The sequence below is a fragment of the Prinia subflava genome, chromosome 1 (assembly GCF_021018805.1).
Source record: "Prinia subflava isolate CZ2003 ecotype Zambia chromosome 1, Cam_Psub_1.2, whole genome shotgun sequence".
Classification (NCBI taxonomy): domain Eukaryota; kingdom Metazoa; phylum Chordata; class Aves; order Passeriformes; family Cisticolidae; genus Prinia; species Prinia subflava.
The window spans coordinates 58,400,061-58,462,373 of NC_086247.1; the positions used below are offsets into that span (position 1 = coordinate 58,400,061).

Below are 62,313 nucleotides of genomic sequence, written 5' to 3' on the forward strand. Positions count from 1 at the left end.
CAAAAGTAATTCTACCTATCAACAGATGATCAGTGTGTGACTCAGAAGCGCATTTCCCTTCAGTAGGTTCATGTCTCTTCAACTTAAACCCAGAAAGAATAACTCCCATTTTCGTTTTCTTCAATACATTTAGAAGCTTTACAGTTTTAAACTTCATTAGAAAGCCTTCTACAATGGAAGCGGCATTAACACAAAGCATCGTTAGTCCTTTTTCACTAACATTTTTAGAGACACGGCATGAGAAAAAATTTTAAGCCATTTAAGAGTCTGAGAAAGCATAGAATAAGCAGTGCTTTGACATTCAGAATGATGAATTCCTCACCACACTCAACTTCCTAGTTATCCTTGTTGCCACCATTTCCCCCTCTGATTTATGATGGATACAAGAGACAGGATTTAACTTTTCATACTAATGTCCTTCCAACTCACTACACAGAGATTAAAACCCATCACTTGTTCTCATTTTAACTTTAAACACTATTTTTTCTGTCGAGTTTCTAATGCAATTACATTTGAGCTCAGATTCAGTTATCACAACATAGTTAGACACAGCACATCAGCTGAGCCACAGTAATATGCAACAAAGGCAGCAGAGCAAATGCTTTTACCTAAATCTTCGAATTGTTTGAGTACTTTGAACAGTGTGGCAAATACAAGGTAGGCTACTACATAACTGTTGCCTGGCAGTAAATCATTCAGAGACACCTAACACATAAAACTTGATAACTTGCCTAGATTCTTAATCTGAAACAGAATTAATCCATTTCAGCTGACAGTATCCTGTTCCTGTATTTCTGCTAAGCACTCAATCCCTAGTATCAGGTAGCCATGTACCTGGGGGAAAAAAAAGGAAAGGAAAAAAAAAAGAAGGAAGATAGTCTTTGTCTCAAAAAGCAAGTACATGATAATGAGAACAGTTTCAATAAAATCAAGACCATACGTAAACACCTAGTGAATGAATGTAAATCAAAACATACTTGCTAAACAGTGAAAGAGGCCAGGCAGGGAAAAGTCAGTGAGACTATCCACCATACAACTGCTTTCCATATTAAATCACAGGTACCAAAAAGCACATTGGCACTGAAATGTTTTATAAAAGCAATTGCAAAAACAAGGGAAGAAAAACCACGGCAAGTGAAGGGCCAGTTGGAAGAAAAATACTGCAATTACTTGCCTATGCTACAAAGACTTCAGAATATATAGCTGCTATTAGCCTCCCACTATAGTAAGCTAACTGCAGTAAAGAGCAGGGATTCCAGAGTGGCACTGTTAAAATTGAAGACAATTGTTCAGATCATACAAGCCAACAGTTCCAGCTTGTATCAACGGAAGATCATATTAAATGCCCAAAAATACTAACGAATTGAGGACATTTTCCCTTTAGAAATACCTCCTAAAAGTAATTTTTAAAAAATAAATAACACAGAATACAAAAACATTTAGGTACACGGCAGACATCTGGCAAAAGAAGGATAAATGGCAGGATTAACATTTAGATGTAGTCCTATTAAATGACAACTCCTCTACAGTTACAATAATCTCATGAAAGCCCTTTCACTAAGTCACTCTGTCACACTGATTCCTTTTCAATGCAATTTAAACTCATTCTGTTAAATAAGCACTATTATATTTGCACTAAAATAAACATAAGTACTGTTTTTATGCTTGCCTACCATGTAAATGACCCTCTAAAAATATCACAGTTCTGTCCGTTGCAGAGTACTTGAACTAACAACATTTACAAGTTGGTAGGGGCTGCTCTGTTTTTAATTGGATGAGTTGTTACCTGAAGTGCACAAATACAAGTAAAATCTTTAATTTACAAGTGTTTATACTTCCTCTCACAGAAATTGTCTTTCTATTGTATAAAGGATAAAACTATAACAAATACATTGTTCTATCTTCAGTACATAATACAAAATTATTAAAAGCAGCTGCAAGAAATCCTGACACATTAAGGGAAAAATGTGCTGTAAGGCTTATTGTCACGACCAGTTCTGACATGACCACATTTCAACTGGTGCTTCCATCTTTCCTGGTTTTTTTAGTAATCGTTTTTCATACAACAAGACTCTTTTACTGTAGAGTGGTACCTGCAAGTCACTCTACCACCTTTTGCACAAGGTATATGAAAGGGGACTTAGAAGACTAGATGATGATTTTCTCAAAGCATCAGTTTTTGGAACAGATGCTTTCTTTCATGAAATGGGCCAGTACAGTCACCTGATGAAAACCTTTACCTTTGTGGAGGTTCAGTGTATGGAAGATGCAAGTTGAAGAAATGGAAGCTTAAGTTAAGGCATAAGTAACTTACCAGGTTTGATCATACCATTCGGTAGCTACTGAATTTGTGCAAGTTAAAACCAACTGTTCAGGAGAAATTAAAGGAGTGGCATAAATAAATATGAAATCAAGTTTAGGTCCATTTGAGGCCTGTTTCAGGACTCATCCTTCATAGCTTCAGAAAGGAGACAACTATAGCCAGTGAAGATACAGGAGAACAGCTCTGCAACATTTGGATCCATTTTTAAAGATCTTGGAACAGTTTGCTTGGGTTTGCTGAACACACATGTTGTTCATGAACAGCAGAAGTAAGCCAGGAATAACCTGAGGAAACTGCTCTGCCTTGTATCCCCTTTTAGGCTGACAGTGCTGCTAAAGACTTACTCTCATCCTAACCAATTCGGTTAGTAAACTTTCAGGCTACTAGGTTAGCCTGTTAGGGATAGGGACAGCATATTCTCTAGTTTCACTTCCAGCAGTGATGCCAGAATTTTCTATTAAACATTCAATTGTTTAAAATAATCAAATACTTTAGAAATTGAAATTCCTTATTAAGGAAGTACTTTACTCTTATTAAAAAACCCTAAACCCAGAAGCATTGGAAATACAATAAAATTCAGCTAGAATGAACAGTGACAGACCTTCCACCATTTGATGGCTGCTGGGTGCCCATTGACTTTGATAGCTTCACAGCAGGGAACAGAACATACTTGCACATTTTGAAGGAACAATGTAGCCAGAATTCTACATTTTTGTTTACAAGCTCAGAGGTAAAGCCAATGACCAAGAAAACTTTGGGACTGAGCTACCATTTCCTTGCTAAAGCTGGCATCTTAAAGACTAAATTTGGGCAAAAACACACATCTAGACTGACCACTTCTCTGCACAGATCACTTTCAGTGTCAGTTCTGGCATTCATCACACCCACTTCACATGTTAAAACCTCTATCCACTTCAAGGGATACTTGAACCCATCAGTAGTCAGTAAGAAAGAAGACAAAATGCAGTTGATCATTTTTGTTATTCTGGCTAACGACCAAATGCAGAAACATTTCCATTGCTTCTTTAGGTAAGGTTAACAAGGTGAACTAGAACTGTATCAGCCTCAGCTTATTGTCTTTGAAAGCTAAATTAAAAAACAACTCTCTGGCTGTAATATCTATCTACTTCTGTAGCATGTAAGACAAGTGCTTACCATATGAACATTGTTTGCACAAACCAATTAATGTATGTAAACAAATAAAGAGAATTTAAGGAAATCGCTACCATAATAAAGTCAGAGCAGTCAACAACATAATTGTCCTTGATAGACGATCACACTCATTATCATGTAATTTTTTATTTTTTTTATACAGGAAGTAGAAAAATTGATCCTAAAGTTACTCCAAGGAACTGGAAAGCTCAGGCACACATATTCAATTTTTAATTGGATTCATATTGTTAGATTTACATTGTTTCCAAAACAACTGAATGTTACCATACATTCATAAGAACAAGTATCAGCTCAGGTTGGCTGATAATTGGGACACTTACTCATAGACCAGTATGTGAGGCAAATACCTAGGCTCAAATCAGACAAGGTTAGAACATGGGAAAACAGAACAAACAGGCATTTAAAGAAATGTCATAAATAGGTTTTGCACATGACTTTCTTAACAAATACCTATTTTTTCAGATCTGCCTCCCCATCTACCCTTTTAATCTTTTACTAAAATATATTTAAGTGAAGTTTTTCTGGGAAAAGCGTTTAATAAAATGTGTTTAACAAAACCTGTCATTTACCAATAACACTCCAACAAACCTGGAGCAAATAACACACATGCTGTTTTATTACTAAGCATAAAAGTCAATGTTCTCAAAACCAGTGCAACTTATGAAAGGTAAGGCTTCTTCACAGTACGGCTCTCAAAAGAAGCAATTCCTTAACCATAATAACAAGTGTCTATAAACAAAAATCTTCCTAAAAATAATTTCACTATAGCCAGTGAGAAACAGACTAATGTTCAACAGAGAAGAAAGCCTATCAGTTATATCAATATGTCTGTTTGATCCCTTAACTGCCTATTAAAAACATTAGGCAATTGCACCTGTTACTGGAAAACTTGCAGGAGGAGTCTTGCTTGTTGGTGTCAATGTTAAGCATCAACAGTTTGTGGGTTTTTGTTGTGGGAGTGTTGTTTGTTTGGTTTGCTTTTTCAGGCAAACAGGAAATTAGCAAGCAGGAAATTAGCGACCTAATTAAGTCAGTAGTTTGTTCCATACCAGCTATTTACCTTTTTGGTGCTCACATAAAGCACCAAACTGACTATAACATATTCCTCGGTTTCCTCCAACCATACAAACTTAACACAGACTTTACCCTCTGAATCTGCATAATCTGCAGTATAGATATGACCCATATAGTCATAAAGGCCAGATGACTTGGTAGACAATTCCATGTGGAGGGGAGCACTAAAACACCAGAAGGGCTTTCCAGTTTCATCCAAGAGAGTCAGATCCATCACAAAGCAGTCCTACAAACACAAGCACAAGAGATTATTTCTCCATGGCCCACAAAGTAGATCTGTCCCTGATTCTAGAAGAAATATAAAGGGTTCAGAGAGTTTTCTACGAACGCTAAAACCTCAAAATAAACTTTATGGTGTTCACTGACCTATGGCAACAAATACTTACTTAGAGGTTTCCTACAGAAATCAAAATTGTAACCTACAGACATCAAATGCTGCACTACAGAGGATAATCCTGCCAAACCAAATCAGACATTATTTCTTGAGCATTTTTCAGCCCTTAACATCTTTTTATCCCAATTATTAGTTACTTTACCATTCAAATAATGATAATTTCTTCAATATGAGAAAGCAACTTAAGTTTAATGTCAGCTGCTACACTTGTGTGAATACATCAATGTTTGCAAAGATTCTCAGGGACCACTCAAGACAGTGCACACAAAATTACCCGTCCAAACCAGCTGTATACAGTACTTTTTGAAAGGCTCCCAGCTTCAGTTCCCAAAAAGGTAACAGTAATAATTTTGATGTAACTCCTCCTCTTACAAATTCTTGAAAATATTTCTTTACAAGATTACACAACTAAATAATTTTAAAATGTTAATGCCAATTCTTTGGTATTTGCAAACTGATAGTTCCACATACCCCTTAGAAGCATAGGAGTTGTGTGTCATTGTTAGTATCAGCTGTTCCTTATTCTCCAGTTCTGAATCACTAAAGGAATCAAATTATCTTAATTATGTTGTATCTGTGGTCCAAAAGCATAAACAAACCAACACCATATATTCCATGCCAAAAAAATTCATTTGGAATGCTTTATTTCTCTGTACTACATAGTTGTGCTTCTGTTGCTCTAGCATTGCTTGAATTCACTATCACTTTACTTCAATCGAACAACACAAGGGCAGATGGCACAAACATGAGGCAGTATGAAACACACAGTTTCCCTAAGCTTTTTACTGTAGACTACGCTGAAAAATTCAAACCAAACCTAATGATGGTGTAATAAACTTATATGAGCTACAGAATCACCAGAAACAAGAAAGAATTACTATTTTCTGGTCTGACAACTTGCATATAAAATGCCAATTATGAAAGGTAAAGTGGGGTGGTGCTGGTGGTGGGTCTTTCCATGCATTTCTGTCCTGGTTCTGGTCAGGATCAGGTTAATTCTTGCAGTAGCCAGGAGGGAGCATGGCTAACACAGGAGGTTGTTCTATACCACCTCACCTCATTTCCAGGGGCAAGGAAAGGGTTTTCTTCTCGGTCGGGGTATTGTGGCACAGTCAGGTCGCGCTCCACGGTGAACATTTGCACGTGAATCACTCGCCTCTCTTGTACAATCTTATTATTAATTTTGTTGCTCCTACTCTCCATTTTCTTATCTCATTGCAGTTTCCAGCAAACTGCTCTTATCTCAACTTTGATCTTTACCTTTTCTGCCTCCAGTTCTCCTCTCCGGCCCAACATGGGAGAGGAAGGGGAAAGAAAGCCAGTAGAGTATGATTTGGAGTGGTTAGAGTGAGAACATTAAATTGGAGAATGCCATTCCAAAGCCATGACAATTTTCAATGATCTGTACTTCAGCAATTAATTTTTTTATTAAAAAACCCAGAAGTGCCAAGAAAGCTTTTGGGTTCTTTGGTTTTCCTTAAGAGTATTAAACAAAATTCAAATAAATTCTATGTAGAGGAATGTCCTACTTCTGTGGCTGATGTTATTTGGCCTTCACACATTTTAAGAATTTTAGGGTTTATAGTGAAGAGTACACTGAATTCAAGTGCCAAAATTGCAATCAAATGTTGAGCTACACGATTTTTCAGTAGTGCTTAAATTACATTTATCAGAATTTTCACAACTTCTGAAACATTCATGCTGATAAAGTACATTTAAAAATATGTGCCTTCACCACTATTGCAAAAGCTACAGAAATACCCTGAAACTTTGTTTGAAATAACTCTTCTAGGAATTTTATCCAACAGAATGTGTGAGCTTTCCTCTAAAAAATAAAGAGTTAATCCAGCTGACTGGTGTACCTGACTGGAGCTAGGTGCTGACTGTGTGGATGTGGTCTGCAGTTTCTGCCTGTGCCCACTGGCATTTTAACTCTCCCCAGCAGTTCCTGACTTGCACTGCATATACAGCACAGAACTGCAGAGTATTTCCCCAGAGGTTCAAGGCTTATTGCTCGCAAAAAAACCCAACCAACCAAGCCAAAACAAACAAAAACCACAGAGCAAAAAAACCCACCCTCACACCAAACCAAAAAAAGTGCTCACAAAAAGTACATCTGCAGTACATTCTTTTCTGTCCAGCATTTCCAAGCAAGGCTGGTCGGTCACAGCACCTTTGCAGAGTGGAAAGTACTGGAGTGATAACACACACATAAAGAGTCTATCATGCAATCCAGACACTATGAGAGAAAGGAAAAAAACGTTTTTCCTCAGAATTCACATATTTTTTGGAATATTGGAATAGAGGTTTTTGTCTAGCAACAGACACCTTCTACAAATAAAAAAATTATTTAAAAAATAGCATATTTAGGATGCACAAACGTAATTCTGTTTTGAGGTAAGCATTTCCAGAAACAAAAAATATTTCTGACCTTTACTTTGCCTTTAAGCACATCTGTTTCCCAGCATATGCCAAGTGTCCCAGTAATAGGCAAGTGCTTCCTATTATCCTTTAAGTTTACAACTCTGAGCCTCAGGTATCCATTTTCAATGTCACCTGGAAATACAAACAATATACAACATTATGGCAGTATAAATCAAACAGCCCAAGTACACTATGAATGTTCTCTTATCTTCTTTTCATGTCTTTTTCTTCCCACTCACCAATAAGAAACCCTGCCATACACCAACAGCTAAATATCAAGCGCATTATAGAAGAATCAAGTTGCAGTTTGGAGCTTTGATTCTGTGATCCACAGCAGAAATAGCGGCTAAAAATTCTTTTGTATTTTTTAGTATAAAAATAGGAATGCCACCTAAAGAACTTACTCAAGGATACAAGGAGTAAATTTCACATTCAACATTTCAATTTCATGCCTCCATCACTGCCCACTCCCCAGAAGTCAAGCTCAACACTAACACTCAAAATAAAATTATGAGATACTTCCCCCAACCTTTTAAGTTATTTAAATCTCTCGGCTCTAACTAGAAACTGAAATAACCCAATACAAAGGGTATACAGATAACTATTCCTCCTTAGAAAGGATATTGCATAATTTATATTGACATGTAGTATGATTTGATTTGAATCAAGTTTTTAAATTATGGATTTTACAATTATTTAAATAGCTTTCCAAGGCTCCTGGGTTGGTTTTTTTTGGTTTTTTTTTCAGAATTACTATGATTTGTGACTTTTTTATTAATATATATGACCATATTTCTTTGGTATCTCCTCCTCTCCTCTCAGAAGAGACTGACTTCTTTTTTTGGAGTTTTTTTCCCTTTGCTAGCAGAGAAGGAAAGTTAACCAAGGAGTCCAACAGTCTAATTATAACTTCAGGAACATCATAGTGAACTCTATCTGACTACAAAGAAAAGTGAGAATAAAAGCATCACATGACACAAGCAGATTTCTTGGTAGGGCATGCCTTAGACAAGTTTCTTTGAACAAGAGATACACTCTTAAAAGAGCAAAACAAAAGTACTAGAGACCTCAGTGCAAAAAAGAAAGTTTCTAGTGCTTGCAGGAGACAGATGGGAAGGGAGAGAAAGAATTCCCAGGAACATAATACTTGTCAGGATCCAGGAGCAGGTCCTGGATGGTAAGGTGACAAGTGAAGGGGCTTGCAGAGGTTTGAGATGCAGGTCTCAGAGTGAAAAAAGAAGTGTTTTGCCTGTGATTCTCCTTCAATCAAGCCCAAGGAGCAGCATGAGGCTACAGACAGAAGCAGCAACATCAGAAAGGCTGGCTGTGAGTTAAATTGCTGCATCCAGCATGCAGTGGCAGCAAAACCTCTGCTTGGTGGCTGCTTGAAGCAGATCATTAGAGGCAGTGATGGAGAAAGAAAGCCCACACTTTAACAGAGGCCAAAACTCTTCTGAATTGGTACTGCAGAGCCAAGCCACAAACCAGTGCTGGCAAGGCATCACTCACTAGCAGGGAGTCCAGAGAATACCTGCTCTGGGGAGGAAGCAGCCCAGCACATGACAGAGAACAGCAGCTGCAGTTTTTCCATACAGACACTGTTTGGAACAGGAGTGCAAATACAGTGAAACCAACATGACCATGCCCAGGAAGTATTTTGTAGGAAATACTTTGTATGATTGAAGGAAAATGCAATCATCTAGACTGGGATACCCACTTGTCCTTGCAGTGAAGTACAAAAGAAATCAGTGAGGAAAACGTAAGCAGAATTCATTTCCAGGGCCCAGCTCAAAGTAGAAAAAGGCCATTAAGTTGGTACCTGTCCATATGGTTCAGTTCCAAAACCTCAGTAAATCAAATTCAATGACAAAATTTCATTCAAGGTAAAAATATATTATTTAAATAGTTTACTGACTAACCACTGAAAGACCACATTTAAAGTTGAGCTTTTGAACAAGAGACTTGAAAATATCAGTCAACAAGCATTTTTTTTTTCCAAAAGGACCATTTGTGTATCCACAATTCCAATCTGAAGGGAAGTGACTATTTCTCTTACTCATTCAAATCAAATGAAGTTTGAATGGAATAAAAATGGATTGAAAAAAGCATTCTGTTAATAAACTCATGAAGCCCAGGACACCACTACTATTGCATGGCATTAATACACTAATAGACAGATCAGCTGGCTAAGGTGTGTTGCAGTTACCTCTTAACTTTAGCCACAATGGAAATAGGGAACAGATCAGGAATCTGAAGACTAATTATTCATGGGCTGGTTAATCCAGTCTTTATATATATTTTTTTTTAATATAAAAGCTCCATTGCAGTCCTCACATTCAGGAGGAAGGAAAATCTGCCTAGAAACAAGCAAGAAACTGAAGGCTAAATACTGAAATCTTCCCTTTCTCACCCCAGTCAGGTAAGAAAATGAAATTAAAGGGCAGAACAAGCTAAGTTAAACATATGAAGAGAAATGCAGAGGAAGCAAATTGTACAGGCTTTCTTCAGCCTGATCCAGACTTTGTTTCATGGTCCCCTTACATCCCTAGTCCTTCGTTTATGCAAGACACGCATAGCAGCAAAGCAGCAGAGTAAGTTATAGGGAACAAATATTTCCAAATAAAGGTAATAAAGAACATGTATCACGTAGACAAACTTCAGGGGAAAGAAACTAATAGAACAATAGTTCCAAAGCATTTATTTTAGCTAAAAGCCAAGGAAGTTTGTTTTGCTAACCAAGCCTTTGTTGCAAGTTGTCATTTGATTGGTATTTTCAGAAGAAAAGCTGTGCTTAACACTAATTCTGGTACCAACAACTAGCCTTAACACACTGAAATGGTTATTTAAACTTGCAAATCAATCTTCAAGGTCAAGCAAAACATTTCAAATGCCTGATATGAAATTTTACAAACAAATCTTAAAAGCTCTCTAAGTACACAAGAATCAACTCTTACATTTTGAAAGCACAACAAATCAGTTTACATCAACAAGAAATGATATTGAAAAGCCAAAGTTTAAACTACCACGTGGCTACAAAGTTGTGCTTTAAAGCTGCAAACCTAGGTAAATACATTTCAAAAATATTTATTAAGAAGCTGGATTCATAGCTTCTGGGAGTCGTATGAAGAGCCTGTCATATCTTCTTGAAAACAAGAAAAGTTTTCCAAATATTTTCAATTCAGTTACAAAGTATTTAGCATATTCATCCTATGGTATCTGTCAATGAGACCATATTACCAATTCTGTTTACATGAAAGGGAGCATAAAATAAAGTGTTAAACTCCAACCAAAACAGTGGCAAAACAGCTAGTTACTGCAATGTAAGTATTAATAACAGAAAAAAAATCTGAATCCATATACACTCCATCTGCTTGGTTCAATTAAGTGTGACATAACTTTTTAATTTAATATTAAGAATTCTGCAAAAGTAATTGAAAATAGACTAGCAAAATGAAGCCCAATACTAACAGACACAAACAAAAACCAAAAATTAATACTGAACAAATAAATCACTTATTCTGCAAAATACAAATGAGCATTCTCTGGTAACCTAGGAATGTCTAGAGCTTCCTAATGAAAACCAAAAAAAAAAAGAAAAACAACTATAGCTGACAACTGATCTCAAGTTGTGGAAACTGCCATGGGCATGTCACACCTGTAATTTAAAATAAAACTGGACTGGGTAGAGAATTTTCAGAAATCGCAAGACTTCTAAGTATGTTGCAGACTTCCATGCTTCAGAGTCCTCCCAGAGGATAGGAGAAAGAGTATTATTAGAATGGAGCCTAAAAACAAAACATAAACCATCAAACAAAACCAGTTTGGACAAACCTGGCCACTCCAGCATCGCCATGTTCACCAGAATGAGAAAAATGAACAATAAGCGACAATGAAAAACGTGACAGCAGACAGCCAGATGCTGCCTCACTACACCATTTTAGGAGGAAGTCAAGCATTTCCCAAAGGAGTTATTGTGCAAGTGCTTGGAAAGGACTAGTTGATAAATGAGCTTATTGTCTGCAGAACCATGGCTTCAGCTGTCTGATGTCCTGTGAGACCAGAATCTGGTGGCTGTCACACTGCTGAAGGTCACAAAACCAAAGCAAATCAGAAAATACTTGTGAGCATAAAACATATTCTGTAACTTGCAAAGTGAGATGGCATCACAACTGTAGCTCATGGACATTTGCTAAAATTTGCATAAACATCAGCTTATCAGCCTAATCTTTTGTGGAAGTAGCTTCTAAGCAGCAAGAAAGTGATATCAAGAAAGGAAATGTGCCACATAATACTTTTTGTTGTGCAACTGTATTGCTAGGAGCATAACATTTTCATTTTAGAAAACAAAACGTGATATTCAGCTAAACCAGAAAAACCAACACAATCCCAAAAACCCAACGCTCTTGCCAATTTTGAGAAGATTTTTTTTTGGACATATAAAGAGGATTCTTGTACTACACACATTTTAGGTAAGATTTCTTGCTAGAATCATAGACTTTCACTGAAGTTTTAGCCTTAGAATTATTCCTTTAATTCAAGCTTGAAGCTTTTCTGGAATCTGAAAACATGTTTATTTCAGGCTCAAGGACTAAACACTCCACACAGTACAAGGCTGCCGTCTAAATGACAGTTCTTGGAATCACCAAACACAAACGAGAAAAACCAAACCAAATCACGGGGAAATTCCGTAGCCCTGTAAATGCACTCCCGCCTGACAACAGCGCCCTCTACTGACCGAAAAACAATATGTTATGAAATCAACACTGCTCAGGAGTGCCGGTATGAAAAAAAAAACCAAACTGGGAGCAATAATTAATTTATAGTACTTAATTCTAAATTAAATTAATGGCAGTTTTTAATTTTAATATTTTTAACCCATCTCTGCTTACAGAAAGACAGCTGTGTAGCTGCAGGAAGCTACGCAGAAGTTACGTCAAAAGAGAGATCACCCATGTATTTTTCAAAACCCATACTATTATGAATTTGGACTGTGTGAGAACAACAGGGATGGTCAATCACATCTCATGGAAAGAACTGCTGAAAACAGAATGAAGCAGCAGTTAAAAACAATGACTGAAATTGTTTTCCAGAACAGGCAACCTTAAGCTCACAGAAATAAAAACTATAAATCTTAAAGTTCACAGTAACTTCTACAAATTTATCTACATAGTCAATTTGTCTGTGCACCCAAAGTATACTCAAGGAGAAAGCTACAGAAACAAGCTTCCAAAATGTATGAGGACAAACTGTCTCTCCTTTATAAAATACAAGTGAAAGAAACATCAACCTGCACCAAGAGCTGTGCTGCTGCACTATTAATGCAGCACGAAACTAAAAGAAAAGACCCTGACAATCTGCAGAATTTTTGTCCCAGGGCTGACATAGTAACAACGGGCAGGTTTCTTACAGAGCAGGCTTAGGATGCCACACAAAGCACCATGCAGATATAAAGAAACCACACAACTAACAGAAAGATAGCTTACTCTTAAAACAGTTTCAGTTTCACCCCTTAAAACAGAGAAACTGGATACAAGAAGGAAAGAAGTAACAGCCGGGACAATTTTTAAAACTAACGTTATTGCTCCTCTAACTTTACCTTTTCTGCAGAAGAGGCACTTGAATGATCCACACAGGTACATGCAGTTTCTGCCATGCAAATCAAGATGAAGGCTGTAGTCATGAAGTCCATATTCTGAGTCAATATCATCCAGTAAAGGTTTATCAGGTGGAACAGCATATTGACTTGAAAAAAAAATAAATAGAATTTAGCAAGGGGGGAGGTGACTTAATAGAGACATAACATATAGCCCTACTCTGAGACTCTTAAGACAGTTTTGAAATCAAACATCTCTTATTCATCATGTTCCTTTTAAGCTAATACAGTTCTAATACTGCAGATCAGCTGTCCAGCCTAGCCAAAGGCAGAAAATATGGCATTCAACTTTAAAAGGTACATCTGCTAAACTTGAAAACATGGACTTGTCTTCAAAAAAGTAAAAAGCATCAGCCTAACTACAAATCTAAAAGCCCACTAGAGTTCTAGAGACTTCTCTGAAATAGCAAATATTGAAATAATTTTTTTCTGAGCCTAACTAAATAACGACTGCACACAAATGACCTGAAGTGACCACGTGCCAGAGGCAGCTGAGCAACTTCTACATAGGATCCCCTTTGGTACTAAGGGAGACGGTGTTAAATCTTACATTCCATGAGAGAAGAGCCACACTAAGTTATAGTGGGCATTTAAAGACTACTGGTAGATACAACAGTATCGGAGCAGAAAGCTGAGGGGGAAATAAATTCCCCAAATACTGTTCTAAAGCTAAAATAATCTGTATTTTTAAACAGTTTACAATGTGTAAACAGGAATTACATTATACACTGCAATATACACGTACACAAGCACTTCATAAGAAACCCAGCTACTTTCTTAAGAGGACTGAAAGATAAATGCAGGCACCTCACCAGTTCACTAGAATTTTTCCCCCCTCTTACACAGCCAAAGATTACTTCTCTACTTCCTGAAATCTCTCTCTCTTTTCTATCTCTGTTTCAGATAGGAAGAGGAAATAAAAAGACTGCTTGTGAAAAGGGAGAAAGTATGGACAGTGTATTTCTAACTTTCTCAAAACAGCAAGTACTAGTACACTTTTACAACTAATAGCAATATTTTAACAATGGCAATATTTTAGTATGAAAAAGATTCTACATATTTGTATTTAGTTACTGTAACTAAACAAAAATAGTTAATTACTGCCTAAATATAAGCCTCTTACCAGCAGCCAATTTTAATTGTAAAACTCAAAGCTTTATTCAAAAGGTTATCTTTATTACCCACAAAGGAAAACCAAACTTACACAGTAGCAGAACCCAAAATGCTTCTCTCAAGAAGTTGATTATAATGAAGATTCGCCATAACAAAAGCAATTTCATTTTTCTCCTGAAAAGTTAATTAAAGTACATATATTTTCATCTGGAAATTCTTTTTTTTTTACAAGGTCTTTCTGAGCATTAAAATTCATAGATAAATGCTGCTGCTTATTACTCTGCCAATTACTGTAAAAATGTTAGTAATGGCTTGCTTTAACACTTGGACTCCTAAAACCTTTACTGTCTTTTCAAAAGAGTACAGAACATATATAAAAGATTACAGCACTTCTGTATTAAGGGGAAAGAGAGGGAAACTACCTATGTCAAGGCAAAAATTATGAAAGCAATCCATGTATTTCCCCTAGCTTCTACTTCCCACTTTTAAAAAGCTACCTAAACGGAATCAGTCGGTACTTACTCCCAACTACTGAAGCATGAAGTTTATTTTCATGTGTAAGGAACTGTTTGCAAAGATGGCTAACATCAGTGAGAAATACAAAATTATTCAATAGAAATTGTGAATTTCAAGGTAAAAATCATGTCTTCACCAGACTATTTACTCCTAGGAAAACATTAAAAACATAACCTTCTACAGATGCCTATATAGTCAAAGAAAACTTCAATGTGAAAACTAAATAGAGACAGAGGTATGTATTTACTTCAAGAACACAGAATGCTCAGATATCATTTTTTTTCTTTAAATGCATTTTTAAATCCTGTATTTATGAACACATAAGTCAATAGGAAAATTATTCACTGCCAGAAGTCTATTAGTCTTCTAAAATGTGGGCAACTACTGTTTTCATCTCTCTGGGTTACCAGAAAATGACATCCTCTATTCAAGCTTTTGGCTTTTTAACTACTCCTGTATTTTCATAGTGCAAAATTACAGCTATAAAGAATTTAACTAGGGAGGTCTATCACATAATTTCTCAGTCTTTCTCTATCCAAATACCAGGAGGCCCACGTAACCTGCCCTTGGTTTCTGTTATACAGCTATGTGCAAAAAAAACAAGATATGTGGCATTTACAATTATTACACCCACTGACACTTAACTACCTCATATTACTCTGCCTACACAGAGAATAAGAACTACTGTTCAGAAAAGCAAGCAGGGAAAATATACTAGAGTGAGGCACTCGATTCTGAACCATTTCCAGGTGCTGAAAGTTCTCCTTCCAAGCATGGGTGGGGACAGTGCATAAGCAAGACCACAGAGCCAACACAGGGACAACAATCTACAAAATTTCTGAAGACACAAGAGGAATCGTTGTTTGTTTAGCAGAGCTTTTACAAACTGAAACAACCTGTAATAGGTTTACACCAGTCAGGCAGTCTCAAGCTTTCTAGCAAATGGACTTTCACTCTTACCTTTAAGTAAGAGTGGAATAAATAATCCTTCTGTGGTTTTAAATATTGCCTCTGGTGACTGTGCACATTTGAGGCAGCAGGTTTGCAGCTGGAAATTAGACAAAACTTTGAGGAACTGCTCACAGCCTCCCTGAGCAAACTTCCTTGCCAGAGCCAAATAACCTAAGTCTACATCAATAGTATGGCTGAGGGGAGGAAAAAATGGCTGCAACCTCTCAATTCAGACCAGGAGCAGAACACCTGAGATGGGCTTCCATAGCACCCAGTCCTACATAGCTACAGGCAGACACAGAGGTCCCAGTGCATTCCGTGCAAAGATGCAGATTCCTTTTGAGTAGAAGTCTACTTCAGATGTTTGGTACTGCCCTCTGAAGACATTCATGTCTATACGCCCCCTAGAGAGGCTAACTGCTTAACTTGGACTCTTAATACCAAGAATTTAATACCCCCAAAAGGGCACGATTTACAGCATTCCTCCTGCTGGAGCAGGATACAGCTACCTGGTGATGCAGATTAAAGCTAAGTTGCTATGTGGGAACTCATCACTTTGAGTGATGCGGACAGGTAATGGCATGAATCAGAGGAAGAAGCACTTCTCAAACCATTCTACTTAAAATTACTCTAGGATATCAGACTTGGGCATGTGAAGACTGCAAAATAAATAAAATTGAACACAGTATCTAATATGGAATATTACATAACTGATCTTTTAATTAGAAGTGGATTTTTTTTAAGTATATATATTCCTGCGACAGCTCTTCAGGATAGAATAAATCTTCCACTTACTGTCCCTATATGTGTTTTGTAGTTACTAGTTTAACAAGATCTTTCAAGATCCAAAGGGAAAAAAAAGATGATTAAAAAAAAGCCCTCCCCAAACCCAAACTGCAAGCCAAAACCTTTTTTTTCATTCAAATCATAATAAAATACTGAAACAAAATGTCATCTTACCTTCCAGATTCCTAATAACAGTCCCGGACTCAGACTGAAGAGCTGCACAAGCTTATCAGCACCAAGTGCTACACTACTTTCAGTCAGGTCAGCAAGATGGTATTCAGCAATCAATGAAAATCGACGAGGTCTTTGAAAAGAACATACAGAATGTAGCAAAAAGGCTACGTCTCCTCATTCATGTAAAAGTTCAGCCTAATTTTATTTTTAACTCCAAAGTCTGACCAGCAGCATATGATGAAAATGGTTTTGAAAGCACTTGGCATGCAAAGTCATAAACTATACATTTGAACAACTACTAGCAGGATCTTAACCCCTAACAAGAAAAGAAACAAAAAACAGTATATGATCTAAAACACTCTAAAAAAAGAACTTATGTGCTTGCCCAATTTTTCAAAATACAGAACTACTTTATAATTTGTTTTTGATACTAGATGGAATCACTGAATATTTATCACTGTGAAGCAAAATTCAAAGGAAACGATCAAACCATACATACAATAAATTAAAAGTTTGTGTTACAGGACGCTTTCCTTTTTTAGAATGTTTTTTTCTATATTTTATCTATAATTAAAGCCATTTAACTCCAAAACAATCTTAAATATAAGTTCATGGACACTCTTGTTAACTAATGGTGCTTTAAGAAAAAGAGCATTACCTATTCAGAATGAAGAAAGAAGTCCTTCTAAAAACCTTTCCAGACTCAGGCTCTTATTATATTCAAACCAGTTCCAAGATTTCCACATAGTATCACTGCATATCACCTACAACTACTCACTGAACACTGCTTGGGATGGGGCACCCACAAACTCCCCAGACAGCCCATTCCAGTGTCACACCACTCTCACAGTAAAAAACTTCCTAATCAAGAGCAACCCTTTCCATCTTTAAGTCAGTCAGGCCTGCCCTACTGCCTTATAGTCTTAACAATGACACACTGAAACTGGTGAAACCCCTGCCTTCATCTATAGTCACAGTTTTTAGAAACTTGTTATTCTGTGAAAGAAATGCATCAACTGCCTGCAAGCTTTCTTTTCTATTTTCTACATATGAATTATCATCTTGATAAAACAACTACATTTCCCCCAAAATTCGACTGCAAGACTTGTTCAGTTAACTTTATACAAAAGGCTTCTCTTGATTTATTTCTTTTTCAAGTAAATACTTTGCTTCTGGCTGAGGAACCAGGAGTTTTTTAGGTGAACAATTCTCTCTTTTCAGAGCTCTGTGGCTAGGGGCTTTGTGTAAGAAGCATGTAGCTGACACTGCACCCACTATACACATAGGCCCAGATGTGTGCAAAACTTCTTGACAGCAGCCAAATACCTCAAATAGACATTTTGCATTTAAATATATTTTCAGAATATAATGACAAAAATCACTGTACACATTTAAATTAAAAAACAAGGGACATGCTGTGGACTGTGTGACTTCATACGCATGTACTGAAGACTGCATCATGAAACATCAAGTTCCCTAAATTCACATACACACCTACCAGACGGAAAATAAAGTTTAACATAGAGTACCTGATTGTAGCCACATAAATACTGATTAACTTTTCCAGGCTAAATTTCTCACAGTAAAGTCTCCTAGATTTACATTTTTCTTTCATGCTCTATGCCTTAGATTCAGCTGTTCAAGTCAGGACCTATCACTCTGCATATCACATGCCAATTAACCTATGAATTAATGTCATAGCTTGTTAGATTATACTATCTCTTGCTCAAAAGTGCTACCAAAGAAGAGAAGAACATAGAAAGAAATACTCCAGGGATGCTTTCTAATGAAGGGTTAACTTATTGAGTTAAGCAAATGCCAGATATAGGTCCTACAGTTACAAACAAAGAATCCTCAAAAACCCTATGTTAAAACTCACCCATTCTTGTTGGGGGGTCTGCTTTGGTCAGGAAGCAAAGGTGTAACTCCAAACAGTTTTAGGGTTGACAGGACGTCTAAGCTTGGCCAGTCTGTACCATACCAAAGTATGGTAACAGATGTGTCCTTAAATGATAGGTTTGGCTTCTCTGCTGAATGTTCTTTTCCATTTTTGTCCTTTAGAACAATTATCCAACTCAAACCAGAGACTCTGTTATTTAGGAATTGAGAGGGAGAAGGGTGTTTAAAAACAAATTCCCAAAGTCATAAACCTTAAACTATGCTTTCAACAGAATTTTTAAATTTCTACTAACTGCTATTTATGCTCCTCAGTTTCAGTCATGTATAGATTATCATCATATCTTCCTAATACGACATACATTTTACACCTCTAATTCTATACTTCCCTAAGCCACAAATATTTTGTACATTTTTATCATGTAAATCTTTGTGACAAGGCATTGCTTACTTCATAGCTTCTTTGTTTTTACATGGAAGACCTGTATAAGGATCTCGAAATTTAACAAGCCGCATTACTCTAGTTTTGAAGGCACACGTTTGTTTGAAGATGTATTCCTTCTTCCAGTACCCAGGCTTTTTATCATGTAGAGCAGCACAGTCCAAAGGAACAGCTTCCATTTGTTTAGACTTCATTTTCCATTTTGAGTGCAAAGTACTGGAATAGAGTTTCAGCCAAATTTCACTGAAAATAAAAATAGAATAAGGAGGAATAAATTTCAAGAATAGTCCCTTCATTTTTATATGCACATCTCAGCTACCACTGAGCATAGTGTTAGCAAAAAAAACAGTCTTTTCTGTCTTCCTGAAAATATAGGATCCAGGATGAAGCTCTGTGACAGTACAGTCATAGTCAGCAAAGTAAGTGAAAACTGATAAAGGTTAAGCAGAAAATTTTGAAAACTCCACCCCAAAACAATGATGCATCCTTCTGATAGAAAATCAGCTAGTGGAAAAAGTGGTTTAATACCTCCTACTCAACAAATATTATCTGTACACTTCAAGTTTCTCAGATTCAGCTGAAAGTGGTGTGGAGGAGGACAATTAGAATCACCTTTGTTTGGTGGTACCAATGTAATGCCAATCTCTTCTGCACTCTCTTTGGAAAAGCCCAGAAATGACACGACTTTCTGAAATCAAAGAAATATGTGACTGCAATGATGAGTTCATCTCTTTCACGCCCTGAAAACTCTGAGGTCGCATTTCAGCCCCCCAAATCCCAGTATCTCTAGGATAATTCAAGGAACATTGAGTACAGGAACCTACAGGAATTCAAACAATCATCTGTGAATACAGGTTGCCAACAGGTTTTCTAATTTTGAAATGCTAGACACACAGTGTACATAACTGCACTAAGGATAATTAATAGCAAGGGCAACAAATTCTTAAGAGACATTTTCTACCATTTATCAGCAAGATTACCTTTACCAGTTCTCACTTTTCCTCAGGCAAACTTACACTAGCATGCATTGTATGGCATCTTCCCTTCTCCTTAAAGCATTCAAGGACAAGATCCATCCCACACTGCCTCCTACCCATCAAAACCATTCTCAATTCATTAGCTGCTGAGAATAAGTCCCCACACGCTGAGAGCCAGGCTCTGGTTACTGATGCAAACATACCCAGGAATTTTGCAGTAAACCTCCCAGCCTGCTGCTGTGCAGATATATACAGAATCCCCAACACCATTTTTAAGATAAAAGTGTGTCTAAAACACACAGACCAATAAGCTAGCATGACTGGTAAAGGTGGGCTCATAGTTAACATGAGTTTTCAACCTTCCTTTCACCAAAAGCAGGGTGGGAAGGCTAACATAAAGAACAATCCCATAACTGAAACAAAGTTTTAAGATACTTCTATTTTAAGACCATAAAAGGCAGCCAAGTTACCAGATAGTATAAAATATTTCTGATGAAGGGGAGAAATTCTTTTTTAACTCCAAAGCAGTTTAGAATTGTGCAGTGGTGAAAAAAAGGAGAGATGTCCTTAACATAACATCACCAGGGGAATTTGAGCTGTGTATCATCCAATTGGTCTTCATCAGCCTGAAAAGTCCAGTAAAATAACCTCCTATAAAACTCTCCTGTTAACTAGAAACTCCCTCCCAAAGACATCCTTTGATGGAGAGACATCCTCTGTATCTTAGTGTATGATGCTGAAAAGACAGTGCTTAGTAGTAGGCATTTTCTGCATTTTGAAGTTGCAGACTCAGGCAATTTAGTTGACTGAAGAGAGACTAATAACAAATACCTACCCACCCTCATCCTCACCCTCAATAACATATTGCATCTACCTTTCCCAGAACAGTGTCATGCAAGCAAAGAAATTAGTTCAAGAAACTCAAAAATTCAGCTAGCGCAGGGAGACAGAGAAGATGAAGGAGGACTCAGAATCACAAGTGTTTAGGAAGGTATCACTTCCCTTTCATCCTCAACTTCTGAAGAATTCAGGGCAGATAAATCAAAAAGGCATCCAACAGGGAAGCAGAAATTTGCCTATTTCACAACAGAATACATGCCCTCTTGCCTCAAATTATTAATATTCATCTCAATGTTCTTACCAGACATTACTCCAACAAGCCAAACAAACAAGCCAGCTCAGATGGCAGAATCAGACACATCACCACCAGTCATCACCTGATCACAGTGGCAAAAAGACACCTTTACCCTGTGCTCTCACTTCTTCTCACACAAGCATATTCTGCTGCTGATCAGAATCCACAGGCAGAGCACATCTGTGAACTTCCCACACTGCATGATAGGAAGGCTGGAACATCCCATGCTGGGGCAAGGAGGGTGCAGAAAGAGGGGTGGGTCATAAACGTTTCCTTGTCTTCAACAGTTTTACTGGAGACTTCAGTGCCAAGAACCATTCAAGCGCACGCATGGTGCGAACAGCCCAAAGACAAACCACTGCATTAGGCAGCACAGACATAACACAGTGGAAGACTGATGGCCCTGTTGCATCAAGGACAGCATCCTGTACATCCAGGACAGCAGAAATAGCCTAAAAAAGATAGTCTAAAAACCAAGGTCAGATTTGTCACAGAAATACGCAGAGACTTCACTCTTCTATTCAAACTTCTGTTTATTCACTGCAAGATGCAGAGTTTTGAGAAGATCCATGAAAATCCATCAGGAAGAAATGACTGGTCCCACTGAACCAGTCAGGCTCCTAGATAAGGGAAAGTAACTCTTTCCCAAGTCCTCTTTGTGCACATACACTAATCTCTGTTGAGATTAGAAAATGGAAACAGACATTGTCAAGATGGAGACAGATGTATTATCTTCCCCTGGACAGCCACAGTGATTTTATCCTGCCTTACCACTCTGAAGTGGAAAACACATACCATGGTTGGTAACTTGTGCCAACTATGCAATTTTTATCTACCCTTACCTGTTGACAGCTTCAAAACTTAAATGTAGATTACAGATTTTCCCTTTAAATTCATCAGTTCTAAAGGTATCAATGCCCAGGTAAACCAATTAATACACCATACAAGTTTTAGTACATAAGGGAGAAATAGATTCATACCAGGTACAGAAACTTCCTATAGAGAAAGATATTTTCTCATTCCAACAACACTAAAGCAGGAGAATCGTAGAAAGAAAAGGATGCCCAGATCCAACTCGAGTCTCTCCTCTTTACCCTTTCACAAAATTATCATGATATTGGTAGGAGCAATTTATGAACTCTGTATAAGCAATCCTTATAAAAAATGTGTTGGTATTTATCTTCATCTCTTTTGTTCTCATTTAGAAATCACCAAAACTTCACAAACAGAGCAACAGATAAAAACCACTAGTGTATCATTTGATTGAATCAATCCCTCTGCAAAAATCTGATGAAAGAACAACTAAGTAGGACTTCAAAATTGTGAAAGCTATGACAACTCCATAAAGCTACCAGTGACACATCATTAAGAATCACCTGAACTGAAAAGTTTGCGCAGGTCCACGTGAATACAAACAAATATATGCAAATTTTAAAACAAAAAATGTGCTAACAGCAACATTTCAAAGCACTGGATTTAGATTTTGCCTCATAACTCCCAATAAACAACAGGCCCTGCCCCTGCACAGCTAGAATCCCATGTAACACGTACTGTGGGCCATGCAGGGCAATTTCAGCAGAGTAACAGCCCATAGATGCATGCATCAGTGCTCTGGCATCAGAGAAACTAAATTAGAAAGACTCATAATTCAGGTAAACACAACTGTGGCACAACTGAGACCTTCCCTCTTTCTTACTTGTCATTGGCCAGCTCATAGAAGCGCTTATTCACACAACCAAGAGACAGTAGGGACACAGCATCCAAATAGGAAAATATCTCCAGCAGCATTTCTGATGGCATGCTAGAAAAGAAGAGAAAGAGGAATGCTGTTAGACTTGCCTGCAAACTCCAGAAATTACAATGGCAGAGAATTTTAATTTCAAACCAGACAAAAACAGAAGAGGTAGAAACCAGCAGGTTGTAAACAGATGAATCAAAAATCACCTGAAGAGGAATCAAAAACCACCTGAAGCATGAAGCTGTGGAGTTTGGGTTCTAATTTCACTCTTACTCTCTCAAATGTGGCATTTGCCTAAAATAATTCATCACAACTTTCTCAAGTAGCACAGCACAATTACATGAAAACTTATGGGTTTGCATTTTCACTAAACTTTGTTAACTTTAACTATGTTTGACATGAAACTACCTCACTGAGTTTCAGTTTCTTACTGCTCATACGATGATTTTAACATTTATTCCATAACCACCAGTATTTGCAAAACTGCAGATATATTCACTCTCCCTTTGGACTGTGGTGTCAGGTCTCAGACTGCACCAGGACAGAAATGTCCTAGACTAACAGCAAGATCGTGCTCTACCTCATCATAATCTTCAAACGTGCTCAGGGGTCTTGTGCAGTTTTCATTTACGGCAACAGAAAGATGCAAACTTCAAAGTAAGAGCCAAGTGATATCCTGAAAATGCCAGTGTCTCTGCATCTGGAAGGCTGCCTGAAATGCAGGTGCCCATCTAAGCATGACAAGCAGAACACACCCTGGAGATGAGCCAACGAGATTTTTGCATTAACAGACAGAAACCTCACACCATTTGAGCAGTAGCTCAAAACTGTAGAGTTTAAAATACATCCATTTTATACTCTAATTTTCTTGAGCATTGCATATGGTCACATCAAAATCACTGCTGAAAATAAAAGGTGCTGTGAAAGTCAACACCCAGCTGTGCCTCTCATTCTTTTACTGAGTAATTTGCAACGCTTGTTGATTTACAACACTATTTCAGAAGCTGAGAGCTTTAAACGGTAGCATGATAATGCCAATACCTCAATGTTTGTATTAAACTCAGAATCTTAGTTGCATTGACATAGAAGCCAAAACTTGCACTGTTATTATGTGAAATAATTCATAAACTGCAAGTCCAAAGCAGTTAGTGCACACACTCCAGAGACAATTTAAAAGTGATACTTTAAAAAACTGCAAATTAGCTAAAATAATATACTTGATCCAGAATTTTCAACAGCAGTTTTTACAGCCATATTCTTTGAAGGAAGCTGATTTTTCTTTTTTTCTTTTTTTTCTCTCACCATTACACCAGTCTGACAGCACAGAGGTACTGAACTGGCTATCCAATGCAAAACAGAGAAATCACTACACAGGAAGCTATCAAATGTATAAAACAAGGAAAACTAATTACTTTTTCAGGTAACTTATTCTTAGGGGTTTTTTGTAGAAAAGTAACTAATTTTCAAAAGGAAAACAACTCACAACTATATTGAAAGTGCCGTTTTACAACGGAAGAGAAACATTTCCCTTGCAGTAAATATGCAGCAGCCACTAGTTCCTCTCGCCTCACCCCAATCCACCATTCTCAGCCTCTCCATACACTGATACACTTGATGACAACCAATTACCAAGAGAAACATACAAAGTTTAATTCCGACCTGGCTTTCATTGAAGTAATAAAATAACAATTTTTATTCTCAAGGAACTGCCCATGACTTCCAAAGGAGTTGCTGAAGGCTTCACACAGCTTTGAAAATCTACCCAATCCTTATGAACTTAGAAAAGAACACAAAGGAGAACCATGCCAGAAAACATCAGAAGGTGAACACAGGATCCCAAAGTAGGCCAAGAAAGCAAATCTTTTCAACTCAGAATATTTGACATAGAAATCTCCAAGATATGAATATAATTACTGCAAGCAGTCAAAAGACAGCTTACAGGGGGACTTCCGCTCTTACTCCTACCATAAAGACATACTCACCTCTCAAAGCACACATCTGACTTCGGTTTCATGCGAGGTGTCAAATACAGACTTTTAATTCCAGCATTTACAATTTCAGAAGGTTCCCCAGGCTTTGTAGAAAAGGTCCTTAACCTACTTGTAAGAAAGAAAAGCTCTTAGGAATCACACACCCACAAAATGAAGAAATACACATATTGTGAACACCTAGACATAACATTTCAACCAAGGCAGGATGCAGGGAATACACCACGTGGCAATCATTATGATTTGAACAATTACACCCAAGTTACAATACTTGGCATCAGGAAGATTCAGATTTAAACTCACAGCTGTCAACCCTGTGATTGATCTCTCACAGCAGGCAAAGGGAATAATAGCTCCCCCAAACCAGTTTGAATCCAGCAGAGATGTATTATCCTTAGACAGCTGCACCTCTGAGGCCACTACAACCAAGCTCCACTGAGGCCCCTGCAGCAAGTCAAACTCACTGATGATTCTTCTGTTTCACAACATTACTCTAGAGACAGTTCTGAGCCACCCACTTTTGCTAAGCTATTAAAAGGTACCAGATAAAGACAAAACCTTGAAACTTCCTCGGAAACTGCTGAGGTTCAAAAAGAATTTGTATACTTTCAAGCATAAACAGCAAGAAAGGAGATTCAATTCATGCATCAGAGAGCAACTAACAAGGGATGGCCAGATGTTAGACAAATTACTTGTTGGTAGGATTGCTTTGTTAAGGTTTAGGGCTTGACATGCTTCAAAGATTTCAGACCTAGGGAGAGGTTAACAAAGCTTGGGAAGAAGGAAGGCCACTGACAGTGGACATAAAGAATGCAGAATTTACAGGCCAGAGGGATACCTGGAACAACTCCTAAGACAAGGAAGAAACTATTAAAGCCAACTAAGCAATTGTGCTGAAATCAGCTCCAGCTTCCAGAAATGTGAGATCACCATCACTGACTCAAGAAACTCACTGACTCAAAGAAGAGGAAGACTGAGCATGCAAACTAATTAGCATGAGAAGCAAGAGAATCATTAACCAACAGAAGATGGAAAACTAATTAATAAGAGAATTATCTAACTTGCAGCCAATGAAAACTAATTCCTTCCTTTGCTAAAATGTATAAAATAGTAAGACAATTTGATAGTTGGTGTGCTGGATTTGTGGATTTGCCATCCAGCACCCCCTTCTATGCAGAACTGTATATATAGCAAATACCTCAATGATGTGTCTGGATTGGTCTCTTGCACACCCCAGTGAAAGAATCTACCAACATTTCCACACCACAGTTTGGATAGAAAAGAAAGACACTTTGCATATTTCCAACACAAATTCTTACAATCCATCCACTCACACATTTTTCCAAGTTTTCTGATAGGAAGGACTTTGTAAGCTGTAATTGCAAACAAATCCTATCATTAATCCACAGAGAAATATGGAGACTGAGTTTCAATCTTATACCAAATCCTTACACTTCATACCCACTGATACCACCAAGCAGGCAGAGCTCCCCTTTATCTGCATGATTGATGTTTTAAATTGCCAGCAGATTTCCAATACCTGGTCAAACCAGCTCTGGGTTTCTAGGCAACCAATCCATATGGGTGGAAAACAGCTAAATTTTAAGTATATGGGTACCATATACATTTAATAAGTTCTTGATTTAATATTGATTTATGCTCAAAGAAAAATAAAATCAAAATAAATTAACAACTCTGGTCTACATTGTCAACTGTGCTATGCAAAATAAAACAAACAAAAAAAAAATCCAAGACATTTTACTGAGAACTGTTGTAAGCATAACAAAAGGTCATGCACATGTCAGCTTGGGAGCTAACCACTGACAGACCAACTAAATTAACAACTACAAAAAAGTAATATTGTAATAAATACAACCTGGAGATCAAAAGATCAAACAAGGGTTTTACTCATGTATCATTACCAAGAACACTTAGATGATGAGGCACTAACAAACTGCTGTTAAAGGGATTTAGAGACACAAGCTGTGTTCAGCAGCAGCAGAGCTATCACTTCTGTATGTTCCAGGGCAGCAATCCCAGGCTATTCTGCCCTGAATCCATGCTGAAAGCAGAGAGTTTGGGCATACTCTATAGGGACACAATTTCACAGACTCCAGACACAAACAATTCAGATAAGAAGCTGGATTCTGGATTTAAAACACACTACCTTGGACAAGCATAACCCACACAGCCTGTGTTCAGTCCTTCTTGCTCATTTTAACCACCAACCCTCCCTTCTTCATCCCAAGGAGAAACATCTGAGGAAAAAAACATTTTGCCCACACATGCCTTGAAAACTTTAATGTAATAGCTATTGTTTTTGTAAGCTTTATCTAAAAAAAAAACCTGCTGAACTTTTGCATTTTCCAAAACAAAAATATTCTCAAGGTGTGAAGAAACAAACAGCAAACCAAATCCATAAATTACTTTTCAAGTACTGTGTGTGCTAAGACTTTAAATTAGCATTAACAAAATGCTTTTACTTTGCATTGACACAGCTTGGGCAGATAAGCCTAAGACGAAAGTCAGTGACAGCTGTTACACCTCTTTAGAGACTTCTAGAACAATTGAGATGATCTTACTTAAGACACACAATTTCAATTGCTTTTCATTAGCTTTCAACCTGTGGGGCTCAGTTTTGAACCAGTAGTTTCACTTTCACACCCTATAATACTTGCAATGTGCCTTGGTTTTCTGATGGTCAGCAAACAATTGTCTTTCATCAAGTAGCATTTCAAATAATGTACACGAAGATTTAAGTAATGAAAAACCTGTCTCCTTGACCTCTTTAAGCGTACCTGGGGATAAAGAAAAATGACAGTGTTTTGACATGGGTTGGTTGGGGGATTTTTCCCTCAGCTAACAATTTCAATTTTGTTTTTAAAAGGTGGATATTATCCCAATCCATTTGCAGGTTAAAACAAACAAACAAAAACCAGCAAGAGGAATGAAACTGCTATGAAACCCAAGTTTGTACAAAAGGGTTAGCAGAAAAATCTGCTTCCTCAACTTTGCCTGTAAGACTGATGCTTTAAAATTTTGAAAGCTGAACCTGTACTGTACGACTTAAGGCAATCACACCTCCACAGTGAAATCCGCCTGTTTACCACAGAGGCTTAACCACCCTGAACACACATAAAGTCGGCATTAAACTAACTTTGTGAATTCTCATAGCACCTCCTCCAAGCTGAAGGACATACCGAAGTTTAAGCTCCCCTTCCCAGGCAGAAAACAAGTGTTAACCCCAGATCTCCGTGCACCTGCCAACACCAGCGTTTTCCCACTGCAAGGTGTCCATAGGGCCAGGGAGAGGAGAGGAGAGGAGAGGAGAGCACCGTGGCCACAGCCCTCGCCGTGAAGAGTCGAGAGCTAGAAACCACAGCCGTGGAATACGTGAAATAAGTTTCCCAGAGGAGCAATGGGAGCTGAGGGAAACACCTAAGCCCCCCTCCCCGGAAAAGGTGAAGAAGGCCGAGCAGGCAGCCCCGGGCCGGCAGAGCCCCGCTCGGCGTGCCCACGGTTACCTGCCACGGCGCGTCGCCATGGCCGCTCCGGGGCGGGACAGCGGCGGCCTCGCACCGCCGGCGGGGAGGGCAGAGAAGGAAGAAGCGCTGCCACCTCCCGTGGTACGCCCTAGGGCGGGGTGGGACGGCGGCAGCCCGAGGGAGGCGGTGCCCGGGAGCGCTGGCTCGGGGAAGGCGGGGCCGGAGCACGCCCGTGTGGGGCCCTCGCGCAGCGTTAGCGGCGCGGGAACGGCAGCGGTGCTGCTGCGAGCGTCCTGGCGGCTCCCCCGCCCCACAGTGAGCTCGGAGCTCTCGGGCACTGCGGTCTCGGGTCTCAGAAACACAGGATTAATTAGGCTGGAAAATACCTCTGTGATTACTTTACAGCCTGTGACCAAATACGACGCCAATTAGACCACAGCACTAAGTGCCAATTCCAGTCTTTCCTTAAACACCTCCAGAGACGGTGGCTCCACCACCTCCCTGAGCAGCCCATTCCAATGTCTAATCACTTTATCTGTGAAGAAATTCTTCCTAATATCCAACCGAAACCTCCCCTGGTACAACTCGAGGCCATTTCCGCTTGTCGGGGAACAGGTTGACTTCCACCTGGCTACAGCCTCCTTTCAGACATTTGTCCAGAGTAATAAAAGTCCCCCTGTGCCTCTTTTTCTCCAGGCTAAACATCCCCAGCTCCCTCAGCCACTCCTCATCAGATCTGTGCTCCAGACCCTTCACCACCTCCATTGCCCTTCTCTGGACACACTCCAGCAGCTCAATGTCCTTAAATCGAGGGCTTCAAAACTGAACACAGTACCCACGGTGTGGCCTCAACAGTGCCAAGTACAGTGGGATAATCACCTCCCTAGTCCTGCTCACAACACTGGTTTTGATCCAGGCCAGGTCACCATTGCTCCTTGGCCCCCTGGGCACACACTGGCTCATGTTCAGCCGCTGTCAACCAGCACTCCCAGGTCCTTTTCCACCAGCAGCTTCCCAGCCACTCTGCCCCCAGCGCTGCCTGCGGTTGTTGCGGGCAGGACCCGACACGTGGCCTTGTTGAACCTCATGCCCGTTGATCTCGGCCCATCGATTTAGCCTGGCCAGATCCCTCTAGCCGTCTCCATCCGTGGAAACGTTAATTGTGTCGCTTTAACACATGTATGTGTGCAAGACCGAGAAAAACCACGTATGAAAACACAGCTTTAAAAGGGTGACCGGCTCCGCAGGCGCCGCCAGCAGTCCCCCGTCCGCACCCCCCCGAAACGAGCCGTGGGTCCCGCCCGCGCAGGGCGGGCTGTGCCTGTGGCGGCGCTGGGCATGGCGGGCGCTGTAGTGACCGCGCTGGGAGCCGCTCCCGGCGGCGGGCGGGAGAGGGAGCCCGCTCAAACTACCGCTCCCAGGACCCGCTGCCGCCGCTCGCTGCTCCGCCGTCCCGAGCATTTCCGCCGGGGCAGCGGCCGACGGCAGCCGCCGGCGGTAAAGGTTCAGGTGGGCTCCTGAGCTGGGGCAGCGGCCGCTCGGGGCGGAGGCTGCCCGGGCACTTCCCCGAGGGTTCCCCTGGAGAGCGGCACAGGCTCTCCGTTCGGTTCGCCTGCCCGGCCGTGCCCCTGGGAGGGCGGCGGGAGCCATGCCCGGGATGCTGCCCCGGGCACTGCCCGCCTCCCTCGGGCGGGGCTGCCTGGGCCGCTGGCTGCTCGCCACCCGCGGCTGGGCGCTCCTGGGCACCGGCGGCGGGACCGGGTCCTGCTCCTGCCCGAGGTGGCGGCACCAGCCCCCGCTGCTGCTCAGGGCCGCCCGGCAGAGCATCGGGACGCGGGCAGGAGGGCTGAAAGCTGCAAAACCTGGCGGTGATAGCAAAGATGTGTCCGTGCAAAGGGCGCTGAACGAGGAAACGCTGGTGTCGGCGGCTCAGAAAGGTAAGGCGGAGGATGCTGTGTGCTGCTCAGAAGGGCCGGAGACGTTTCTTTCTGCAGCTAAAGTTTTGTAGTTCCAAACATCAAGTATCTAGAAAAAAAAAAAAATCTCGGTGCACCAAGCCGGTGTCTTTTCGCATCGTATTGTTTGGAGCAGCTGTTACTTTTCTGTGTATGCATTGCACAATCAGAACAAATTGTGTGACTTCTTCTAAACAGCCTGTTGATTAAACTAATTATCAGACACAAGCTGTAATAGCCTCTCATTTTCCTTTTCAGAAGGAAAACCTATCACAGGCAGCCTGTCTGTAGGGCTGTTGAAATAAATTCTTCTCCATCAAAATTGTCAACAACACTACATGTGATGGTAGTTTCTTTATGGATTTCCTTCACGTTAGTTGGTCTCATTCACTTCAGGGAAAAGTGATTACTACATAATGAGCCTCAGAAAAATTAAGTACTTTGAAATGACTTGTGAAAAACGCCATCAACTGATTAAAAGACTTCAGGAGAAATAGTTATTAACGTTTCCTCCGTAACTTGTATTCCACTGAAATGCACACCTTATTACTAAAAGATGGTAGTCTCTTTCCAAGAACTGAAATATTTAGAAAGAGAGAATCTCATATGACTTATTTTGCAGTGGATACTGACACTTGGTCTTTAGATCAAAATTGAAAGATAAAAACTAATCAAACAGCAGTTAATTCTGTTAATAAATAAAACATGTATTTTGGACTAATGTTCCTCTTTTATTGTTCTGTTGATTGCTAATTCATAAAACCAGTTATTTTTCAGTGTGTACAACTTTTAAGCTTTCATTTTTTTATTTTTACTTCTTTTCTTTGCATAAGGATTGCAGTGATTGTGGGTTTAGGTGAATACTGCAGTGCTAAATACCTCATTAGTTCCTAAAAAATCTAGCTCTTGTGTACTCAAAAAGTAGCAGTAATTGCTACTTTGGATCTTGAAAACATCTGGCAGACAGAAAGTAATAAGGCTTAACACAGAGATGTAAACATGCCCTGTAAAATATATGTTCCATGGTCTCTTTTACAGCAATGAGGCATTATGGAACCTTTTACTGGAGTCTTTTCTTCTGCTAAAATATTATTTGAGCTACAGACTAACAAAAGAGCATTTTTGTAAGAAAAACAGGCAAGTGTTATTATGCAAGGTTGTAACTTATGTGTTTTCTTTTCAATTTCAGTGAAAGAAGCTGGAAGAGACTTTACCTATTTTATTGTGGTGCTTGTTGGAATTGGTGTTACAGGTTATTTCTTAAATTACATTCTTTATCAGAAGACACTTTTCATTAATTCCATCTGGTCTGATAAGTTTTCATGCCATCTGCTGTTGTTTCTGTTACAGGTGGTTTGTTCTATGTGATTTTTAAAGAGCTATTCTCTTCTTCTAGTCCAAATAAGATCTATGGAGATGCCTTGGAGAAATGCAGATCTCACCCCGAGGTTGGTTTTTGAACTTCAGTCATAAGTTTGTGTTTCTGAGTAGTTACTGTCTTTCTTCAAGTCAAAACTTCACGTGAGGAATCTCACAAGTTACATGAAGAGCCATGTGGTGCTTCTGCAGTGGAACTGCAGTTCTGCCAGTGCTTTTAGCTGGCATCGGGTGGGCCAGCTCCAGAACAGAGCCTCCATAAGGACAAGCCAGTGCAAGCATGGAGTTTGTGTGAACCAGCCTGCCAGAGGCCAAGTGAGTCTGCCACAGCACAGCACAAAACCTGATGGAAATACAGACTGCCCTTCAGAGCATGTGCTGGTGTCACCATACAGAAAGTCACAGGGACTTACCCGAGTGCCTGCTAAGTGTAGCACTTGAATTCTGCAGGTCAGAGAGGCCACTGGTCCCACTGAGTTCTGTAGATCTAACCTGCTGCCTTTTCTCTGTACATTTATTCTATTGTGACACTTCACTATGGTTCTGACACTCTGTGAAGCACTGCACTGATATCTGGGAATTTAAATTCTTCATTTGAAGCACAATTAGCATTTCTTTGGCTAAGAGGAAAACAGGTGGAGAACAGTCATGGGACCACAGTCATCATAGCTAGGTGTAAACAAAAATCAGTGTGAAACTAGATTTTAAAAAACACTTCTTCAGACAAAGCATCTTTCAAAAAAAGGATGCAGCAGATGCCTTTGAGGATATCCTAGAAATGAAGTGACAAGTTGTTGCTCGAATAAAAATAAAAAGAGTGCTTTAGAACAAGTTTGTAGAATTGTAGAATCTTTCCAGTATTTGCACAGTAAAACTTAACCTCCCATTCTAACCAAATTTAAAGTAAGTTTAAGACTAAGTTGATCTACTCTGACTTTATAGATCTGAAAAAAATTACTGAATTTCTTATTCAGCAGTGTTTTTTAGATAATATAAAATAGAAGGGGAATGCATTTGCATTTTATACTTTGAAACATATTCTTTTGGAGGAGACATGAGCAAATATTTTATGCTTTTTTTTCTTTTTACACAAAATGTCAGTTTCCACGTCTTCATCTCAGAGAACAGTACAAATAGAAGATATCAATAGGATTTATTTTTGGCATTTAATACAGGACTGTAAAAATGCAGAGCAGTTTTCCCTTAACTATTTTCTTTCATAAAGAAAAAGTTCTTTCTTTCACTTCTATTCTTGACATGTTAGATTCTCCAGGGGCATTTTGTTAAAAGAAGATGTATTCACAGCAGAGGTGTGAACTGATATTGGAATACCTGTTTGCATGTGATTCTTTCTGACAGCTCAAACCTCTGTTCTCTTGTAGATAATTGGTGTTTTTGGTGACTCTATCAAAGGTTATGGAGAGGCAACAAGAAGAGGAAGACGACAGCATGTCAGGTACCCTTGGTGTTTGCCCCAAAAAGACATCAGTTTTTGCACAGCAAAGATATTTTTGGATCATGAGTTAGTTCTAGAGTGATGAACTGTATGTGATGTACCCTGTCACTTTTGATTGAAGACAGAAGTTTTTTGCAGTACCTCGTGTGCCATACACCACTAAGTACAGTGTACATACAATATAAAATACCAATTCTGAGTGGCTCAAAACAAGCAGTGGTCATCATGGTAGACATAGAGCTCTCCAAAAAATAGGATGAGTCTGAACAGAGGAGTGCAGAGGGCTAGGCTTGCGTGGGAGGAGCAGTAATCTGACAGAAATTTACAGTCTGAAACCTTACTAAGCTGATATGCAGAATGCTTTTTGGTACTTGAGGCAACGTCTCTACTGTGTGTTTAACAGTACATCTATCACCTAAACCTTTCATGACTGTGTCTTTTTATTATTTTCCCTTTAAAAGAAACAACTATTTCTCACAACATAAGTCCTCCCTGCTTTGCCTTTTTTGGGTTATTTGGCAGGAATATATTCAAAGAGGTTTCATATAGGATGAGACACATAAGCCCAGACACAGGCTGGACTATGAAACTGAGATTTTTTATTTTGTCTGAGGAAAGTGGCTTTTACTAGTTGAAGCTTTATCTCTTCACTAGACTCTGTGAAAGAATGTTTAAAGTGAAGCTGCTAAATGAAATCAATGTGCACAAACATTTTGAGCACCTGTCTGTAAATAAGTAAATTTACTATGAATCAGCTTTCCTAGTATCTAATTTCCGTCATTTTTAATGCCTAGTAACTTAAATAAATTTTTGAGCTGAGAACTGGGTAAGATTGTAGAGTTTGCATTTGCAGTATAAGAATGATCTTAAATGTCTCAAAAATCTACAGGGTTTTTTGTGTATGAACACCTTGAATGTAAATTTACTGCAGTAAGCACCTTCATTCCTATTTGTTCTCTCTACCATCATGCCACTTTAAACTGTATTGGAAGTTTATTTCAGTGTGTACCTGGGCATGACTGATGGAAATAAGAGATTGGTGCTAAGCAGCAGTTAATAATTTCAGTAGGAAACATAAACTGGCACCAGAACTCTCATGGGATCATTAGTTTCCCAAAGTGGTCCCTTTGAAAGTGATAGCATAACTCAACTCCATCTAAATACCAGCATTTAGGTTGGAGATCTCATATTGGTGCCAAAGTTACACAATTTCAGCAGAACAAAATTATTGCCAAAGTAAGTAAAGCACATAGTAAACAGTTTGGTTTGATGTAGTTTAACCAACCTGATAATTTGAAAAAATATGCTGTGTGTTTTTTGGCTTGATAATTTAAGTGCCTAAAAAACCTCTGGAAGTCTTGGTGATGTGGGGTCCCTTTCTAGATGTCAGGCTCCAGATCTGGGGGTTTTATAATAAATACAAGGAATTTCCATAGTCTTCAGCACTGGACTGCTTTTCAGTTTTGAGGGGAGGACTGGGGTGAGGACATTTAAGCATTTCATCTCTTAATCCTCAGCAGCTAATTGGCTCTTCTAACTCCACTAGTCCTTAGGCACTCACAGTAAAGCTTGAGAGGAGCAGTAGAGAAGGAACCCAAGGTAGCGTAAGGACACCACTGGAATACACTTTCTTACAGAATAAGTAAGCAACGCTAAGTAAGTTTGAAGTCTTAACTAGCATATAATCTGTATTCTTGCTGGGTGGTTGGGTTTTTGTTTTGTGTTGCTGTTTTTAGTCACCTTGAATACGTAAAGGATGGACTGAAACACATGCGTTTGAAGTTCTATATTGAGGGCACTGAGTCAGGGAAACAGGGAACAGTGCATGTGGAAGTCAAAGAGGTATGTACAATTTATTGATACACCTGACAAGCTTAGTCTTGAATTTAAACCACCAAAGAAAAAAAACACTCTGATTTTTTTTTCTTTCCAGAATCTTGAAACGGGAAGATTCGAGGTTCGCTACATATTTGTGGATGTTGAGACCTATCCGAGAAGAACCATTGTCATAGAGGACAACAGATAGCCAACAATCAAAGCTGCTGCCTTATCTCACATTGGATAATGTTGTTGTAGCCAGTCTACACATGAATTGTGTGCTGTTGCCAATTGTGTCTCGCAGCTTCAGGGCTGTGTTACGGGAAGCAGCCTCTCAGGGCCTCCACTAAGGACTTTTGATAATAACAGATATGGGATTTAAAGTGAAATCAATGAAATATAGCAGAACTATCATGGCTGATATTCTTGACATAGGACAATAATGCCTCCTAATAAACAGTTTAATGCTGGATAATACTTCTGCACACCCAAAACCTGACTTTTCCAAGGTTTTGGGTTCGGATGGGGAGATTTTTCTCTTCCTTGGCTTGGATTTCCCACTATCACTGCAATAAAGAAAGAGGTAGCTTGACTGTAGACAGAAATCTACTGTTTTCATTTTGGATACCTTTGATGGTAAGAAGGTAAAATAAGAATGTTAGTGATGCAAAAAAGATCTAGGCATGTAAGGGTAGGAATGGTGGAGGCACTCACCCCTGACAAACAACTGAAGATAAAGACTTCAATATTGATGTCTTCTGAATAAATTACCAGCAAACAGAACACCTCTATCATTTGCTCTTTCCGGTGTCTGCCATGCTGCTCTGCATGGTTGTAGCAAGGTAGGGGTTGGCCTTTTCTCCCAGGCAACTAGTGATAGGACAAGAGGACATGGCCTCAGGCTGTGTCAGGCGGGATTTGGGTTGGATATAACCTTCAAAATGTTTTGAAAACCACAATATTCCATTTAAACTTCTCTCTTTCCCCCTTTGTCTGCATCTACATGTGATAAACACCTGTGGTGTTTATCAGGGCTTCTTTAGTCCATAAAGTGTTGCACATTATTTTCTTTTACTGCCTGCACCACCTTGCTAGCTAAGCAGATTTACCATTATGATTCTGTACATTTAATGAATGTGGGAAACAGGTGCAAAGGACATCACTTCTGTCTTGTGAAAAAGCTGAGAATATGCTTGATAAAAGGAAGACAAAAAGTAGCAGAAGAAATCCACCTTTATCTGACCGTAGATGTATTAATGTTCTTAATTTGAACAAATTACAAATAGAAGGCTCAAATGCTTTCCAGTCTCTCTGGAAGAAAGCTTTTTGGATTCCTTTTTTCTAGGATCATCTCATCAGTGAAAAAAAAAAACAACTTCATAGCTTGGTTTATCAACTTTGTACTAGCTAGATACCTATCATCAGCAAGATTATTTAAGCCCCTTGAAACTTCAGGAGTATTAAAGCTTTATAGGATTGTAGGTTGTCTGCAGAAAAAAAAAGTTAAACATTTTTTGCTAACAGAAGTCTTCTGAGAACTGATTAGTTCTATCCATATTCTTCCTGAAGCTGAAGTTCTCTGTATGGACCTGGCTGGCATCCATGCTTACAAAATTTTATTTAATTCTGTGTCACACAAAGACTTATATGAGACACCTTAATCAAAATCAGGTGAACAGACATCTGGAATAGAGTACACTGATCTCTTGTGCAGTATCACTTTTTGTGGTGGTAGTTTGCACTGGAGGGGAACAGCTGCATTCACTGAGTTTAAACAATGTTTTATAACACCCCTTTTGTAATTGTGAGGAGCATTAGCCTCAGTTTTCCTTACTAAGCTGCTTCTGCTTCACTGGATCATTGCAGTACCAGTGAGTCATGCAGAGATCCTTCTCCATGGCAGGGAGCTCAGTGTTCCAATCCTCTCACTGGAGTGTGTTAGGTGGGGAGACAGCAAAATAACTGGAAGGTTCACCTTCAGTTGTCAGTAAACACAAGCATTAACCATTTCACTATTTCCTTTTTAAAGTTCTTGCTTCTTTTTCTCTTGGGAAAACACAGAGTTACAGCACTTACCAGTTACTTTCTGAGGTAAAAGTGTCATGTTACTGTTACCCAAGCATTGGGGAAAAAAAATCGCTGCTAGCAAGTCAGAGCCAAAGAAATTACATTTTCATAGAAATTAAACACATTTTCCAGATTTCAGCTTTGATTGTAGCAGAATTAATAAAAATATATATTCTCAAAACCCCTGTCTCATTTAGGAAATGAAAATTTGTCGCTCACCAGTGAAAGATTGTTTTTGTGGAAACACTGTGTGGCAGACTATTCAAAGTATGTTTTAAGTAGGTATACAACTTGGTTTTAACTTTCCCATCTCTACTTTCATTTTTGTGTGTGCCAAAACCTGTGTATGCATCATAGGCAGCCAGTATTCTTAGAGGTGTTTTATGGGAATAATGTTACTGTGTCATCTATGACCTGTGTTTGATTTTAGGTCTTATGTATACTTGCTGTATAGTGACAAAAAGAAGTACCCCTCCAGGAAATGAACTCAGTGGAAACTTTAAAATATATTTTAAAAAAATTAATTTAAAAAAAGAAAAAGAAAAGAAAAGAAAAGAAAAAAAAAAAAAAGAAAAGGATTACTCTTTCAATAAGCTTCAATAAACAGAAGCTCTTGCAAAGAAAATGTAGTTGTCGACTGAAGCAAAGGCGTTGTGCATGACTGAGTTTAAAAATAACCTTGATACCTAAATATTTGCTGCATGGAATTCAAGTTTCAATAACTGATTTAGGCAATAGAGTCATGATCTTAGAAATAGTTGTGAATAAATTTGTTCCTGATACAAGAAACTTCCACAAACTAACTTAACAAGCAGAGAAGAAACAGACAGGGATGTAAGACAGTTACTTTATCACGTGCCAGCTGCAGAGATAAAAAGCCAAAGTGAATGTGCTGGGAGTTTCCTTAAGTAATTTCAATTCCCTTTGCTCGCAGTCTCACAATGGATGCTATCAACCCTAATGCTTACGGGGTTATTCCAATATGTATATTGTCAGCAACCTAACCCAAATGTTGCAGATTATGCCCAAAAAACATCGAGGGCACATTTTGAGTCCAAGCCCACTTTTAGGATTCACTGCAGCTTGTAAACTGACAGAAATATGTAAGGCAAGCACAGAGATTGGGGAGAACATTTAAAGGAAAAAAGTTAGAGGGGCAAGCTTAAAGGTGACAGTAAGGGCTTATAACTCATGTCTGCCTATGGAGTTGTGAAGTCTGCTTGAAGATCTGGAATACAGTTGGCACTGGAAAAACAAAAATTTGAAAGCAAAACCAAAAATTTGAAAGCAAAAGGATCTTCCCCCTCTTTTTTTGAGAGGGGAAAAGAGCCTTAGTCCCTAGAGAGACGTTCACTTACTCCAAACAGAGAATAATAGAACTCCAGTAGAAATTTTCCTTAGGCATCTGGAATGTGTGTTGTTATGGTATACAGTGATTCCAAACAGTACTATAAATAATTGAACAGCAGAAATATTTGATAGTTTTTCTTAGTAAATTCTCAGGGTTTTTTATTCTGTATGTGTTATGTAAAATAATGGATAGGAATTATAGAAAAATGTGAGTTAATACCATCCTGTATTCAAATTCTGTATATTTTTAATGATATATAGTTAAAAGTTGAAAATATAGCAAAAGTGTTTCACAGTTTAAGGGAAACAAAGGAAACAAAAAAGCTTTTTGGAATTCTTCTGGTTGTCCTGGGAGGAGTATGCTCTGTTTGATTCCCTTCATCTGATATAGGTTATTGTGGAACATTTGTAACTCAGCAAACAAAAAATATTTAGCACAAATACCGATTTCAGTAAAACAGATCAGTGTGGAAAGCCTGTTTGCCTCTCAGGGTTCAGTATCAAACTGCTGCATTTCATTTTAATATCCATGTAAAAAAAATTCTATCAGTTCTGGAAAAAGCATAGTATGGGAGGGATGCCCTCACCTGCTCCAGCCCACAGGCATCCTGTGGCAGATCAGCCTTGGCCAGCACCCAGAGCTGCTCCCCCCACAGCAGGATGGGGGTGGAAATGGGACCAGCAGAAATGAGAAATCTTGGGGGTTGTGAGCAAGACAGGGAGATCACTTGCCAGTTAGTGTTGCAGGTGAACTACACTTCAGAAGGAGCTCAATTTATTGCCTTTAGCTGGCCAGAGCAGCAGTGTGGGCAGGGTGCTGCAGTGATGAGCACTCAGCAGGGCTGGCAGCAGTGGTGTCTCTACTTCCAGATCACGTACAGGCGTCTGCCTCCACATCTTAAAACCTCCTGGTACTGTGCTGGGAAACCTTTTCAGGATAATTGTGTTTATCCAACCTCTATTTAATTACAATTCCCCTTTATCAGAATCACAATTATCTTCTCTAGCATGAGTTGCTGTCTTGTATTACTCCCCACAATTAAATCTATTAACCTTTTATCCAAGCACATTTTTACCTTTTATAGGGACTGGTTGTTTTTCAATTTCAATCCTAATTCTTCTTTTTTCCATTAAAAACATAACCATCTCAGCCATAACAACATTTTATTACAGTTATACATGTACTAAATCATGGCTATATTCCCTGAGATGTGATTTGCTTCATTAGTGCTACAACCTCTATAGAGGAGGTAGAAGTGAATTGCTATCTTGTACACTGTCTGGAGCCATGCATTATCCCATGTTTTAGTAAAACGGAGACAAATCCCATTGTTGGAGTGCTGATTTGCAAAATGCCAAAAGTTGCTTTTTGGTGTGATACCTGGTGAGGTACAGATGCCCTCCCCTCCTCTGTGTGGCTGCAAAGCCACCACTTTCAGGGGCCTGACACTGATGTAGGGATAATAGTGGAAGAGAGAAATAACTGAGACATCTCAAGATTTAAAACAGTAGCTTTCTATCAACTACCTTGAGCATAAAAGCCTCATAGTAAACCACAACTATTTTTCCCTGAAAACATCCATAAAAAATGCCTGCTGTAATTTTTTTTTATTTTTCACACTTATTTTCCTTGAATTTCTCTTTTAATATCTTTTTTTGTGGGGAGTCATGCCAGCCTCTGCATATATTTCTCTTTTCCTTCAAAATACTGTGCTTAACTTGTGTGTCTACATGTCTCTTCTTTACTTATATTTAATTTTGCAGAAAGCTAATCTCCCTCAACTTCTCATCATAAGACATTTTCTAGACCCTTTGTCAGCTTTGACCCGTTTTCTAGATGCTTTGTATGCCCTTATACATATATAGACCTATAAATATATAATGTGGAGCATATATGTTATAGAATATATATTATGCACATAAACTAATACATATCTACTATATGTATATATTTATGTTTTTGACTTAATCTTGACATCTTTTCAGGTAACATCAAAATAAACCAGCTTCTAGGGCCATTCCAAAACAACTCCCATTACTGACCAAGTCACGTTGCAGAGCTGGTCTCCAGGGATGTTCCTGAGAGCACTGTGATCCTCGTAAGCCACAAACAAACAAGTCTTGAATTCTGGGTGGTGGGTCTGATTGACACCTTCATTTTTAACTGATATCCAGCACCCCATCCAAACCTTCAATGACTGACAGGTACAAAAATTCCAGACATCTCTCAGTGGCAAATACTTCAAGGTGAATTATGAAGAAATCAGATAAGCAAAAGGATGTGACTTGTGCTAAGATTAGAGCCAGTCAATTCTAATCTCTTCTGTACCGAGTGAATCATGATGGCAGTTCCTTCTTGATAAGCCATCCTGCATTATAATGGTGAAGGCCAGTAAAGTAGTCCTGCTTTGCTGGTCAGCCTTTGGGATGGAATTAGAAGTGGAAGTTTGTGCTTTTGTAAAAACATGCATTTTTCCTGTGGGAAGTGTTAATCCTAAAGCAACGATCAATGTCACAGTCAGCCCCATTTACCCACAGGCTATAGCCATCATGCTGTGCTACTCACAGAAGGAATGTGACATAGGGACTTCCTTTTCCCAGAGGACAAGCTCTGTGCTTCCTAAACAAAGTGTTCCTTCATAATGTCTCCCAAATAACTATCCACCACAACACAAATATCAATGCATACACAAAATCAAGGGAAAACTAATGCTCTAAAAAATGAAACATCAAGAAAACATCGAGAAAACATCAAGAAAAATATGTATTCCATGGACTGAAATCAATGTTTTTAGATTTAGCACACTTCTATTAACATTACCTGGTAATGCTGTAACCAGTGAGCCGATACAATCCTGTATCCCTCCAAGGGTCTCAGCTAGCTCAGCCCTTCTCAGGCCTAATAGGATTATATCAAGAAAGACAGGATAAGGATTCAAAAGAGGCTCTCTTACCCTTTTAGCTGCAAGTCCTTTATTCCAGGTTGATGTCCCGGGAGAGAGAGCTCCCGGGGGACAGGGGTCCCTTTTTCTCAGGGTCTCTGAGGGAGGGGCTAGCTGGCACACAGCCAATGGGGTCAGAAGGGGAAGGAAGGGTCAGACTACATGACAGGAGTTCCAGGGGTCCCTGAGGGAGAAGAAACCATTTCCCCAGGGGGATGTAACATCTCCTCCTTTTTTTGTTTAAAAAGATACAGAGAGAAATTCTCAAATTCTGTTTAACACGGAGTGTGGGTTTCCCACCACTTATGGTTGGTAGGGAGACCGGACCGCTTTAGATTTGCCAACTCTATATGGTTGACTTCTGAGGTAGAAGATATGAGGCCATTAATAGCCTTGAAAATCAAACAGCGTAGGATCCCGAATGCTATGGTTACAAGGAAAAGGATTACAAAAAGTAACAAAATTGTTTTGACTACAGAAGCCCACCACCCAGTGAATCCCCAGCCCTTGAACAGTTCCTTGATCCAATCTTCTGATTCTTGCTTCACTTGTCCAATCATGTTGTTCATGCTTCGGAGGGCAGCATGGATGTTTGGAGCCTTTGAGGACAAATTCATGCAACAGAGTCCTTCAAATTCCTGGCATTCATGTCCATGTAATAGCAAGAGATAATCAATAGCGGCACGGTTCTGGATGGTAGCCTGTCTGGTAATCTCCTCGTCTTCTAGGAGGGAGCTGATGGCGATGGATGTTAAATTAGCCTGCTTGACCACCCAGCACTCTAGGTGGCCCAATTCACCTAGAGCTTTGGCTGCTGCTACCCACGGAAGAAACAGGGATACAGCAACTCTTTTTGACTTTGCCCAATGAAAAATGTCTGAATTACAATTTGGGTCCAAATTGTCAGCACTCCTTTTTTGAATTTTGTCAGCCGATTTGTTTTTGTGTGTCCATTCACGAATTAAAGTTTGGTTGGGTGTCAACACGGACAATCGCCCTATGGTACATGGCCCTCCGAAAAGCCGGGATGGAATTCCTGCCCATGCCCGATCCCCACAAACCAAGAACAATCCTCTAGGGAGGCTTCTGGGTTTGGAGTGGGATGGGTTGTCTGATGCAATGTGGCTTATATTATGACACCACCTCTTTGCAGTAAATTCTCCCCGGAACTGCTTTATAAGGTGGTACTCGTCAGTGCTAGAGGGTTTTGGGATGACAGAGAAATGGATGCAGTATGTGGCAGGGGAGGAACCCAATAGTTCTAACTCCTGGGGTTCATGAGCTACCCTGGGCAAACCCTGCACCCATTCCGCTAAGGGGTTCATGGTGAACACACCTTGCTTTTGATGATCTTGGTGTGGTTGTGGAGTGTGTGCCTCTGGAATTTCGTTGGACCTGTATTTGTCCAAGCCTGCTGGAAATTCTCCAGCCTGCAAAGGAATTCCTACCAGACAGGTAGACATAGGATTCTTAGCTGCTGCAGTGGACAAACATATGTTTTCTTGCTGAAGTGTCTGTGCCAGGGTTACCCAGACGTTCTGACGTGGCTGAGGGATGATCCATGCAGCTGCCAGACTGTTCAGCATTAGCAGGATGACAACTTGGATGGGGTTCATCATAGGGTTGAGTGGGAGGTAGGTTTTCTCTGGAAGGGAAAAATAAACATTTTTAAAACATGTTAAAAGTTCCTGTTTCTGCCAGAAGGAATCCACCTCTAAGGAGGATCTTTCTCTTCCATCCGGCGGCGTCTTCTCTTCGAAGCATCAGTCACTTGCTTCTCGTCCCCTTCTGCTGGAGCTGGATTTTTGGGGACAAAAGGTTTCACCCACTTCTGGGGAATCCACCGAGGGCCTGAGGGAGTAGCCACACATGCATAGCCACGACCCCAGGTCACAAGCTCATAGGGACCTCTGGTTTCCCAAGTTTCAGGATCCCTAATCAAAACCGGTGGACGCTGAGACAATTTAAACTGATCACCACTGTTAAAATGACGTACCACAGGTGGACTCATGTTTTCAAATGAACAGTTTAGAAAATTGATGGTGAACATGGCTTTGCAGAGCTTCTGCTGTGGTGTCATCCACGAAGCCGAGCAGTTCTGCCTAGCCAGAACCTGTTTGAGCGTTTGGTGTGCGCGCTCGATCACAGCTTGACCTGTGGGGGAGTGAGGGATGCCAGTTTTATGCTCCACTCCCCACTGCTGGACAAATTCTAGGAACTCCTTGGACACATACCCTGGGCCATTATCAGTTTTGATTGTTTTTGGAATTCCCAACACTGCAAAGGCTTGCACTAGGTGCTGCTTGGCATGTATGGATTTTTCTCCTGCGTGTGCAGAGGCATACACTGCACCTGAATATGTGTCAATGCTCACATGAACATATTTGAGGCGACCAAAACTAGGAATGTGTGTGATGTCTGTTTGCCATACCTCACAGCTGCCCAGGCCCCTGGGGTTCACCCCCATGCCCATCGATGGCATGACCTGGAGCTGGCAGTTCGGACAGGTACCTACAATGGCTCGAGCCTGGCTCCGTGTTAGTTGGAATTGTCGGATCAGGGCTGGCACATTTTGATGGTAATGTTGGTGACTCAGTTTTGCCTGCTGGAAGACATCAGGGAGATGTGCCTTTTCAACTGGTGCAGCAAGGGAGTCTGCCTGGCGATTCCCCTCTGCGATCTCACCTGGCAAATCAGTGTGTGACCTCACATGCATCACGTAAAACGGGTGCTGTCGATGAGAAACCAAATAGATTAGCTTTGAAAGCAACCTGAAGAGATGTTCATTCTCTATTTCTTTGAGCACAGCCTGCTCCGCTCTGGACACTACTCCCGCCACATAGGCAGAGTCGGTTACCAAATTGATTGGTTCTGAGAACTTCTCAAAAGCTCTTACCACTGCGGCCAGTTCAGCCACTTGGGGGGATCCCTCCACAAACTCAACATCAGCTTCCCAATGCTGAGTCCGTGGGTTCCTCCAAGTCACGACGGACTTGTTGGAAGTACCCGATGCGTCTGTGAAGACTGTGAGAGCTTTGAGTGGTCTCCGACTCCTTTTCTCATGAGGAATAAGGTGGAATTCCTCATTGAACAACTTGTGGGACGGGGCATGGACTGATATTTGTCCCCTGTAGCTGTCCAGAGATAGTTGGAGACTGGCATTGCTCTGCAGCAAATGCTCAAACATCTCTTTGGTCAATCTCTCAGGAGAGTTCTTTCCCTCCTCTGAAAGTCTGACCGGGAGGTGAATGCATGCAAAGTCACAACCTGCCAATTCACACAATCTTACCCTGGCCTTCCGAATCAGCTGTGCTATCAGCTCCTGTGGCTCTGTGATGGTCTTGGATCTTTGGTGGGAGAGGAAAACCCACTCTATTATCAACAGTGAATCTCTCTCTTCCTCGATCCACTGAAAGATCAAGCCATGCAGGTGTGGCAGTTTTCCTAGAACAATAAACTGGAAAGGCACCTTTGGCTCACACCGGTGAGCCTGTCTCTCTGACAAGGCTTTTTGTACCTTTTCGATTGCTGTCTTCGCCTCTGGGGTCAGCTCCCTGGGAGACGTCAGCTCCTTCTCCCCCTTCAATAAATTGAAGAGGGGTTCTAGATCTTGATTTGTGAGGCCTAGCCAGGGTCTTACCCAATTCAAAGACCCACACAGGGAGTGGAGATCTGCTAGAGTTTTTGGATTGCAACCAATTTCTAAGCTCTGTGGAACAACAGTCCTTGCACTGATTTGCAAGCCCAGGTATTTCCAAGGTGGCATCCTTTGAACCTTGTCCTCCTGTAATTGAAATCCAGCAGAGGTTAAAACTTTAACCACTAGGTCAAGCGTGTGTTGGAGTATAGAGTCATTGGGGCCACACACTAGCACATCATCCATGTAGTGAAGGATGATGGCTTCTTTTCTCTGTGCGCGTATTGGAGACAGTAATGAGGCTACATATTGTTGGCATATGAAAGGACTCGATTTGAGACCCTGGGGAAGGACCCTCCAGTGATAACGCTTCATTGGGGCCTGTCTATTGACAGTGGGAACTGAGAAGGCAAACCTAGGGGCATCTTCAGGGTGCAATGGGATTTGGAAAAAACAGTCCTTGATGTCTAAGACAGCCAATTTCCAATCTCGGGGGAGCATTGTTGGAGTGGGCATCCCTGGTTGGAGGGGTCCCATGTCTTCTACTATTTTGTTAATTTCTCTTAGATCATGGAGCAACCTCCACTTATCCTTTCCCGGTTTCTTTATCACAAAGATCGGGAAATTCCAGGGGCTAGTTGTCTCCACAATGTGTCCCTGAGCCAATTGCTCTTCCACGAGTTTTTCCAGCGCCTTGAGCTTTTCTTTACTCAAAGGCCACTGTGCTACCCATCTGGGGGTGTTTTCCAACCACTTTAACTTCTGGGTAGGGCGCTCCACAGTGGCTACTTGCAAAAATCCTGGGGTGTTTTAGGAATGACCAATCGGACTCCCCACTGAGACATGGTGTCCCTCCCCCACAGTGGGGCGTTATAATCTGCTACGAAAGGACGGACATTCGCCACCTTTCCATCAGGTCCCTCAATTTGCACCACGTTTTTCGAAATCCTTGCCATTGAGATTCCTCCTATGCCCTGAAGTTTGCCTGCCACCGGCTCTAATTCCCAGTTTGAAGGCCACATGCTTTGTGGCAATACGGTGACCTGAGCTCCCGTGTCGAGTACTCCCGCCACTTGGAGGCGCTCTGATCCACAAGTAATGTTGCACATCATAGAGGGTTTAGGTTCCCCCACCACCTCTGTCCAGTAGACCTCTGGTGATTTACCGTCTGCTGTGATCTCTGCTGGAACCGGAATGGCTTGGGCAAGAATTTGCCCCGCTATCAGATAAAAGGGTGGGTGCAAACAACGAGCCAACAACATGAGGCCTATTATTTTTCCCTTTATGGTCATGGGAGCTATCTCAATTTCCAAGGGTGTGTGTGCTGTGTCCCCAATAACAAAATACTCACTGTCCAATCCCATGTGGTAAACCGTCAGGTCCTGTGAGATGTTAGACAGGTCAACTGTTATAACCATCCACTCAGTAGATCTGAAATGGAAACCTTTGGTAGTTACAAGTCTAAAACGGCCAAGTGGCTGCCAAACCTTGTTAGTTGAGCATTTAACATTTACATTTTTCTGCACCCCCACACCCCGTGACCTGCCCTCCCCCCCCTTTTTTTTTAAGAGAGAAGCTTTTGCCAATGTGAGTCCCGCTACATTTATATCTTTGCGCGTTGTAGTATCAACCGCGGGCACGCGCTGTAAATTCAGTTTTTTTGTTTGTTGGATTTCTTCTGCTTCTGCGTCTGGGGGCAGGATCTGGCGAAGTGTCCTGGTTTCTTGCAGCGGAGGCAGATGATGCGCTGCAGCTGGTCTGGTGGCATCTGTTGCCTGCTGGGGTGTGGTCTAGCAGGGGCTGTATGCTGTGGGTGTGTTGTTCCAGGGTGTCTTTCAGAAGTGCAGAACAGTTCTGCCCGTCTGGAACAAGCTTCTATCATCTGGGACAGAGTAGGTGGTGGGTCCAAGGGTAAAGTGAGGATAATTCTACGACAGGTCTCATTAGCATTTCTTTGAGCCATCTCTTTGATCAGCTCTGCCTGCACCACGGGATCTGGTATTTGGTGTTCCACCTGTGTCCTCAGACGATCAACAAACTGTAAGAAATTCTCCGTAGGAAATTGTTTAACATTAACATAACTTCCTTTCCCTTCCCTTGATGGTAGCTGATAAAACATTTTCTCTGCAACATTGCTAATCCTAAGTAAAATTTGTTTGGATAATACTCGGGTTTGTTTTTCGGGGCAAGCCCAGACACCTTCACCACAAAGATGTTCAAATGTAATATCATTATTCTCAGTGTCTTTAGCCATATTAGGGTTTTGCTGAATCTCCTGTAAAAGTGTTCTTAAAGCTCTTTTCCACATATTGTCCCACAGATCATACTCTGAGGGAGATAACAGACACCTGAATAAGTCCTTAATATCATTAGGGACCATTTCATTAGAATCAAATGTGGCTCTAAACATCCCTTTAAAGATGGGGGTGTCCCTGCCAAACTCACGTTGTACTTTGCATAGTTCTTTCTTGTCTTGGTAGGAGAGTGGCTGGTATTGCCGAGAACCCTGCCTTCTGCCTACATATGCTACTGGAGCTACAGAGAAAATGGGTTCATCTGCATTTGCCAAGGGTCTGGAAGCTGCTGCCGGTCCCCCCGTGTCTGGGGGTACCGGGGTTACAGTGTTATCAGTCCCTTGTGGGTGGGGAAGGAAAAGCGTGCTCTGTCCGTGCTGGCTGGGCAGCCCAGGCTGTCCCCCTCCCCCCGCCGTGTGGCAATCATACCCCCCGCCGTGGCCGTGCAGGGTGGGGGGTCGGCCCTCTCCCTGCTGCCAGGGAGGCAGGAGGAGGAGGAGCCGGCCCCCCCTGAGCCGCCGCAGCAGCCGGGAAGGAGGCATGGGGAGGAGGGGTGGGGTGGGGCTGCCGGAGGCCAGCAGGGGTTGGCACAGGGGTATGGGGTGGGGGCGGGGGCAGAGGGAGGGGGTTGGGAGGGGAAGGGGTCTTGGGGGGAGGGTCGGGGCACATGGCAGCCGCCATTATTATCAGCCACGTGGAGGGGGTCTCTAAGGGACCCTGCCGCCTCGCAGAAGTCCCGGGCCGCCCCTGCCCCCCCGCCGTGATCCTGAGGAGAGAAACTGGCTTTGTTAAAAGGATCCCGGGACAAAGGTAAACCCGGGTATAAAGGTGGATCAGAGGGAGGATTACATGGGGTAAGTTTTTGCTCCTGGCTGGGTTTGTTTAACTCTAACAGATGGTTACGAGCTTGCAAAAATATTGGGATAAATACAGAAGCGGCGTGATCATTATTTTGGACTTTATCTGTGATCACCGTACCCACGTAATCCCAAAAGGAAACAGTATCTATCTGCAGCAATTCAGCTTCAGTAAATTCCTGTTCTAACCAGCGAACAAAACGTTTTTGCAGCCTTTTGGAAATTTTAACGTTAATTAAAAGGTCCTGGAGTTGTTTTAATATACTCTTTTGAGGAGCTGACAGCTGTATGCCCATGATTCGATATTATTGAAAGCTATTAGCTCAAAATCCAGCCTCCAGCTGCTACAGTCAGCTGTATGTAACTCCTGTGTCTCCTATAACCAGAGAGAACAGGCGGGGAAAACTCGGGGGCTGCGGTCACGCGTCCGCGCCGTTTCTCCAGCCCCGGTGGCACCGGGGGGTCCCCGCAGCCTTGCTTGGCCGATGGGATACGTGCCCGGGCCGGGGTTTCCCCGAAAAGCAGGGCTTCCTTGTGCGGAGCCGCCCCACGGGTCCGCGGGCTGCGGCAATCAGAAACGAAAGAAAAAAAAGAAAAAAAAATCGCCACAGCAGGGTCCTAAAACCCACCCGCTGCTACTAGCAAAGGTAAAATTACGCCCTCCCAGTTTGCGGTACCGATCAAACGGAGGACTTTACCTGGTCCGTGGTATCATATGCTGAGTCAGAAGCAACTGAAGGTCCTGTCTTTAGCTCACTCATGACTGGGCAACCACAAGCTACGAGCTTATCCCTACCCACCTATAGCAACAACATGTGGCCAAAGTGCCTAGGGTAATTGAACTTCCCAAAGAGCTTTCAAGACTATGAAAGGTCTCCAGCTCCGCATGGGTTTCTAGAATTAAACCCACTTTGGGCGCCAACCGATACAATCCTGTATCCCTCCAAGGGTCTCAGCTAGCTCAGCCCTTCTCAGGCCTAATAGGATTATATCAAGAAAGACAGGATAAGGATTCAAAAGAGGCTCTCTTACCCTTTTAGCTGCAAGTCCTTTATTCCAGGTTGATGTCCCGGGAGAGAGAGCTCCCGGGGGACAGGGGTCCCTTTTTCTCAGGGTCTCTGAGGGAGGGGCTAGCTGGCACACAGCCAATGGGGTCAGAAGGGGAAGGAAGGGTCAGACTACATGACAGGAGTTCCAGGGGTCCCTGAGGGAGAAGAAACCATTTCCCCAGGGGGATGTAACAGTGAGCGATCTTGCTATGTGAGAATATTAAATACTCTGCTGTATGCCCATTTGGATGGGGTTACTTTGCTGTCCCTTGTCACAGAGTTAAGGAGCAACCAGTTGAGGTCGTTGTGATGATTTTTAAAAAGGGTTCTGCTGCTGTGCCAGCTCATGTCCTGCTTGTGGGAGTCTCCAGCTTTCAAATGGCAGACATCTGATGGCTTTCTAAAAATACATTCTTCTCACTCTTGGAGCCCGGGGATGGTTCTTGTCTAATTCTTCTCTAATTCATCTGTTCTCAAGGAATAAGAGGCTGTCTGCTGGTTGGCCTCTTAATAAGAGACCAACTGAGGCTAGTCTTTCAGACCTCTGCATACCACATATGTCCCTCAGCCCATGCTTTCTGCAGCAACTCCATGCAGATCTCACTGGGACTTTAAAGACCAGAAATAGCACGGGCATTTTTGGAATAGCCTGTACATTACCACTGCTTCATACAGGCTTATGTGCAAATCACACTTTCACACTGAAATAATTTCCTTAGTAGAAATAAGGACATGTTAGTAATGATACACATATTTTTTTCATCACACAAATGGATAATAAGCACAGACTTGGCACTCAGAAAATACTGATTCTATGATAAATTCCATCACCCTTCTCTTCTGTGGACCAGAAGTGTTTCTGTCCTTCTCTCAGCTACAATAATCACCTGTTGCAAATGTTGTGAGAATCAGGTGAGGAAGCTGCAGACAGCCTGGGCAGGCGGGCAGGAGCCCTCAGAACAAAACGATGAACCTGAGGAGCCAAGAAGGATCCATTTTCAGAAACCCTTGATTTCTACACACATTTCAAGTCAGTACTTGAAACCGTTTTTCCAGGAAGAAGATCTCATCACTTCTGCCTATTAAAGTGATGAGTAAAGAAATTGTTTGATAATATGTCACAACATGAAGGAAACAAACACTAATAACCTCTCTCTCAGGCCATCCCTAAAAAAAAAATAAATCCATTATTGTATAGGAAGTTTCATGGGAAACTATGATAATATCAGCACTGATAATGAAGGTCAAAGAGTCCAGTAGCACAAGCCTGGTGTTCCTGGACATCTCACATGCCAGCACTGCAATAAATCTCTGGTTTTAGTGAAAACATCTTCGGACTTGAAAAAGAACGTGACCAGAAGTAGAAGCTCACTTTTAAACTCAGGTTAAAAAACAGCAAATCAAAGCATTTTATGCATAGCAGAACAAAATCCATCACTTGAGGACAGAATGAAATTCTTTATGCATGTGTAGAATGAAATATATTTCTCTGAGCTGGATGCAGCTTTCTTATGATGCAAACAGCATCTGCAGCAGTGTGTGCTGTGAGTGGGAGCACATACATCGCTCTACAATATAAACAGCCTAGAAGACACAAAGTTGAAAGCAGATCTTGATTCTCCCATGATAAGAGATGCTGCAGAAAGGATTGAGCTTTCCTAACACTGAATAGGAACTTCATCAGGAAATAATAAATAATAGTATTCTAAGCCTATTCACCTTTTTTTTTTTTTTACTTCTTACAGCATTCCTTCTACAGTCTTTCTGGATTTTAAGAAACAGCAACAACCATCAATAAGTCCTTTAGCTGCAGGCAATGCAGCTCCCGCAGCTTTTTCCATAATTTGTAGTTTAGCACCACCTTCCTAGACACCGAAGAATGGCAGCTTTGCACTGCCAGAACATTTGGCTTGAAAGTCTTGGAACTTAGAAAAAGGAAAGTGCAAATAAAGGTAGTTTTTTCCCTATCTGTTTTAATTACTAGACCTTTTTAACAAGATAGCATTCTCTGTCCTCAGCAATTTTTGCAGCTCATCAGTTTTCGGAAACCATCCCACAGACTAGTGCTCCCTGTAGCACTTCATTTGTGGCTCTATAGCTGTGGCTCTGTGCTGTCACAATTTCAGGGTCCATCACTTTTGTTTCCAAGTCACGGGAACTGAAGTTTCTAACTTAAGCTGTATTTTATACTGAATATAGTGTATTTTAATGTTTAAAAATGAGCTTGTGAATGCTCAGTATGAACATGGTACTTTCACTCAACATTCATAGGCAACAAATTTCAACCTCTTTTCTTCACTTCATAATAAGTAGCTGTTAAGGAGAGGGTTTTGATGTCTCATTGAAAAACAAACAGGATTGACAATGGTAGCCTCAGAGTACAAAATATAAACATTTTCTTCCATAATCCAAGGAGCTGGTAAGACAAATGGTAAAGGTGACAGACACATGGGTAACTGACCAGCATTGATGTCAAAGACAAACCCATACCTCAAAGAAAATTCATGCAAAGCATGTAGATTTTTTTTTTAATTCATTATTCAATTTCCCCTTTCTGTGTGTTACCCAGCATGCCCTCACTTGCATGGGGTATGTCCAGGATCAGCTACCCAAGAATAAGCTTAATCACAAAATTACCTTACAGTCACCCCCTGCAAAACCTCCTTCTAGGCTGAGCTCCTTATCTTGTGACCCAGAAGCTGCAAATACCCACCATGACATGACCTGTTTTGCAAAATTCTCACATATTGATCCCTGAAAACAATCTAGAGGTCTGTGTGCTTGGTGATTGGCTTGGTGCTTCCCATCAGCACTGTATGAGGTAGTCCCAGGAGGTGCTCCCCAAGACATAGTCACAAAATTCTTGGTGACAATCACCATCCTCCCTATGTTTCTAGGGACAGTCCAGTGGCTAAGCCGCTCACTGCCATCTTGGATACTGAAGCTCCATCCTCTCTTAAACCTTTGCTTCCCTCTTTACTTTATTCATCAACTAGAAAACACTTTTATTGTTGGAGAGACCTCTTTGGCATTTTATTCTTTCATTTCTTTGCCTATGCAATCACTCAAGTGTTATTCGACTATGAATATAAAACAACCCCTCATTTTTGTGTCTTTGAGGGAAGAAAAAAATCCTATGATATTACATATTAAGCAACATTTTCCCTGCTAGATATCCACCCTTCTATCACATGCTTACTTTCCCAAAATCGGTACCTCAGTGGCAAATGATGGCAGATTTAATTAAGGCAGTGAGTTGAGAAATGGACACACATCTAACATCTGCTGACTGTGGGCAACAACACAGAGAAAAGTAAATGATAAGGAAGAAGCTGCAGGTGTCAGCCTTTGAAATATTGCTTGAACTCCACATGTGAATCAGGTAAGGTTTCTGGAGGCAGCCTCAAGAAAATGCATGTTAATGAGTCTTTTAAGGTGTGTTAGTTTAATTTCTTTACATTCTATGTGGATATTCTCATTCATAATTTAAAAAAAATTCCTAAAGTAGCCTTAATTTAATTTATTTAATTTTCAAGGAGAACTAAAGCAGATTGAATTAAGCAAACTGAAATTCTGTGTAGGAGTGTCCATGTAATACTTTTAAATGAGTTTTAATTCTTGACTTTTCAATTCTTGTCTTTAATTTGTTGGGGCTGCATTTCCAGTGCAGCCCTGAGAAGCTAAACACCAAATGCATTACTGAGAAGAATGTCATGATAGTGTGCAATGCTAAACAAATATATATTAATTTTTGACCCACTTAATGGATTCTACAAATATTTCCACAGACGTTGCAACTCAATAGAGGCAACTGCATGAACACATGCAGCTGTCTGCTCATATGTCACATATTTTTGATGGTTCTGTTAAAATTTGAATTTTGCTATAATTGCACCTGGAGTTTGCATAGAAAATGTGTTATATAAGAGTATTCTTTCAACTGTGTATGATTTTTACCTTTGCAGGAACTATTCATTTTTATGCAAACTTGCCCAGTGTAAACAGATTAGCTCCTATTCAGCAGGGAAACTCTTTTTGGTTGTCTGTAGTTCCCTGGCTGTCCAGACCTTCTCAGACACCAATCGTTATCTCTAAAATCCCCCTGAGATTCTCCAGTATCAGATCCAGACCGCAGTATAGGACAGGTAGCTTAGTTGGAAAAGCCATGGGGAGGACTAAAGCATCATGGCATTTTCCAGTCATAACATTTATATCCTCAGTTCATGAAGCTGATTTTGGTAGGCTCTGGCTTCTCTTTGTAAAACATTAGCTCTGTAAGTGAGTCAGCAGGTATCTCAGAGGCGTTAGCACTGGATAAAAAAGCCTTTTACAGCTGTGGTCCATCAAAAGTCATAGTCCTGGCAAGCACAGCCAGCCAAGTAGGCAGCAGCCCTGGGCTGTTAGTACTTCTTCCTCCCCATCTTCCTTCACACATAGCAGTGTTGGCAGTACCAGAGGCCACACAACAGCAACACCTGGGGACTCTGAGGTACTGTGAAAGAGGAGTTTGGAGAAGGATCTGTGGGCTGCCCATGAGCAGGAGTTATGGACTTCAGTCACTTTGATTGAATGCATTTCTTCAATGTAGTCTATCTCTTCTCATAAATGACAGATAAAGAAGTCAAACTATTGTGAGCAATAAGATATGTCTATCTCAAATGTACTGGCCTGGTGAAGACATTTGTTTGCCAAGTAGTTTTCCATCTTTCAGGTAAGTGAAGTTCCCAATTAGCTCCTGAGCATGGTATTTGTATGAAAATCGTTCCATTAATGATGCTGTCTTTGTCTCCAGCTGCTGCACTTCAAATTTGATGGCATTGTGTGTTGTTAGAAATTGGAACAGAACAAAAAGCATACAGAGAGAACAGAAGGCACACAGAATTAGCAATTATTGTTTGATGAATACAAAGTGATAGTGCCAGCTATAAAAGCTGAAAAAGTTGTGCTTACAGTTCTTTAACAACTTGGAATTAAATTCTACACAATGAGCATCTGTTATCAGTTGATTTTCCCCTACGTTCCAAAAGCTTCAGTCAAGATAGTTTGCCCATTTCTGGGGCCAAGGCTGAGGAAAAAATGTGTCACTGCTTTTCCTCTGCCTGATTTAAAGTACCAAGACCTTCTACCAGCTCCAGCAACCTCAGATTTGAAGTAGGGATTTGGATTTGCCTGCAGACAGTTTGTGCAGCAGAAATCTGCATTTTGATTCCCATGAAAATCCAGGGAAACTTTTCCAATAAATAAAAAAGTGATGATTGCACTTGTCTGCTTTGCACAGACCAGGGCCAAAGCCCCCTGTCTGTGGTTATTCCTCAGCAACCGGGACAGGGCAGCCAACAAATACCTTGGGACGCTCAAGCCCAAGCACCTCAGAGTGACCATTCCTCATGCTACTGAGTCATATCCATGTAGATGCCCTGCTGAGCAGCAGGAGATCCCCTGGGGCTTTGTAAATAGCCTTTCTGCAGAATATTTCCTACAGCACTCATAGCAAGCAACAGGGAATAGCTTTTCTATAAATTGGAGGGCAATAAAACTGCTGAACAGCTATAAAACAAGTGTCAGGAAATGACATCAGAAAAGAGCCAGTTGCAGTAAGATGCTGGAGACATGCTCTTTGTCTCTCCTGGTCTGTCACAACTAAATCTAAATGTGGCTATGGGTCACTCCTTCAAGCTGTAAAAAGCATTATAGTCACCTTCTGACATACAGTGAGTGGTGACAGAAAGAGGAGTGGTACTGTTACTGCTTTGGACTACACATTCATTTCAGAGTGATTCTAGGGATAGGATTAAAATGCCATAGTATTTCTACAATATTTGAATAAACCTAATTCTTGGCTTAGTGGCAGTTTTAGCTCCATGGCATTCTGTGTCCACAGCTATTAGACACAACATAAAAATATTGCAAGATACAAACTAGTCTATTCCCCAAAGTGGAGCTAAGCAAAGAAGTGAAGAACATGATGGAATGCTATATCTTTTTGAATGCAGAGGGCCCCAGAGCACCCACAGCTGTGGAGATGACACCTTTAAGGAATTCAAGGAGCCAGTTAAGTTCAGTCAGACCTATGCACTGTGCTCTCCCCAAGTACGTGTCTACTGGTGGGAGAAGTGCAACCTCCCTCCTCCTAATGTTCATTCTCCATGGTATTAGAGAAAATTTACTTGAGAGTAAAGAATTAGAGTTTTTTATCTCAAAAAATTTTTACCATGTTCTGCCAGTTTCTGTCATTTTGGTCCTCCTGGTGCCAGTCTGCAATAGAGTGATCAACAAAAAATACAATTAATTGCTTTACTGGAAATAGGTCCTGCCATATTCAGCATTTATTATCCTTGACGAGCAGCAGCAGTTGTATGCTGTATGTGTTAATGAATTCTTCATCCACCAATGCTGAAGGCTGGAAACATTCTCAGTGTAAATTTGAAACAGACTAACACACACCCTGAGTAACTCGTTTTCTCACTTCTCTCTGTCTTCTGCTCTGACTTGACCTGTTACTACTCCCATGCAGAACTGCAAAGAGCCAACCTTCCCTGCCTGGGTAACCAGTGGCAATACTCAACGAAATATATGTTTATTCATTATTTCAGTGATACAACTATTTGTCTTTCTGCTACTACCTGAACTTCTATGGCCTGTGACAACTTATTTTCAGGCTTCTGTAAATAATATTCTTGGTATCTGTTAAAATTATTAATATTTACATTGTTACTTTTAAAATTATTACCTATGATTAGCACTTCAGAACTTAGTGAAGAACTGTGAAATATAAAACTAAATGTTTCTATTTTCTATCTACTCTAGAAGACCAGTAATTCAGTAATCTTTTTAATAAATGTAAATGGATCTCTCATCATCTTCTCTCCTGAGACTCTGAAAGTGTTAGGAGAATTCTTGGGTCCAACCTTACCTATTCCAAAAATCCTTATGTCCGTATATGTCTTTCGGTCTTCCTTGGGTCCCTGATGACTCTTAGAGACATGATGAATATAAGAACTCTTCTTCTCTTCAGTTGTTTCAATGAAAACTCCAAAAAGGAAGATTCTTCATAAGGAATAAATGTTACATTTCAAAGAACATTTCTAGATCTAACAACACCAGAATGTAAGACTTTGAAAAAACTTTTAGGAAAATGGAGCTTTATCAACCACAGCTTTTATGACATGATTGTTTTGTTGTATCACAACCAAATACTGCCTATTCACTAATCATGGATTAAGGCTCTTGAAAAAGATTTCTAATCCTTTTATTTTCCTTATTTATCTCTTTAGGCTTTGAATTACATGTCAATATGCTCTGATTTCATCACAGTCACAAGGCCTACAACTTCATACAATGCGAATCTTGGATAAAACACTCTACTCTAGAAGTGAAAGATTTATGTGGATCTGTTTAAAAAAAAACAGCGCTGCAAGTAAAAGCCTATAAACTAAAGAGAAAGAAGTTTATAACCTATTTCTAATCAAATTCAAGGACAAGAAAATAAAGCAGGAAAACTAGATTAGATATGTTAAGTATTTCTTTTTTTCCGTAAGAACTCTTGGGAGACAAGATGAGGATTATTTATAACTGAAAGTATAATTTAATTGTTTAATCTTCACTGTTGTGGTTCCACTGAGAGCTCCTAGTCACATGTGTTGGCCATGGAACATGGGTGTCTTGGAGAACACACAGGACAATGGAAATTTGGCAAAACAAATGACAATTCCAAAAAGAGTAAAGCAAGGCTTCTTACTTCATATAGAAGTACAGAAAGCCTAAGCTCACTTCTCTGGAAATGGAAAAACCTCTTCCCCTTCGTTGTTTCTTTAGAATTTATGGCATTCAGAAGAAGGCTTGAGTTTAATGACAGCAGAAGGGATCACATCAACCCTACACAGTGATGTCTGCTGCCTCGGATCTGCTGATGCTCCATTTTGAGGGGAATTGATCACCACATAAAAATCAGTCCTGTGAATTATGCCTTTGCTTCAAAAATGTTTTGTGCTTCCCACTACATCTCAGTGTTGCAATGACAGGCATTTTGCCCTGAATGAAAAATAGATGAAAGGTAGCTGGAAATGCAGTTTCTTTGGGTTTTTTTCCTGAACAATATCAATTTTTTTTCTCTATTCATAACCTTACTTGTTCAGCTGATCTTTACAAAGAGCAAGTATAGGATTTCATACTGCTTTTGTGTATACCATGCATCACTTTTCACATAGCTACAGTGACATACTATAAAATGGGAAGATACCTTCCAAACAATGCTCACAAGTTTACAAACTTTCCCTGATAACCAGCAAATTTCACTAGACTTTTAGTGATTTTCTTTCCAATGCCATATGTCAACAAACTATGACTCATACCAAATTCACATAGCCCCTAAGAGGATAATATTAACTCTGTCTGAAGCCAAATAACTCAAAGTCTTTGTGTGTGAGCAGGAAACAGATTCAACACAAATTTTTGTTAGATTAACATAGCAATGAAGAGGCTGCAGTAGGCAGAGGAATGAGCGGTTGGGTTGAATGTGCCTCAAGGATTCTCAGAACTGACAAAATGTCTTTCAGAGCCTATGGGTATTACCACAGAAACAGTAGGTCATGGCAAAAGTCCTACTGATTTAATTGAACTACTGCTGACTGGATGGATGTTCCCAGATATTTAACTGCTGACTTGCCTGGAATTCATCCTGGCAGGTCAGCATGCAGGCACTGATCCTGAATAACACAGAAGAATTTGGGATAGCTGTATTGGCTATGCAGTACGTGTTGCATACCGCAATCATAATAATAAAATTGTGTTACAATGCACAATAACCATAAAGAACATACACATGAAACCATAGTAACTATTGAGAGTTAACAACATTTAATCTTTCTCTGTTGTGCCAGTGAAGTAGAAGTAGCCTATTAGTTAAAAAAATGCACCTTTTTTTTCTAATGTAGCTGCAAAACGTTTTAGTGTATCATCATGAAATTCAAGAGAAAGTGTGTATTAGTTTAAATGACCTTATACCGAATATACAAGCTATGCAATAGTTCTTAATGCAATTCTTAGACAGTAAGGAGAAAATGTTAAGACTATTAAAGAAAATACAGTAGCTTTTAGGTCTTGTACAGTCCCCTAGTAATTTCCTGAAATATGGTCATCCATCTTTTCAATTACTAAATACTTTACTAAAGCTGGAGTATTTTCACCAACGCAATTCTTTTTGTCACCCACAACTTTTACTACTATTGGTTTCCACAATGAAGCCACACAGCCAGCAGTCACTTGCCCTTACCTGTGATGCTGTGTACCTCTGCGAGGCAGAGGGAAAAGGGAGTGTGCAGGAAAGTGAAGTGTTTGCTCTCCTGCTGCTGTTCATACTGCCTCTGGCTCCAGGATCCTTGGAGGCCACCAGTCTGGGTGTACAGCTCCAAACTCTTGCTTCTTTCACAAAGAACAGCAGAGGAAAAAGATTAAATTCAATCTCCTCTCACCCTCTGAGTATCTGCATAGGCATTGTACAAATACACAGAGATCAAAGCTTGTTAGATGACAGCATTATAAGAAAGAAAATTGGAATGGGGTTCATTACTAAGGGGCTCACTCAGATTAACTTTTCCACCTCAACTTCTGCCTAGCAGCTATAATAAATGAAAACTCTACACTACCAATTACTGAACAGGTGTCTGATTAGTTGTACACCATACATTTCAATATTTTATTTACAATTGTGGCTGATGTGTTATGTCTATTTTCCAAAGTAGTACCTGGGAATACCCTACCCCTTTACAATTAAACACTTGTATTGTGGGAAATATGGTTATTTAATTCATGTTTTATAAATAATTATAGATTGAGTACTGTGATATATATTATATAAAGATATGTATGTGTCTGCTCAACCCGCACGTTTCACGAACTTCTGGAAAGCACCTCCCTTATCTTCCGGGTTCCAAAAATGGAAGGTGAGAACGACTTGCTCCTGCCTACGTGCAGCTCAGCTCATCGGGACTCGCAACGGTCAAACGCTACACCGGTCATCACACACCTCTACGGCAGTTACTCAAAGCAAGGACTAACTCTGGACATTAGCATTTGAATGTGCCCAGGGACCCTTTCGGGATTTAATGTAAATAAAGTTAATAGTCGATGATTAGAGAAACAATGGGAGGAAAGTTGCCGAGGGGGAAACTAAGTGTATTTAAGTTGGGTCTTTAGGTGAGCAAGTTTGTGAACCCAGCTAGAGGCACTGGCTGCCAGGTCCTGTGTCCCTGGGGTCACCCTTGACTCTGCTTTTCCCGGGAGAACTTCGGTCAAGTAAGTTTGCTGTTCGTGGGGTTCGTATTGTTTTGTTTTTATTGTTTGAAATTGTTATAATTTGGTTCTAAATTTTGTGATTTGGATGTTAATAAACCAAACTATTGAATTTGGCAATAAATTTGTCCTGGCGTTTATAACAATTTTGGCGCCCAACGTGGGGCCAGTTTTGAATATTCTACGGATCCCTGCTTCTGACCGGGGGGCGCCCCGCCGTAAAAAGCGGCCTGGCAGAGCAGGTAAGTCCGGAAGAACGAACTGGCTTTACGAACCCAGAACCCACAACAGCAAAGGAATTAGGCATTAGGACAAGCTAGCTTGGGGGGGCTCGGGAACTCAGCAGGGGTTTTCCCCTGGAACCGCAGTATTGTTTCACTCGTAAAAATCTAAGTGCACGAAGAATCCACGCAGGAAAAGGACCGTAAGTATAGCGTGGTTGAGTGGGGGTGACCAAGTGCTTGAGAACGTGTATGTGTGTGTGAGTGTGTGTGTGAATGAGACGTGATTTATCACGAAGCGAGAGCGGACCTTAAGGTCGCGTTTCCGCTGCTCCCGCGAGGGACACAGCCGACCGACGGGGAAGCGATTGGAACGCGTGATATTTCGCTTCGTGTGTGAGTGCTACCCGACGGGGTGGGGGAGGTCACCAGGGGGTCCTGAAGGAAAGAGGACGTCCCTTTTTGAGTTCGGGGACGAGTAAGCCTTCTTGACCGCGACCAAGAGGGGTCGCTTAATTTTTTCGGTGGCGGTTACAGAGCCCCGCCGTTAACCGAACATCCACGGAACGGTCATCCGTTGGATCATTAAGTTAACGGCATCGAGTTCGGAAACTCGGGATTTAATTTTTAGTATCCCATAACTTCTGTGCCATGGGGAGTATGGGATCAGATCTCAGCAGAGATCAGGAGGATTCCTTAAGGGAAACACGGAATGAACTGGACTACAAGATAAACTTCTCTCACGGCTCGGTGGCCCCCGTCCTGCCAGCCCCTACCCCTACCACTTCCTCCTCCCCGGCCTTCTCAGGGGCAGAGTTAGCACTGCCATCCGAGACCCATGCGGAGCCCCGAGCTCAGCGGCCACTCCAGAAACCTCCCTCCCGTTCAAGGAGATTCCCAAGAGGGAATCCTGCCCCCGTTTCTGGTCCTGACCCTGCACCTCGGCCACCGACGCTAAAATATGGAGAAAAAGAGAAGAAGGGTAAAGAGATCTTGAAGAGCCCGGGAGGAATTCGGGGTGGGACAGTTAGTGTGAGAGCAAGAATGGCCCGGGAGGAAAAATGGGGGAAAAGAAGCATTCCCGTAAGAAATTTGACAGTAGAGCAAAACAGAAATTACCAAAAGTGAATTAGAATGCATTAGAAAATAACTAGTGGTGTTGGGAAGCGTGCAAATTAGAAATGCGAGAATTCACGTGAGTCTGCAAAAGGAGAAAAAGATAGAAAAGGGATTAAAAGGAATCTTGCCTACTCTTTTCCTTAGTGGTGGTAGATCTTTTACTTCAGGCTGAATACATTTTAGAGACTCCCTAGAGTTGTGTATTTTGCTTTAAGAGTTTTTTTTCTCCTAGACGAGATCGGCGGAGTTGTTTTTTTTTTTTTTTTCTTCTTTTTACTAACGTGGGAATGGAACGAAACCCGCCCCCTTCCCGCAAGCGGCAAGGCGAGTCAGTCCATGGTTGCCGGGAGACGAAAGAAAGCAGCAGCTTTAAAGTGATTAGACGAAGCTGCCCGGGACAGAAAACCGCCCTGTAAGGCGAAATAGGAAGCAAAAATGGATAAAAGTATTGAGAGAAGAGACCAAGAATGAGAGCTATACTTATGCGTAAGAAATACCTAGGTGTTTGTTCTTGAAAAGTTAAAAATATATCTTCCTTTTAGTTGTCTGTCTGCTGCATGTGAGGATTTTGTGCAAATCAAAAGGTTGATAGTATGGTAGATGTAGCTCATCTATGTTTAAAACAATTGAATTCGGATTGTTAGCTTGAGCAGGAATATGGCATTTGTGTTAGCAGACAGTGTACTGCAAGGGTTTTGTGTGTTTCAGTTTTTCTTTCAAAAGGTTGAAGCATGTAGCCGGTGAAGCCAAAATTAAAGTAGCTGTTGAGAGGCAGGAAACTAAATCTTTCTGTCGAGATAGTGTTAGAATGGTAATTAGAGTCAAGATTCTAGTATTAAGTTGAGAAAGTGGTATAATTCTCTGTGTTGGTAGTTACAAGATTTTTCTTTATTCTTTGCAGTTCCTATTCTGTATGTATTTTATCTAGTTGGGAACCGGGATTCTTAATTTTAATTATTGACTCCTTAAAAGGAGATGGTTTGTGTTGTCCCTTTGATATTATGTCTTCTTACTTGCTCCTCAATTTGGAGGATGTGAACCTTGAGGTTGCCCTGGTGCCTGCGTTTTCAAGAGTGGAGAGTAAGTGATGTATGAGAGGCAGCATTTTGTCACCAGTGTTAAGTTTAGTCGGTGTTTGCTTGTGGTCCTTCGAGCCAGGTATTTAGGTTTAATAATACGCAAGAATAGATAGCAAATACAGGAGCTTTGCTTTGAGAATTAAGCATAAATTAACTCGAGTTTGCTTGTTAAGAAAAGCTAAGTTTGTGAAGTCTTTTTAAGACTAAGGTAAAAAGCAGTAGTGTTAATGTTCTGGTAATTGTACTAGATAAAGCCCTCTGATTACCGGGGCCTGATGTTTACAGTGACTCCTGGCGTTGGAAAACTTTTCTAAGTTTTAAGTTCCGAATTTAAGTAATGTATAGTTTATTACAGAGTAAGTTCTGCTCTTTGTAATAGTTTCTTCTATTTGGTGTGCTTTGTTTTTTTTTTTCTGTCTTGTTAAAATACTCCCCCAAGATTATGGGTGAGGTCTTAAGTTTTTCTCTTAATTTGTACAAATTTTGCTTACTGCTCACTGATTGTTTGAATTGGCTCTCTGATGAAGTGAAAAAGTCACTTCAGCTACTGCTGCAGGATT

At 40.6% G+C, this 62,313-nt stretch overlaps 2 protein-coding genes across 8 annotated transcripts; one reads left to right on the forward strand and one right to left on the reverse strand.

The window, feature by feature from the left end:
- Nucleotides 1-3,684: 3,684 nt before the first annotated feature.
- FBXO15 (F-box protein 15) lies at nt 3,685-29,142 on the reverse strand. Of its 7 annotated transcripts, XM_063397488.1 has the most exons (11): nt 26,925-26,943; nt 24,752-24,865; nt 22,728-22,832; nt 19,532-19,607; nt 18,929-19,162; nt 18,461-18,670; nt 16,582-16,711; nt 14,246-14,328; nt 12,985-13,130; nt 7,396-7,520; nt 3,685-4,796 (listed from the first exon to the last, which is right to left on the reverse strand). In XM_063397488.1, exons 3-11 carry the CDS (start codon nt 22,744-22,746, stop codon nt 4,527-4,529), a joined length of 1,293 nt encoding a protein of 430 aa, XP_063253558.1. In that variant the 5' UTR covers nt 22,747-22,832; nt 24,752-24,865; nt 26,925-26,943; the 3' UTR covers nt 3,685-4,526. The 7 variants fall into 7 exon arrangements, with proteins under 7 accessions (XP_063253558.1, XP_063253548.1, XP_063253523.1 ...); XM_063397478.1 differs by lacking the exons at nt 19,532-19,607; nt 26,925-26,943 and adding an exon at nt 29,122-29,142; XM_063397453.1 differs by lacking the exons at nt 19,532-19,607; nt 26,925-26,943 and adding an exon at nt 28,282-28,628.
- Nucleotides 29,143-29,679: 537 nt separating this feature from the next.
- On the forward strand, nt 29,680-35,453 carry TIMM21 (translocase of inner mitochondrial membrane 21). The gene is made up of 6 exons (XM_063397500.1): nt 29,680-30,179; nt 31,387-31,449; nt 31,548-31,645; nt 32,957-33,030; nt 34,767-34,872; nt 34,964-35,453. Exons 1-6 carry the CDS (start codon nt 29,891-29,893, stop codon nt 35,054-35,056), a joined length of 723 nt encoding a protein of 240 aa, XP_063253570.1. The 5' UTR covers nt 29,680-29,890; the 3' UTR covers nt 35,057-35,453.
- Nucleotides 35,454-62,313: the final 26,860 nt, after the last annotated feature.

Excerpts from the sequence above, each read along its gene's own strand:
- FBXO15 (XM_063397445.1), bottom strand. The coding sequence starts at position 28,301 with ATGGCGACGCGCCGTGGCAG. Across the intron at positions 16,712-18,460 it reads AGACCCCCCAACAAGAATGG|ACCTCGTCGATTTTCATTGA; the intron begins GTGAGTTTTAAC and ends TTCTTTTCAAAG. Across the intron at positions 7,521-12,984 it reads GTGCCTCTTCTGCAGAAAAG|GTGACATTGAAAATGGATAC; the intron begins GTAAAGTTAGAG and ends TTGTATTTCCAG.
- TIMM21 (XM_063397500.1), top strand. The coding sequence starts at position 29,891 with ATGCCCGGGATGCTGCCCCGGGCACTGCCCGCCTCCCTCGGGCGGGGC. Across the intron at positions 33,031-34,766 it reads GGAAGACGACAGCATGTCAG|TCACCTTGAATACGTAAAGG; the intron begins GTACCCTTGGTG and ends TGCTGTTTTTAG. Across the intron at positions 34,873-34,963 it reads TGCATGTGGAAGTCAAAGAG|AATCTTGAAACGGGAAGATT; the intron begins GTATGTACAATT and ends TTTTCTTTCCAG.